This window comes from Hemiscyllium ocellatum, chromosome 12, assembly GCF_020745735.1.
Source record: "Hemiscyllium ocellatum isolate sHemOce1 chromosome 12, sHemOce1.pat.X.cur, whole genome shotgun sequence".
Taxonomy (NCBI): domain Eukaryota; kingdom Metazoa; phylum Chordata; class Chondrichthyes; order Orectolobiformes; family Hemiscylliidae; genus Hemiscyllium; species Hemiscyllium ocellatum.
In genome coordinates this window covers 30,115,305-30,187,393 of record NC_083412.1, presented here as the reverse complement: position 1 = coordinate 30,187,393, position 72,089 = coordinate 30,115,305, and the positions used below count along the sequence as shown (strand labels likewise).

Here is a 72,089-nt window from a genome sequence, read left to right as displayed (position 1 = left end):
GCTAAATTGCCCTTAGTGAGAGGGAAATGGGTCTGGGTGGGTTACTCTTCAAAGGGTCGGTGTGGACTTGTTGGGTCCAAGGGCCTCTTTCCACACTGTAGGTAATCTAATTTAATACTGTCCTTGACTAACAATGCCACACCTCCCCCTCTTTTACCATCTCTGTTCTTACTGAGACATCTAAATCCCGGAACTGGCAGCGACTATTCCTGTCCCTGCTCTATCCATGTCTCCAAAATGGCCACAACATCGAAGTCCCAGGTACCAACTCATGCTGCAAATTCACTCACCTTATTCCAGATGCTCCTGGCATTGAAGAAGACACACTTCAAATTACCTTCCTGCTTGCCAGTGAATTCTTGTGACCTTAAAACCATATTTCTGACCTCACTCCTGTCAACCTCCTGGACAGTGGAACTACAATTTCGGTTCCTATCCCCCTACTGAATTAGTTTAAACCCTCCCAAAAAGCATTAGCATATATCCCCCCCCAGGATATTGGTACCCCTTTGGTTCAAGTGTAGACCTTCCTGTTTGTATAGATCACACCTACCCCAGAATGAACTCCAATTATCCATGTATCTAAAACACTCCCTCCTGTACCATCCATCTAGCTACATGTTCAACTCCTCTCTCTCCCTATTCCTTGCCTCTCTGGATTGTTGCCCGTGCCACGTGCTAGAGATAACAACCCTGTTTGTTCTAGCACTAAGCCTCCACCCTAGCTGGCTGAATTTCTAGCTTAAATCCCCATCTCTCTTCCTACCTGTGCCTATGTGAACAACTTGGGGCTCCCCTCCCCCTCAAGGATCCCGAAAACATGATTCGAGACTTAGGCAACTGGGAGGCTACACATTAACCATGAGTCTCTCTCCCTCCCACAGAACCTCCTATCTGTCTCCCTAACTATGGAATCCCCAATGACTAATGCTCTGCTCATCTTCCCTCTTCCCTTCTGAGCAACAGGGACAGACTCTATGCCAGAGACCTGTATCCCATGGCTTACCTCTGGTAAGTCCGTCCACTCAACAGTATCCAAAATGATATAATTATTATTGAGGAGAACAGCCACAGAGGATCCCTGCACTGCCTGCCGGTTCCCTTTCAGTCCCCTGACAGTAACCAATCCGCCTTTTTCTTGTGCTTGAGATATGATTACCTCCCTGTAACTCCTCTCAACAACCCCCTCCACCTCCCAAATGATCCGATGTTGCTCCAGCTCCAGTTCTCCAACACAGTTTTCGAGGAACTGGAATTGGGTGCACTTCCCTCAGATGAAGTCAGCAGGGACTCTAGTGGTGACTGCAGCAGGAACATTCGACTGCCCTCACCTCATCCCTACTTTTCTAAATTCCTGTAGAGACTGTAGAAAAACAAGGGACTAGGACAATAGTGGAATAGGACAATAGGACAATCTTACTGGACTAGTAATCTAGACTAATGTTCGAAAGACATGAATTAAAATCCTACCATGATGGCTGGGGAATTTAAAACTAATTAAATAAATCTGGAATTGAAATGTTTGTGACTCTGAAACTATTGGATTGTGGTGAAGGCTCATCTGGTTCACATGTGTCCATAAAGAAAGGGATGCAGCTGCTATCTGCTTTGGTCTAGATGTGACTCCACACCACAACAATATTGATTCTTAACTGCATTTTGGAATGACTTGAAAACCCACACAGTTGCATCAAATTGCAAACAGAGAAGAAAGAACAAACAAATTGTGCTTGAAGAGCATTTTGGAGGTTTTTGATGGTACTAAATTAATAAAGGGGTAGTTAATGGATGATATATGCTTGAATTTTCAAAAGACTTTTGATAAAGCCCCTCACAGGAGCTTGGTTAGCAAAGTGAAAACACATGGGATAGGAGGTAGCGCACTGGTATGGATTACTGATTGGCTAATAGGAAACAGAAAGTGGGAATAAATGTGTCGTTCTTGTATTGACAGATTGTGGACTAGTGGAACACTGCAAGGATCAATACTTGCGTCCTGCTGCCAATGAATTGGACATGGGGGTCAAGTGCAATCAAAATTTGCAGATGATGCAAATGTAAGTAGGAATGTGTTTTCTGAGGAAGATGTAAAATGTATTCAGGAGGATTGGCAGAGGTTCAGTGATGGACAAGAACGTGGCAGACGGAATGTAATGTGGAAAAATATGAGGTTATTCACTTCAGGAGAAGGAATGGCAGTGCTGAATATTTTTTAAATGGTTGGAAAATGCAGATGTGCAAAAGCACTTGAGTGCTTTTACTAATAAGTCACTGAGGGCTAATATGAAGGTGCGGCAAGTTATTTGGAAAGCTAATGGAATGTTAGCTTTTATTGCACGCCTTGTTTCCTTTGTCTAGAAGCTCAGTTAGATTGCACCTGGAGTATCGTGTGCAGCTTTGGTCTCTTACCTCAGGAAAGACATTATACCCCCTGACTGGGGTTTTCAGAAGCAGTGTGACACAACGGAAACAGAAGAGGAGAAGTGTTTTTTTTTCACTCAGAGGGTTGTGAATCTTAAGAATTCTCTACCATGAAGGGCACGTGGAAGCTCAGTCTTTGAGGATATGTTGGGTAGAGATTGATAGATTTCCTACTACCGATAGCATAAAGTGTTATGGGGAGTATGTGTGTAAAAGAGATTGAAGTGTTTGATCAGCCATGATTGTATTGAATAGCAGAGCAGGATGAATGGCCCACTCTTGTATTTCTGTGTGTCTAAACCCCAATCAGTATAGGGCACTCTTTACCCCATCGAAACTGGCAGAGCCAAACTGCAGAAGAGTCAAGCAACAACTGGCAATCATACTCACTCAATCATGACTGACAGCCAATCTTCCAAACCCTTCCATCCCATCACTGTCCCACTTTCAGGTCAGACCAGAGGGGGTGGCACAGTCAGAATGGAGTGGACGTGGGTGCCTGTGATTTACTCTGGGCCTCAAATTTTCATGGCATCAAATTAAGCCTGCAAACAAGAACATCTCCTGCTGATTATCAGTGACTGCTCTCCTTCCCATCAACTGATGACTCAGTCCTCCTCCATACAAGCAACACTTCAAAGAAACACTGAGAATGGCAAAGGTATACACAATGTACTTTAGGTGGAAGCTGTCAACGTCCTGTATATTTCAAACGTATTTCAAAGTGCTGTAACCTATGCTGTCTGATAGGTGGTCAGACAGGAGGCTCCACCAATGCCTACAAACCAGCTTCAATGGGAATGACGTAACTTGGATATTTCTTACTTTCCCATTGCAAAATCTGTATTTAGAAACCATCTATTCACAGAAACAAATTTCCAAATCTCTCTGTGACCAATATACGATACCAATGCCTTTTCTTATGGTTTTCAGTGTTATTGTCACGTCTCTATTCCCTGTTTTTGTTTTAACCAAATCTCACTTGATTACTCATGAATACGTTTGCATGCAGAAACCAAACTATGTCAAATCAGTACTGGTATGTACTAGCTCTTTCTCTTGCTGTCCAATGTTTTATGTGTTTGCATGGAAATGGCAACCTTTCATTTTGGCCATTTCCATAACTTATCATATTGATGACCCTGGGTTCGCATATGCCTTTGCTGCTCATGTCTATGTGCTCTAGGTGCTCTAGTAAACAATGCTGTCAATTCATTAGTTTCTGGTATTGTGTTACATTCCCATATATTCTCACTTTCAACTGGAAATTTATAGTTAAAATCAAAAACTGTGTTAGAGATGAAAGAGTTGGTATTCATGTCTCAGCTGCTGCATAAGGACAGTGATACATGGACTAGTTTCAGCATCTAAAATATGCATTGGTCCTCATTAGTACTGCTGGAACTACTTCAGTCCACACAATGTACAAATAAATAACACTCTGAAGTGTCTGGGAAACTGCACTCTGCATTGTTCCTGTTCTGTTTAAAAAAAACTGATCATTGATTGACCTACCACAGATAGTACAGATAAAAACAGCTGAAGTGAAGTATATCAATGATTATTTACTTCTCAGTTTATTTTAATAAGTTTAGTTAAATTATTTCAATAAAATAATTTTTCCTGTCTGACTTCTATGAATTCAAATTTTCTTGCGGACTGTGATTAGAAAATACTCTCAGCAGACATTATAAAACATCAGCATGACCCCCAACTATTTATCTCCGTCTGCGACTGTTAGAATACAAACTGGACAAATTACCATCTCACATATGGACCATAAACATGTAACTTACTTGGGAATTGAGGCTAGTGAACATTTGCAATGGGAGCAGTTTTAATTAGTAACCTTTGAGATCAAAGATTATTTATGCAAAACTCTTCCAAGTGGGAATAAAGGTGTGGATCTAAGTGTAAAATACAACATATCGTACAGTGTATTGTGGAAAGCATGGAACTGAAGGAACATGTAGCCTTATTTTCTGCCATGGTTTCTTATATTCAACAATTATTATTTAAAGAAGAAAGACAAGTTGTATTTGTTTAGCCTAGTTCATGACATCTGGATGTTCCAAAGCTCTTTATAGCCAATTAAGTATTGGTTGAAATGTATTGATTATTTCAACAAAGGAAATGTGGCAGTCATTCTATGAACAATAAGATCCCTTGAACAACAATGCGATGATCTGTTGAGATCTGTGGAGAGAATCTCTATTCTATTTTAAGTAGTTCCATAAGTTTTTTACATCCACTTGAGGGGACAGGTTGGGCCTTTATTTCACGTTTGATCCAAAAGATAGCACTTCTGAAAGTGTGGAACATTCAACATTGCACAATGCTCTGGAGTGGTGCAAGAACCCATAACCTTTTGCTCAAAGGGTTCACACTAAACCACAGTTTTTAATTTAATGTTAATATAAAACTGATACACAAATGCTCCATACTGGTACATATTCTAATATAGGTCCAACATAATGTGATTGAAAATTGCACTAATTGACTGGTGTTGGGAGAGAAAGTTTGAAGTACATTTTCATGGCTAGGGTGTTACTGATTCCTGTTGAAGGGCTTATGCCTGAAATGTCAATTCTCCTGCTCCTCGGATGCTGCCTGATGTGTTGTGCTTTTCCAGCACCACACTCTCGACTCTGCTCTCCAGCATTTGCAATCCTCTCTTTCTCCTAGGGTGTTACTGTACCAGTTTGTATAGTAGAAGTCGAAATAAAGCAATTTATTGTTACTGTCTAATTTCAATTAATTGTCAGTTATTATAAGCTAACATCAGTTAAATGATAAATCAAAACACAATCTACTGTTACATGTGAAGGAACAAAGTCCACATTTTGCACAATAGTTTTAGTCGTGATTGGTTCAAACTTCTGCAGCTTTGAGAATCATGTCAAGCAATGTTCTGACTGGTAACATGGTTGTCTGGTAAGTATAAACTGAATAGGAATGCTTCATTATTACTCAAAATGTGTCCTTAGCCAGCTGGCCCAGGGAATTGAAATATATAAAGAACTGCAAAGAACATACAGCACAGAAACAGGCTATTTGGCCAGAATAATCTCTGCTGGTGTTTTTAGGTTACTCAAGTCTCCTCCGATTCCACACTTCATCTCAACCTTTCATTAAATCTTTCAATTCCCTTTACCCTCCAACACTCAGGCGGTCTATATTTGACAGCATCTAAGTTTTGCCTCAATCAATTCCTAGGGTATCAAGTTCTACCTTCTATATACATTCTGAGTAAAAGGCAACTTTCCTTATTTCCTGATGGATTTATTAATGACCATCTTTTATTTGTGGCTGCACAGATTTGGATCCTCTCACAGGAGGGAATGTTCTGTTGTGATCTCAGCTGATGTTATTAAAGAGCAGACAAATTCCACACTTTGCTTTTAACAATAAAACAAAAGTTTACCACACAAAGGAAAATAATGCAATAAACCAAGCTATTTATGTATAACATATTAAATTAATTTGAATGATTTCTAAACAGTTAAAATCCAATCCCGCCTTTCTCAACACCATCTCTTCACAAAAATCAGCGTTTGCTCCTTCATCACATCAATAGGTTTAGCTCAAATGTTTCTTTCATTTTCTGGTCTTGAGAGTTTGGTAGCCTCTTCCTTCATTATTCACACAACTAAGCTTAGACTTTCTCAGCTTCAAATAATCCCTGAGGGCTCTAAACCAAACACTGCTGGTCAGGAACTTTCAAACTAAAATCCTTACACCAAGGTTACTTATTTCCTAAAAGTTCCAAACTTTCTTCAAGAGAAACCATTTCGGAAACTAAATTTCCACCAGCACCTCCGCAAACTGAAAAACAAAACTTTCCAAGTTATAGATTTTTCCTCGAAGCCAAAAAAAAGCTCCTTCTAAGTAGGAAGAAAGCTAATGCTCCTCAATGTCTGTCTGCTGGTAAATCTCTCCCAATATAAGCAAATTCCAATTATCACTCCAGTGACCCATCTCACATATTGTTTTAAAATATATGACAGCTCCAGAAGTACTAACAAGTTAATTATTAAACCTTCTCATACACAAAGACCAAATCCACATGCCACCTGTTCAAATTCCCAGCTATAAAATATTTGATATTAAAATATATATAAATCATACACCTTACATCACACTGTCCACATCTAACTTGTCCAGCCCATTCATAATTTAAAGTACTTCTGTGAAAGTCATCCCAAAGTGCCCTTTTTACCAAAGACAAAACGCCTTAATCTGTTTAATCATTCTCAATAGCTACTCAGTGTTAGTACCATCCTTGTAAATCCTTTCTTGCACTTTCTGCAGTGCTTCAATATTATTTTCATAATATAGAGATTATATTATACTGTGCACAGTACTGAAGTGAGGCCTGTGGCAAGGAGACATGGAGACAGAGAATTCAGATAAGGGGTGTTTTTCCAGAATAGTAACTTGGAACTTGTGGTGTACCCCACAAGTTCAGTGCTGGTGCCACAATTATTTACAGAATATATTAATGACTTGGATGAAGTAAGTGAATGTACTATAGCCAAGTATGTGGATGACACAAAAATAGGTGGGAAGATAAATAGTGAGGATGACAAGAAGAATCGGCAAAAGGATATAGGCAGGTTAAGTGAGTAGGTAAAAAAAATACTTGCAGATGAAATGTAATGTAGGAATTTGTGAGCTTCTGCACTTTTGACATGAAGAATAGAGGAACTGAATTTTATTTGAATGGAGAAAGTCTGCAGAAAGCTAGGGAACAGACTGAATTGGGAGTTCTCATGTGGGCGGTACGGTGGCATTGTGGTTAGCACTGCTGCCTCACAGCGCCTGAGACCCGGGTTCAATTCCCGACTCAGGCGACTGACTGTGTGGAGTTTGCATGTTCTCCCCATGTCTGCGTAGGTTTCCTCCGGGTGCTCCGGTTTCCTCCCACAGTCCAAAGATGTGCGGGTCAGGTGAATTGGCCATGCTAAATTGCCCGTAGTGTTAGGTAAGGGGTAAATGTAAGGGTATGGGTGGGTTGCACTTCGGCGGGTCGGTATGGACTTGTTGGGCCGAAGGGCCTGTTTCCATACTGTAAGTAATCTAATCTAATCTAATGTGTAAGTCACAAAAAGCTAGCATTCAGAATGCAAATGGAAAGCTAGCATTCATAAGGAATGGAGCATAAAAGTAGGGATATTTTGCTTAAACTATCCAAAGTATTAACCAAACTACAGCTGAAATACTGTGGACAGTTCTGGACCCCCTATTTAAGGAAAGACACACTGGCTTGTGAGGTAGTCCGGGGGAGGTTGTCCAGACTAATGCCAGATATAGAGGGACTGTCTTATAAAGATGTTAAGTAATTTGGGTGTGCACCTGTTGGAAGGTGGAAGAAGGAGAAGCAACCTTTTGAAACTTACAGAAGTTTCAGGGGCCTTGTCAGGGTGGATGCAGAAGAGGTGTTGTCCCTTGTAGGAGAATCTAGGATCAGAGTTCATTATCTCATAATAAGGGATCGTATATTGAAGACAGAAATGAGAAAGAATTTATTCTCTCAAAGGGTAGTGAATCTGTGGCGTTCTTAATCGAAGTGGGATGTTGAGGCCGTGTCATGAATACACTTAAGGATGAGGCAGGCAAATTTTCAATCAGTAAGGAAATCTAGGGTTATGGGGAAAAGGCAGGAAAGTGGAGTTGAGCATCATTGATCATCATTATTGATCCCATTGAATGGCGGAGCAGATTCGATAGGTTGAATGGCCTTGTCTTCTTCTATGTCTTATGGCCTTATGGTTATATTACTTATTAATTTTTCACTACTTTTGAACAGTAGAATTGTGTCCGAATATACAATTTATCCGGTATTATTTTGTAATGACTTTGATTGATTTTTCCTCTACAGTATGTGTAGTTCGTCTGGAGGAAAAACACCTTATCTTACACCTCAGAACCCTTCAGACCTCCTGGCATCAATGTGGACATCACCAGTTACCTCATTTCCCAACCTCCCACCTTACCCCAGTTCCAACCTTCCGGCTCAGCACCGTTCTCATGACCTGTCCCACCTGTCAATCTTCCTTCCCACGTTTCTGCACCACCCTCCTCACCGACCCATCAACTTTACATCCACCTCCATCCACCTATTGCACTTTCAACTACCTTACCCCCTGCCCTACCCCCCTCCCATTTATAAGTCCACCCCGAGGCTCCCACCCTTATTCTGATGAAGGGCTTTTGTCTGAAATGTCAATTTTCCTGCTCCTTGGATGCAGCCTGACCTGCTGTGCTTTTTCAGCACCACTCCAATTTTGACTCTAATCTCCAGCATCTGCAGTACCCACCTTTGCCCTCTTCAACAGGGAGGAGGCTGTTGCACTGCAGCGACTACATGTTTTTGGCTGACCAGTAAACTCACCTGCCATTTTATAAGTATTTAGGGATTGGATGACAGACTTATTTCAGCCTGTCAACGAAACAACCTCCATGGCCATGTTTTGAAATCCATTACAAAAGTTGGTATCCAAGATGTGGAGGTGCCAGTGCTAGCCTGGGTCAGACAAGGTCAAAACTCACATGACACCAGGTTATAGTCCAGCAGGTTTATCTGAAAACACTTGCTTTCAGAGCACTGCTTCTTCTTCAAACGCTAGTGAGAGAGGATGACCTTAAACACAGAATTTATAAGGAAAAGATCCAAGGGTCATACAACTTATGCAAACGAATTGAACACACCTAAAATGGTTCTTCAATCTTTAATTAGTTAGAATGGAGGGACAGGTTTCGATCGATTAAAAGCTGATATATTCAGTAACTTTGTGAACATTTTCAAATCCTTGGCTAACAAAGGCACATAGGAATAGGAGTAAGCCACTCAATACAACGATGGCTGGGCAAACACTCTGCTGTCTTTTACCCCATTACCCTATCCCCATTAGCCTTATGACTAAGCTTACTGCTTTTAATAATTTGTTCAGCTGCACCCCTAGAATCCTTTGCTCTTCTAGCCTATTCAGTTTCAGAATGTTGGACATCCCTCATGCCTATACATGTTAATGTTCATTTTCTACTTAGCTGCAAGTTTTCAAAAGTCCTCTTTTATTTCGTCGTTTTCTTTCTTAGTTTGATATCTTGTGCAAATTCATTTTGCGGGTCCAAACTGTTCTGTAATGTCTTTGGAGCGATTGGACAATGATTTCACAGAGCTGCACACCATTGAGCATAAAAAGCACAGTGTAGGCAAATTTAGAACACTCTAGAAGACTCACATGTGCATGCAGATATTAAGATAAGAAAAAGATAGATTAATTCTTGCCTAATGTAACTACAAAAATAGAGCTTGTGATTACCATGTACAGCAGTATTTAATATTAAGGTATAACAAATAGTGTTAGTTTGAAGTGTAAAACTAAAGAATGTTTTGATGTTGCCTTATCCTGGACCAGCCTGGCTTGAATCCAAACTCAGTGATAAAGAATGGTATCAGTGGTATAATTCACTACCGAGAAACTCATGAACACACTGTAGATTAAGAAACAGATCAGGGATCATCTGTAGATTAAGAAAAAACCCAAAAATAAATAATTGGTGCACTTTAAGTACAGCTAGCAGCAAACAAAAGCTCAACAGCTGCTGTGAAGTAAACAACGCTGAACCGAAAAGTTGTCCGAGAAACCACAAGAACACTATTAGTCTCAAAAAGCCTTTTGTATGTCAAACAAGCCTTAAACACAGTAGTAAAGCTCACTAGCAGCGAACGGGTGAAATGCAAATAACCTACCCTCAACAAAAAGGCCAATTACCAGATAATGAAAATAAATGTGATCCCTTACGAGAAGAAATAAAAACATTTCCTGCTGAGTAACTTTAAGACTTCAAATAGTGAGCTAAGAAATTTCTGAATTATTTCCTTGATCAAAAAATTATTAGCAAGTTAAAATAACTTTTCAGATACAAGTTTGAAAAACACCAATAGACAAATTTAAACAACAAATTAAATAAGAATCATTATTTCAATGATTCAAACTACAAATTCACAGTTGTTTTGGCAACTATGGAGTTTTATTGATTTAATCATTAAAGTACAAAAAGCCAGATAAAGATTAAGAGTGTGAATCTGATTAACTGATGTCAAATTTAGCTTGAAAACATCTCTGATAAAGAAAAATTTGGCACAAGTGATGTCACAGCATATTTGATACAAACAGGAAATTGTTAAAGTTTATTGGTTGAAGTCATGTTGAGAAATTTTTAGTCACAGATCATTTAGAAACTTTACATTTAAAACAGCAGTTACAACAGCAGAACCTTAAATAGCTTTCAGTTTTATGATTATAGCAACATTCTAATTAATAATAAAAATTCACCAATGATTTTAATCAGCAAAGAATACAACAACATGGCAAAATTAGTGCAGTACAAAATCCTAGCAATACCCCTCTAAATAAAGAAAATAATCAACAACTTCAAGTGTATGTCAAAAATCAAATAGTGCAACAAAATTCTCTGGTACCAAGCTTTTTACCAAACATTATGAGGCTTTCAGACACATTTGATACATCAGCAAATTGGCAGACATGAAAAACACAATTCCTAAGTTTTCAACCACCTTCTGCATTGATCAATAAATTTAATGCAGAACAGGTTAGCACCCTTCTCTAATCTGATGCCAGATCATGTACTGCACAGACAACAGACCACTGAGAAACAAGTTATGTTCAACAACCTGCTTACAGCTTTTGATCAATAATTTACTTAATGAACAGATTAGGCACTACTGTGGTCATGCTTGAGTAGCTGATAACAACTTTCAAAGGAGTGTGTAGATAGTTTAATTAATGACCTGCATCTACTATCTGAAGCATGTAGCTATGGAAATTTACAAAAGGAGCTTATTTGAAATGGAACTGGTCACTTAGATTAATCAACCATGAACTACTTCACTTAAAGGGGATCTGAAAATTAAATAAGAGGTATTTTACGGCAAATATCCTAAGAAATGCAGAACATTTGAGAGTGTGTGTTGACTACCTAAAACTCAAAAAATCATCCGAGCAGAGGAGACGCATCTCTGAAAAATATGCTGCATGTGACAACATCAATGTGAAATCCAAAGTAATCCAATATGACAGCATCTTTGACAGGTATGGTTCAAAACTTCACATCACTGAAGACAAAATTGGCCAGCCTACACAGCAATGTACATAAATTAGGTCAGTTCTTGACAATGTATTACATACCCAAGCAATGAAATCAAATAGTTTCTAACCCAACATACATTGATGTCTTTGAACAGAACCTTGAAGAACATTTCAGCAGTGCAATGGAACATGCTTCTTCACATGAAAAACATCAGTTTTTTTTTCTTTCCGGGGTAACTAACAATTGTACTGATACTAATAATAAAGCAGAAGAATTATAGTTTAATTCTTACCATAATTCATAGTTCTCTTCATATTTCTCCTGCACTCCTGCAGTTACATTGTTGCAAGTTCCTTCAGCCAGATCAATTGAATTTCTGATCTAACAGAAGCTAGCAGAGAAAACTGAAGATCACCGACTTTACCTCAAGTTTTCTGTATTGGTCATAGATGTTCCCCACCTACCTATTGAAACAGATGAATCAAATCAAAGGCTTGGGAAATGATAGCAGTGTACAGTCAATGTTGAATATGTAAGTAATTTAAATAAACCATTCGAGTATCAAAATAACTCTTAATGAATGCTTATGACAGGGAAAAATGCTTGGGGAGGGCTGTTTACAAGTGTTTCAGAACCATGGAGCAAACTTGTGATGATGTTGTAGAGCTGTACCTCATCAGGCATCAATAGCAGAGTGTGGGCAGAAAGACTCGCATGAACACATAGGCATGAACAAATGAATAAGATAGATTAGTTCTTATCGAGTGTAACTGTAAGATCAGAGCCCTGTATATCTATAATTAATATGCTTATCAGGATTTAGTATTATATGTCTGCTGACACCAACAATCCTATGTTGTATCCTGACTGCACACGTACATATGCATAGTCAACTTTTAAAATTAAAAAAAAATCTACTTCATTTTTCATTTATACTCTTTTCATTTCTCATTCTCTTTCATTTATGTATTTTTCATGTTTGTTCAGTTTTATACTCACTCTTTATTTAAATATTTTGTTGCTACAGTGCATGTTTGTGAGTGTCAACAAGCGCAGTATAAATACTAATTCTAAGCCTGAAGGCATTTCCTTTGCCCTCTCTTCAACCAGTCAGTCTTCTATGCAAACCACATGATAAAAGTATAACCTTTGTCACGAGCCTACCCTGTGGTACCTTCTTCCACAGCATTTTGAAAGTCCAAGTAGATGACATTCATGACCATTTCTACTCTAACCCTTGTAATCCCTATCAGATTAGCTCAGCATGATTTCGGTTTGTTGATTCCAAAATGCCTATTTTCTGTTGCTGTATAGTTTTCAATTACTTTAGTATAGATTCCAATAATTGTTCAACCACAGGTGTTAAACTGACTGGTCTATAGTTCCCAAGTTTGATCTTTCTGTTGTAACTAAGAATAATTTGTATGAAAAATAAGGGAACAGTATATTTGATTGATATATTATTAAGACCTGTGTAGAACTTTATAGCTTAAAATTAGTATCATAGTTTCAGTAGAAAAAAAAATGTAATTTGTGGTTTAAAACTATCTGAACTCTGCCCTTTGACATGGAAACTAAAATCTATGCTGGAAATCTCCTCTTCATTCACCAGCATATGGTTATTGATTTCAGTACATTGGAGACACTTGCCTTACATTCCCATTCAGTTTTTCCCCCAAACCTTTTTCTATGGCATAGTGTAAGACAGAAATAATAGGTATTAGCAATAATTGTGACCCTGCAGTACCTCTAAGTTGACTGGATAAACCACCAGGAACACTCATCAAATTTAAATTGTAGTCAAAACAGAAAGCATCACAAAATGCAGTTCAGATGGCCAAAGGAAAATATGGCTTTTATATCAAAAGAGATTCAGATTACACAAATGATTCTGATAACTCATTGATAACTGCGTTGCTCAGTGTAGAAAAGTAAGATTCCGTACTTGATTCCCAGTGTTTGCAGAGTTAGCAAATGTTGTTTCATAATATACCACAAGTTATTTCTGATGATAATGATCCTTCAACCCATTTAGTTCATTCAGCCAAAGTTGCTTTATTCAATCAGTTCTTAAACAGTTCATGTCTTTTTTATTCACTGTTTTGTCTATGACAATTCTTCTCACTCATTCCTTGTGTTGGTTTTACATTTACCCTTTTTGATTATCAACCTGTATCACTGTTGTGATTTAGCAAAATAATTTTCTAGATTTACCTTTCCTATCGTACTTATTATACCTTAAAATCAGGACTCAGATGTCTTCTTTCAAAACTGCTCGTGTTTATCATCACAACTGAGCCCCATAACATTGAGGTTCAGCCTCCAGTTCCCTCCAACATGGGACACTTATGTTTCTAGCATGACTACCTCTGCTATGCACTGTACTGTATACTGCATTCTGTACGCTTAATTAAGTTATAGACAACAAAAGTTAGCAAAATCTTACATTTCTTTCAAATTTATCCGTAATTGTATTAATAATATTCATACATTCCCTTGTACAGTTCTTCTCATTTATTTGTATTTGTTTAGCTACCTCAATCTGGCCATTTATATCTTGTCGAATTGATTCCATAATTTCTGAGCTACTTCTTTCAAATGCACTGCTTCCCAGAATTCACAATTATCTGTAAATTTGACCATCTTGCATTTGGTTTTGAGGTAAATAGTGTAAATTAGAAACAGGTTTTCTAATATTAATCTCTGTGCTACCACACTTCATAGAATTCCTAGAGTGGAGAAAGAGGCCATTCAGCCCATCAAGTCAACAACAATCCTTCAAAGAGCATCCCATACAGACCCCCACCCTATCCATGTGACCCCACATTTACCATGGGCAATCCACCTAGCCTGCACATCCCTGGACATTACAGCACAGCCAATCCACCTGATTTGCACACCTTTGGACTTTGGGAAGAAACTGGAGCTCCCAAAGGAAATCCACACAGACACAGAGAAAATATACAAACTCCACACAGACAGTCGCCCAAGGCTAGAATTGAACCCAGGTCACTGGGACTGTGAGGCAGCAGTGCCAACCATTGAACCAACCTACTTCATCTCTACTTTGCCCATCCTGAATATCTGCTCAGACAAGGATCCATTAATTAGTGTACAGCAAAGTTTCTGTCATCCAATTTTCATCTTTCCACACACAACTTAGCAAAAAGATGTTTTTTGAACATTAAAAGTGAGTAATAAATCATCAAATTTATTAAACTCAATTATGATTATGTTCACTATAGGGCATGGGAATTGGTAATACGTGATTGTCTTCTTCTGTATCTATGATAGATAGCTTTATTATACAAAAACTCTCAAACATACTGCTGATAATTAATTCTATTTCTTTCATATTTGATGAAGCAAGACTGATGAACCTATAGTTATTTTGTTGCTCCCATTGAATATGGGCAGTTGATGTCCTATTCCCAATTATCCAAAACATTCCCAGTATTCAGTGAGCTCCTCACAAAGATAATTAGTTTCTTACAAATCTTCTCCATAACTTCAATTGGATCTCGTTAACAAATCTCGCTTATCAGGAATCCACTAGTTTTGTGCTTTCAGCAGATCTAGGACTTCTCTCTCATTTACATCAGTCATTAATTTTATATAGATGATATCTGTTTGAAGTGGACGTGTTGCTTGAGACTTGCCTTGTTTGGCGGGAGGGAACATAGCCACCAGCAATGACCATAACTAAGGACATTAGTTAGCCCCAGTTATTCCATTGTTGTTACTCAGTGGGAAAGGAGACAAAACTATTGGCCATGCTGTTCACTCTCCAATTTGATATAAGTGTGGCTAGAATATCAGCTAAACATCAGATGATCCATATGCTATCAGAAAAGGAAATAGAGGCAACAAAAAGACGGAGGAGATAATGTTGACTACCATTATCTGGATTAACATCAATAGCCCACATAATAATGACATAATAATGATTACGTTGTGAGATTGGGAAGGCAGTAGACTTTATGTGCAGGTAATGTGTGTATAGACCAAGCTGTAAATAGAGGTCTTGCAGAAAGCACTATGGACTCAAGTAGCATATTTGTCAGGATCCAAAAATTGCCAGACTCCAAGGATACATTAAAGCATTGACACTGTCCTTCCACTTTTGGAAATCGTCTCCAAATATCCTAACGGTAGACTTTACAATTTGGCAACTGGCTTCCTGCTGACACAGAATCTGTGGATTTAATTCCCCAAGGGCATTGGTAGAAGGGGTGACAGTGCCTGCAAATGTGTATGGCAGCATAACTGTGGGACATGGAGTCCAATCGGCATTTAGTGGATAATACAGCAACACATTGTCTGTGACATCAATAGCTTGTGTAGTAATGCAGTTTGTATGAGTGGAATGGATAGTGTTATTAGTGTGAACATATGTGCGTGATATAAGTTGCCAATGTATTAAAATAATCAGAAAAGATGGGCAGTGTGGCCATCCAATTTGTATGATGGACTAATATAATGAGCATGAATTGAGTGGATAGTACAGTAATCAAAATGCCTGTGAAATATTATAATATGGTATGCTTCACTTGAATGGGTGTTTTGATGTGCTGATTTGCTTGACACTCTTTCTTTCAACTTTTGATCATTTATGCTGTTTATGTTGTGATGCTGAAATATATTTATGCTGTTTGGAAACTAGATTCCTTCATTAATTTAACCTAACTTGCGAACTGCCATCAAACTCTGACAAATGCACTTGGATGCGATGCACCTCTTAAGTTCCTGTGAAAGTTTCTATTGTGAGAATTCTCTTTTCATGTTTCCTCTTCTTTTCATCTCCATTCAAGTGAAATCCTTTTGAGGCTTTGACTACATAGGCTCTCTTGTGAATTAGCAGACACCATTTGTCTGGTCTAGATTTCACAGAAACTAATTGTCAGAAGAAAATGAATTCTTCAGAATATTTTTTAACAAGATAGACAAAAATATATTTCAAACCTAAAAACTGCCGAAGCCAGTACAAAAAAACAGTAAAATTGGATGTTAATAAAAGAGTATAAAGGGATTTTTTTTACCATTTAAGATCCCTTAGGCTACCTCAGCTGAATGAAGGGGGTACCCCGTCTGATCCTCTCAGACAGAACAATCCTGTTTTCAATAACAACGATTATAACATTTCAGTGAAGCTATTGTTTCTTTTTGGCAAGGCCACTTTGGTCTCAAAGTTCTGCATGAAAATTGCATTTGGCACGAAACTGGCAAATGTCAAACCGACAGGTAATGCAGGAGTCCCTGAATGCAGCTCACTTTCCAACTGTATTCATTCTGAATACTGATGAAAGTCATGGTTCATCCACAGCCAACTCCATGATACCGTGATTGGCTTGGCTATACAGGAAAGGCATGAAGAACACTGGGAGAGCAAGAATGATGAGGAACAGTTTACATGGTCGCAGATGTAAATCCACAATGTTGCACTGCCTCCTAGCTCAGGGTCAAACATATCACTGAATTGCCATAGAGAAGATGGTTAGCTGTCAGTCGTGGTCAATGTCAATACCAATGGCACAGGTAGAAAGAAAGATGTGTACTGCAGTTAGAATTTAGGGATCTGCATAGGCAATTAGCAATGGGACCTTAAAAATAGCAATTTCTTTAATCAAGTACAAATTAAGATAAAAATAGGGGGATAGATTAGAAGAATGCCTGGTTGGACAGGTGGTGATTCACAAAATCCTTACAATGTGGAAGCAGGCCATGTAGCCCATTGGGTCCATTCCGACCCTCTGAACCCACAGCTTACCCAGATCCACTGCCTTACCCTCTCCCTGTAACCCTGCATTCCATGACTAATCCACCTAGACTGCACATCCCCGGACACTATGGGTAATTTAACACGTCCAATCCACCTAAGCTGTGTACCTTTGGATTGTGGGACAAAACCGGTGCACCCAATGGAGACCCATGGGGAGAATGTGCAAATTTCACACAGGGAGCTGTCCCAGGGTGGACTCAAACCCAGGTCCCTGGCACCAAGAGGCAGCAGTGGTAACCACTGAGACACCATGCCACCTGTGAAGGAGGGAGGAATTTATCTTCTTGGGACAAAGGGCTCTGTTCTGGAAAAAGATGGGACTTCTAAACACTGGGTGCATTAGCAAACAAATTTCTTTGTGGAGTGATTTGCTAATGTTATTTGGAAGTGGCAGGGTCTGGAAATATGAAGGTAAGATTAAAAGCATGCAAATGATTTTGGGGGAAGATAGCACTAGAGTCAGAAATGCAAAATTATCAGGTAGCTTTAGCAGAAAAGTGAAACTTATAAAATCAACATGGAGTTGAAAGTGGGAATGTAACAAATAAGATTGCTGACTTGCAGGCAGAGTCACTTGGAAATATAATGAGATGACAAAAACAGAGACTTAGATCTCAGAAGGGTAGAGGGAGGTGCTAACTGAGTTAAATGGATGGTAAGTTGTATAGGCAGAAAACTGGACAAGCTGATTATTACATCAAAACCTCATCAAAATGAAATTATGTGGAAATGCTGCATCATCTCAGTTACCTTGTCATGCTGGAGAACATTACGTGACAGGTTTTAAGCTATCATGCTTTTCTTCAAGACAAGCATTCTGTACTGGCTTTGAGTGATTCCAAACTCTCAAGCTAACTTTATCAAATTTATAGTTTGCTATTATCAGAGTTTATCTTAACGTTAGGAATTAAACCTGGTTCTTACTGTGAAAAGAACAGTAAGAATATGTTGTCAAATCTTTCATTATTCAGGACTTAGCTTTATTCCCCATCATTACAAAATAAAAAGAAAAACTACAAATGTTGGAAATATAAGGTGAGGGGGGGAAAGTTTAGGGGAGAAGTGCGGGGAAAATTTCTTTACATAGAGGATTCTGGGTGCCTAGAACTCTCTGCCAATGGAAGTGGTGGAAGCAGATACATTAGCAATGTTTCAGGCGTTATGTTGATAACACACAGAAACAAGAGGTAAACAGAGGGATAGATACCACTCATGGGCAATAAGAAACAGGTCTAAACCAGGATTAAAATTTATCGTAGGCCTGGTGGGCTGAAGGGCCTGTTCCCATGCTGTATTATGTTGTATAAACAGAAAATACTAGAAATACACAAAATGTCAGTCAGAATGTGGAAAGAAAATAAAAGTATCCTCCAGAAGAATCAGAACCTGCCTTACCTTTCCAGATGCAGACTGACCTACTGTACAATTCAAGTTGTTTTGGTTTCTTGTGTATGTTCAGCACTCTACTCATTTGCTCTCAATTTCTGGGTCACAGGCTCCTCCTTCATACTCTGCACTAAGGCCTATGGGTCGTCCAGTCTTGCCCATGCCTTGCAATGTCTTTCAGTCTCACTCTTTATGAGGTGGTGAGGCCAGCCTAGCTGTGGCTGACAGAACACTATGAACAACAATTTCTACATGGTCAGGGACTCTAATGGTGCAGTAGTAGCATCCCGACCTCTCGGCCATGAGGCTTGGGTTCAAATCCCACCTACTCCAATGTTATCGAGAAACATCACTGAACAGGTTGATTAGAAAATAGGCATGAAAAAAGTTTGTGTGTGCTCCCCTCTTACAAGTTATCCTGTTTCCCTTGAAACGTTCCATTAGAAATAACCTTGACACGGTTAGCCTGGTCACCAGCAATGCTAAATTTCTTTGTAAGAACATTTAAAATGCTTTTTATGGGGAAAATCACTATGGTGGGATGTTCTGTTCCTTGGCTCCTTCTGGAAAACAAGTGCTCCAACTGACAGAAAGGTAGATTAACAAACAGATTGATCAAAAAAACAATTAGAGGTAGTTCCGGGATAACGTGCATTTCGGCAGTGCGATTTGGGGTCATTGAAGAATTAGGAAATGGTATTTTGGAGAACATTTACCTCAATTGGCAAAGCACAATTACAGTAGGAATCAGTTCGCACACTTTGTTCTGCGCATGCGCAATGTCAGCTGCTAACAGAGCAGTTTTCTGTGAAAGATACTGTGCAGAGAGCAGCTTTCTTACATTTTTAAAATATACTCCGTTAAGTTTACTTTAGTTTCATTATTATGATTTCAACTTTCATTCACGCTATACTATACTTTGTGTTAGAAGTTTGGATGATTTTTGAGTGATCGTGAGTGATATTTTCTGCGCCAACACCACATTTCCCACAGGCCCCATTATTTCTATTAAGCGAGGTTTCGCTGGAACTCAACTACGGCGTTATAGGAGAACTACCTTGGAACTGGAACCTGGGGAGGAGTCTCTTATATAACGATTAGTGACAGAGGGTGTCTGGTGGTTTTGCTAGGAGGATTACCCTTCCTAATGATTATTTTTACCTGTATTAAAGGGGACAGCACCAAATATAGCTTTTGTCCCCAATTATGTTAGTTTACTCCACTAGACTGTGGGAGTGCAAACTTGACAAAAAACAGAAAGTTGTAATTGACAATATTTTAAGCAAAATATAAATTCTTAATAGTTAATAGCTGGAAGGCACAACAAGAGTCTTCTATTACCTGGGAATAAGGAAATCCTGGCTGAAAACTACCTGAGATGATAAAGTGACAGTTAAATGCTTGGCCTGTCAGAACTTAAACATCATTAAATGGAGACTGGAAGTTGAAGCTTTTTGAATTGCACTCGTAAGAGCTAGGAAGCTAGAAGCTATCTTGAAAAGAGACATCATTTTATACAGAATGAGAAAAGTGTGCTGGTTGGTTCAGTCATTATTGGCCTGGTTATGCAGCAAGAAGAGTTGACTGCTAATCTTAATTTTCAGACCAGGCAAGTAGATTCTGATTGGTCAAGGACATTGCCAGGGGATGCAATAGAGTTTGGCTGTCTCCATGGCCCCTTTTTATATGAAAATAGTGTAACGTTTGTACAAATTTCCTACATAAAACAGGGGCCTGAAGATTTCCATAGGATCCCTACAATGTGGAAACAGGCCCTTTGGCCCAAGTCCACACTTACCCTTTGAAGAGTTACTCACCCAGACCCATTTCTCTACCCTATTACCCTATATTTACCCCTGACTAATGCACCTAACTTACATATCCTGAACATTGTGGGCGATTTAGCTAACCTGCACATCATAGGATTTTGGGAGGAAATCAGAGCACCTGGAGGAAACCTATGCAGACACAGGGAGAATGTGCAAACCCCACTCGGACAGTCGCCTGAGGCTGGAATCGAACACGGGTCTCTGGTGCTGTGAGGTAGCTGTGTGAATGCAGCTTCTAGCTTGTACATATGCATCACACTGCAGGCCTGGCTGCTGATCTTATGTTGGCATCTGGTGTAACTTTTATAGCATAGTCTATATTATTTAATAAATGATTTCCAATAGTAGAATCACATCTAATGGTTGATGTACTTTATAGAGGCTTGTATGCACCGACTGGCAGAGCACATATGGCCAGCTACTGGCTGTGAATTGGCAAGGGGGCTCATAGTTTGATTTGGTTCACCAGGCATCGGGACACACAGCCTTCATCCTGGCATCACATTGTAATGAGTTTCATTGCCACTCATTTGTGTGGTAGGCAAAAAGTCTCTTTGGCTTGACAGTAGCATCCTATTAGTGGAGAAAACTACTGGCGGATTTACTGCCAGGTAACAATGTGAAAAGGATGCCTTCCTTGAAGAAGCTCTCTTCCTCTCTCTACAAGGATTTCAGTGAGTCTCTCTATTCCTGATGAAGGGCTCTGGCCTGAAACGTCGAATTTCCTGTTCCTTGGATGCTGCCTGACCTGCTGTGCTTTAACCAGCAACACATTTTCAACAATGTGAAAATGCCTGCTTCACTTGTTCACATTTTTCTGACAACTTTTCTTTTAGGGTAATGAGGAGGACTGGGTACGGCTCATAGTCAAAGGTGGTGGATATAGGCAATATTCCCTCTAATCTTCTTTTTGGCACATGGAACCCGGAGGTCCCCGGGCAGCATCAACTTCTGAAAGTGGACATCAATGCATCGACATGCAGAATGACATACATGAAACCTTGGAGCAACCTTCCATGTCTTACACGATCATTCAACTTGGCAGCGAGATGCTGGATGGGAGTACATATCAAAATTCTCCTCATAATAATAAGCAATCTGAAATGTATATTATGAAAACTCAGGAAATGACCTGCATTTGCTACTTTTAGTCCCATGTGGTGCCCAGTCTATCTCAGATTACCCTGGAAGTGGAGGTTGTCTTAAACCTTTGAACAAATGAAGCTAGTTGTCTCACACTGCTCCTAGGCAGTAAATCCATGAATGGTTTTCTCCACTGCCAGAATGTGCCATCGCTAAAAAGATGTTTTGCCTAACACACGTATTAGTAATCTGATATAGGAGTTTAGTACCAATGTGATGCCTTATATGCAACCTGATGCCCCAATGGCTAGCAGAAATGTACCAAACAAGACATCCTCATTGAATATTCATAGCTGGCAACGTTTCTGGTGCCCAACCAGCCTGTGGCTGCAAGCCTCAGAAAGGTACATCAACATAAGTTGTGATTCTGCCAATGGAAATTATTTATTAAATAATCCAAACTGTACGAAGATTTATACCAGAAACTAACTTAAGATCAACAGCTGGGCTCGCAGTGTACTTACTATAGCTACGTAAGGCCAAATCTTGAAGACTTACCTATTAGGAGAAAGGAATTAAACGAAGATTGCATCTTTTTTTAAAGAGAAAATAGGGTTGTACAAACACTCAAACATTGTCGCATTCCCGAGGAAGAGTCTAAGCAATCAGAACCTGACTGGCTCGAGAAGTAAAACTGTCAGTTAACTGTTCTTGCTGCATCTCCATGCCATAGAATCATAGAGCATGGAAACAGACCCTTCAGGTCAACTAGTCCATGCCAGAAGCAGTCTTCAGCTAGAAGTGCCAAGTGGATGATCCATCTTGGCTTCCTTCAGTGGTTTCCAGCATTGCAGATATCAGTCTTCAGTCAGTTCAATTCACACCATATAATATCAAGGAACGGTTGGAGACACTGGATACTGCAAAGGCTACAATCCTGACAACATTCCAGCAATGGTAGTAAAGAATTGTGCTCCAAGACTGGCTGCTCCCCTAGCCAAGCCGTTCCAGTAGTTACAACACTGGCATCTACCCGACAATATAGAAAATTGCTCAAGTATGTCCTGCACATAAAAAGCAGGACAAATCCAACCATGCCAATTATCGCCCCATCAGTCTACTCTCAATCATCAGTAAAGTGATGGAAGGTGTCATCAACAATGCTATCAAGCAACACCTGCTCAGCAATAACCTACTCAGTGATGCCAGGACCACTCAGCTCCTGACCACATTAAAGTCTTGGCTCAAACATGGAAACAAGAGCTGAATTCCAGAAGTGAGTTAAGAGTGACAGCCCTGAACATCAAGGCTGCATTTGACTGAGTGTAGCATCAGAGAGCCCTTGCAAAACTGGAATCATTGGGTATTGGGGTTAAGCTCTCCACTGGTTAGAGTCAAACCTGACACATAGGAATATGGTTGTGGTTGTTGAAGGTCAATCATCTCAGCTCCAGGACATCTCTGCAGGAGTTCCTCAGGACAGTATCGTAGGCCCAATCAGCTTCAGCTGCTTCATCAATGACCTTTCCTCCATTATAAGGTCAGAAGTGGGAATGTTTGCTTATGTTTGCACAATGTTCAGCACCACTTGTGACTCCTCAGACACTGAAGGAGCCAGTGTCCAAATGCAACTATATACCCAGGCTTGGGTGACAAGTAGCAACTAGCATTCACATCAGACAAATGCCAGGCTATGACCATCACCAATAACAGACAATCTAACCACTGCCCCTTGACATTCAATGTTGTGACCATCACTGAATCTCTCAATATCAACATCCTGGGGGTTATCATTGACCAGAAACTCAACTGGACTCTACATAAACACAGTGGGTCCAAGAGCACTTTAGAGACGAGGAATATTGTAGCTGGTAATTCTGCAAAACAAATCCACCATCTACAAGGCACAAATCAAGACTATGAGGGAATATTCCCCACTTGCCTGTATGGATGCAACCCCACAAAACACTCAAGAAGCTTTACACTATCCAGGACAAAGCAGCCTGTTTGATTGACACTACAATCCAGAAACTTCCACTCCCTCCACCATTGACACTCCGTGGCAGCAGTATGCACTATCTGCCCGATGCACTTCAGAAATTCACCAAAGATCTTCAGACAGCACCTTCCAAACTAATGATTATTTCCATTCAGAAGGACAAGGGCAGCAGATATATAGGAATACCACCTTCAAGCTCCCCTCCAAGCCACTCACCATCCTTACTAGTAAATATAACACCATGCCTTCAGTATCGCTGAGTTAAAATCCTGGAATTCCCTCCCTGAGGGCATTGCAGGTCAACCCTCAGCAGTTTAAGGCAGCAGCTCACCACCACCTCCTCAAAGGCAAGTAGGGACAGGCAACAAGTGCTGGCCAGCCAGTGATGCCCACATCCCGAAACCACCAACCATGTTTCCAAACTCTAGTCCCAGCTGCCTGCATTTGGCCCATATCCCTCCAAACAGAATCCATAATGTGGAAGCAGGCTATTTGGCCCATAAAGTCCATATTGACCATCCAGAGAGCATCCCACCACCACCACCCACTCCCCTACCCCCCACCTTACCCCTGTAACCCTGCATTTCCCAACCCACCCAACATACTCATCCCTGGACTCCAAGGGCAATTTAGCATGGCTAATCCACCTAACCTGCACATCTTTGGACTGTGGGAGAAAACCACACCAGCTGGATTAAACCCACTCGGACACAGGGAGGACATGCAGACTCCACAGAGTTGCCGGAGGCTGGAATTGAACCCCTTTCCCATGTGTACTTATCCAAATCTTTTAAATGTTGTAACTGCACCTGCATCCATCACTTTTTCTGGCGGTTCATTCCACACACTAACCACTGTGTAAAGAAAAAGTTGCCCCTCGTGGTCGTTTGTGACCCAACCAATCAATACTCTGCTCATTCTCCTTATTTGTCTGTTTCTTACATCCTTGTCCTGATGTAAGAGTTTCTTCTATTCTCCTTTTAATGTCTAAAATAATAGATTTTTCTTCAACAAAGTATTTCAAAATTATCGTTGTCATCTTAAATTCTTCTCTCTCCTGAGAGAGACACCATACAATCCTGATTGATCAACCAAATGAATTAATCTTAGGTTGCTTCATTTCACAGATCGCATACTGAAGTTACAGCCCCTCAATGTGAAGTTAAACAACAGCAAGTAAAACACTAGTTAATTCTGACAAGTAACCCACCTGAGTTCGAATGATGGAATGTACACCTAGTTAAGTCAAATCTTGTTTGCCAAGGATTAACATTGTTCAGTTATTTACATATATAGATTCTTGTGATCTCCCACTGTAGAAAAGCGATTCAATTTATGTCAGTTGTAATTAGGAATAATACTATTCCTTAAAATCTTATTTCATGCCAGTTTGGACATCAATGACAAATATTTAATTGTTCCATGTTCCTTATTTGCCACATTGCTAGTTGCAAAGTAAAGAGAAACAGAATTTCTGGCAGATATTTATGGGAATTGTACAATAGTTTTTTTTAAGAACATTACAGTAGATTAAACTTTGAGAACATGGATTAGAAAAGCAAGGTTGATAGTTCATTTGCTGACTGACAGCTATAGAAATTGCATGAGGTGACTCACTTCTTGGGTATTCCTACTCTTTGCTTGAAAAGTAAGTGATGACTCTCTCGCATCTGCAGTCCTCACTTTCCCTCTCTCCAATGGTGGGCATGGTTAGGAACTTACTCTTCAGATAACTAAGGGCAGATTATCCCTTGGTTAACATTCTACCATGTAATAGTGCAGCTTGAGACTTTCATGTGACAAAAATATTTTAAGTAAAATGTACAATAAATAGTATCTATTCAATTATTTTGAATCCCATGTACCCCTTGTAATGTTTTTAAACAGAAGTTAAATTGCTGCAGAAAGGGAGTTTTGCACTGTGGAAGTTGATGAGTTAAGTGTATCTCTGGTGAAAGTATTACTAAATAAATTTGAAAGGCATCTTCCCACAGACAACAAACTGTGTATTGCTTGTTTCTTTGAAATGTAAATGTAACCAGTCTCCTTTAGTGAACGGTCAAAACTTTCTGAAGTTACTGAATTTATATAAAGTTGCTAGTATGTAAAAATTAAATATACATTACTTTCTCTACGTGCAGGCTGAAATTTGACAGCAAAGATTTTAGCCTCATTTTTGAAAAGATTAATAAACTTCTGGCTATTGCGCCTTCCTCAGAATTGCTCCTATACACCAAAACAGAGTGCTATCAGGTGAATAATTCTTTAGCACAGCGAGAGTTGAGATTAAGCATTGTCGACAGAGTTTAATAACTTGACATACCAATATAAAATGTTGCAGCCAATCTTAGTCTTTAAGTACTCAGTGTCAAAGATTTCTTTGTATTGCAATCCAATGCAGAACACGTTGTGCCCAAACATCTCCATGGCAATGAAGCTATCTGCTTAGGAGTGCATGTTCATTCATCTCTCAGGCTCTTTCGTCCAACTTTGCAGAATAGTGCTGGTCAATAACCACTTCAACATTTAAAATCTGAGATCACTTGCATCATGATAAGGATTTGCAGGTCAACATTCTTTCCCAGTAATTTTCTTTCTAAAGGAAACGTTCCTTTAGCTTTGCTTACCTCCAGCTGCATTTCCTGCTTGTGTATTACAAAGCAATCTGATTTCAGATCATTACCACCCTCAGTCATCTGAAGAGGTGCAACAAGCACAGTCAAATGCCCTTCACTTCACTTATAAATAAGGACTACATTGCTCTCAGCCTCAATGTTGTTGGCTAACGCAAAAATTTGTGACATTATTTTACTGATATTGTTCACTCACAAGTGAGTCAAATTACACTTCTGTGAGGATTCAAATTTAACTTCTTGTCCTCACGTCCATTATCACTAAAATACTGCCTCCGTGACACTACATGTTTTTGTCCCTTATCTCTTATGTTGTTTTCCTTGAAATTCTTCATATTATCTCAAGCTTTGATTTTTCAACCGTTTTTCTGAGTTTATTTCCCCATTCTCCACAAAGTGTATATCATTCAAAATGTTCTTAATGATGCCATTGTGCCATCACTACCAACCTGATTATACCCTTCCTGTGTAACTGCTTCTTTCTCCAGTCTCTCTTCAGATTGTATGTTTGCCGTACGATCCTTCACCAGTTTTATTTTCTGTTCCTCTCATTTTCAAATCCATCTTTGGAGGAAGCTTTTGCACTTTGTCACTACCTCCCAATATCCCTTTCCTTTTTCAGTTTACAAGGATACCAGCTTTCACGCCTGACTTAGTACTGCACCTTCTTCACATAGAGAATCCACTTTCGATTAAGTGATCTGCAAAGCACTTGAAACAGTGGAAAGGGTGCAGTTGGGAAAAAAAACGTCTAACCGTGGGAATGTGCCAAGATCAGAGAAGCTTAAGCTTTGCAACCCTGTTAAGGTGAGCAAGTGGATCGCACTGTTTCTCTGCTGGTTATGCTGTAGATCTTATCCAAAATACTATTATAATGTCCAAAGTTAGAGGCTTTCATGCTAAAGCATCACTTCATGTTTAACTTGTAATGGTGAAAAATCTTACGTTTATTAAGCCATAATAAACACTGTTACAAAGTAAAAATGGCTACAATTAAAAAAATGAATACTAATTAGCAAAATCAGTTTTATAGGACAGATAGTCAAAATCAAAGTTTCAGTGGAATTACAGGCCAGTACTTTGGCTGTTTCTTATCACACTTTCTATCAAACAGAAGTTGCATTGCAGTTTCCATTCCTTGGATTTTAGTAGCATCATCTCCATACAGTCTCCTCATTTCAACCAGTCTCCTTTCTCCAGGTCTTTCTGCAGGTGGTTGAATTGTTCTCCCCAATGTACTGTGAAAATCACGGTCAGCCAATACATACATTGCCTGTCGTTCGTCATCATACTGTTGCTGTCGCTCTGTGAACACACAAATAAAAACAATGAACGAACATGCACGATAAATGGAAATGCTGACATCCAAAATTCACGAGAGAGCAACATTATGCTTATTACTCCACTTGGTTGTGAGTCAAATATTCACACTTGAAGCTTGCAGGCTGAATCGTGAAAATTGCATTCCCAGAAGTGGAAGTATTGGGCAAAGTATCTCTACTAGAACTAGAGTTCCTCTATGGACCAGATGGGCTGTATAGTCATTTTTAGCTGCATGTTCTAAATAATTTTACACAATTCTAGACAGGAAACACAAATTGCAAAGTTATATTAATGGTATTTCTTCTGTTAAGTCAACACTGCTCACATCTTTCTCTGAAAATAGACCCCAATACAAAAAACAATTACATCTTTGACTATATATCTATACATACACATATCTCTTCATTTGATCACACATCAGCAGAAACAGAGGCACAGCAATAATATCACTGGCCTCGTAATCCAGGGGCCCAGGCTAATGTTCTTGGGACAAGAGTTCAGCTGGAATTTAAAGGTGGATTTAAATCTAGATGTTAAAACCAGTCAGTAATTTTAGCTATGCAGCTATTATTCATGGTTGCAAAAACCTACCTTTTTCATTAAATTAGTTCAGGGAAGATCATGTGGCTTACACAACCCAGTCTATCCAGACCTCGGATCATGTAGCTGATCTTTAAGTGCCCACCACATTGGTCTAGTATGCATTAAGTTTACAGGCAATAGGGTGACAAATGCTGCCCTTGCCAACAGCACCCACATCCCATGGAGGAGTAAAGATAAGATATGTGAATAGCCACAGTTCAGAATATTTCAATGAATCTTATAGACAAAATTAAAATTTGGTTCACATTTCTGATAAAATAGGTTAAAGTAATTAGCAGTAATGAATCACACAGTGAAAAAGATGATACTGGCACATTATGGTTTAGAGCCTTGAACAAGTCTCCAAATTAGGGGGAAAAAATGTGGTTCAATGTATTTTGCTGAGCTTTTGCACCATGGCCTAGGACTGGATGTTAAATAATCACAACTTCAATGAAGAGAGCAGGAGGGCATGCAAAAAGCAACACCAGGTATATCTAAAAATGAAATCAAAACAGAAAAATGCTGAAGACACCCAACATATCAGGCAACACCTACTGAAGAAAAAACAGAGTTAATTTTAAGATCAAAGGTTCTTCTTAACAGCTGCTGTCAGACCCACATAGTTTCTCCAGCATTGTGTGTTTGGGTTTCACATTTCCAGCATTCATAGTATTTTGCTTTGATTCCAAAAAATGAGATACAAACCTGGAGAAGCTACAACAAAGGACCACATTGTGCCACGCACAAAAAAAAAGCAGAAGCAGCATGCAATAAACAAGGCTAACCAAGACATCAAATCTAAGCTCTGCAGATCAGCCACATCCAGTCATGAATAGTGATGGACAATTAAACAATGGAAAAGGAGGCTTCACAAAATATCCCTATCTTCAATGAGAAGGGAACCCGCGTATGGGTGCGAAAGCCAAGGCTGAAGTATTTGCATCCATATTCAGTCCACTGATGCATCTTGGTCTGCTCCTGAGGTTCCAATTTGATTCACTCCACATGATACCAGGAAATGGCTGAAGACCGGATACTGCAAAGACTGTAGGCCCTGGCAATATTCTGACATTAGTACTGAAAACATATGCTCCAAAACTAGCTGTATCGCTACCCAAGCCTGTTGCAGCAGCACAACATTAGCACTGGTCTGACAATGTGGAAAATTGCCCAGGATTTAAAAAACAATTATTATTTGACACACGTACTTTGTTTATAAAATACAGTGAAAAGTGTTGTAGTGTTGCCACTCTCCAGCGTCATCTTAGAACACAGAATAAACCAAAACAATGAACAGAAGGGTAGAAAGTGTGTTCAACTTTACAGTCCTTCTCAAGCCCTTCGCCATGGGCCTGTTGGCCAGCCGCCAGGCCCCTTCACTGCTCTGCCGCCGTTGCACCAGAACAAGAGTCACCTCCACCAATTCCCTCGTCACTATGAATCCTCAACGGACCCCCTCGCCAATGCAGCCACCACCAATGCCATAAGGTACTGCACCAGCCTAAAGTCAACTGCCACGAGTATGCATTGGGCCCATCCCACCGATGCAGCTGCCGTCACTGCCACCGGGTCTTTCACTGGGTTCAAACTCACCTCTGTAAACGCTTCCATGAAACTGAATGCAGACACCACCAGGAACTGAAACTCACTTCTGCCGCAGTGGGCATGAGTTGGTGCTAGGACCATCTTGTTGATGCAGAAGCGCCGGGCTCACTGCGAGTCCGTACTGGTCTCACTCACTGCTGTTGACAGTATCACTGTGGCTGAGCTCTGCTGCACTGAGGAACGGTCCTATAGCTTACAGCAGCACAGCCCAAACACTGAGCCTGCCTCTGAGACTCCATGGCATAGCCATCATCACGGCTGCTGCATGGCAAGGAGGGCGAGGCTGCGCATGATATGAGTCATTACCACCTGCACTGATGGACAACTCAACAGTGCTTGCCATCTCATCACTCCACATCCAGGACATGCACCTGATGTCCGCATGCCTATGTGTGCCTTGGGAGGAAAAAGGAGTACAAATCTAACTTGTCAATTACCGCCCTCTTGGTCAAACTCTCAATCATCAGTAAAATGACTGGCGGGGGTGGTCAACAGTTCTATCAGGCAGCTCTTGTTAAGGAATAATGGATTCACGAATACTCAGATTGATACCATTAGAACCACTTGGTGCCTTGACCTTCCTACAGCTAAACGTGGACAGAAGAGCTGAACCTCAGAGGGAAGAGCAAAGTGGCTGCTTTTAACATCAAGGCCACATTCGGCAGAGTGAGATGTGAAGAAAGCACAGAAAACTATAATTAATGTGAACCAGAGGGGAAACTCTCTGCTGGCTGGAGTCATACCTAGTACAGAAGGAAAATAGTTGTGGATGTTGGATATCAATCATCTTAGTCCCAGAACATCTTTGCAGGAGTTCCACAGGGTAATGCCTTAGATCCAAACATCTTTAACTTTGTCAATGACATTTCCACCATCAGCAGGTCAGAAATGGGTGTGTTGCTAACTATTAAACAATGTTCAGTACAATTCATGATTCTTCAGATACTGAAGTGGTTCTTGTTTATGAGCAGTAGGATCTGCAACACAAGCAGGTAGGCATGGGTTGATAAGTGGTAACTAACCATCTCCAACAAATAGATAATATAATTATTACCTCTTGATATTTAATGACATTAAGACTGCTGAATCTCCTATTATTAACAATTTGGGGCTTAGCATTAACCAGAAGCTGAACTGGACCAGTCCTATTGGTTACAAGAGTAGGTTAGAGGCTAGGAATTCATTGGCGAGTAATCCACACTCGGTCTCTCCAAAACCTGTCCACTATCTACAAGGCACAAATCAAGATTGTGCTGGAATACACCATCCTGACATGAAAATATATTGATGACCCTTTGCTGTGATCATCTTAAAATTCTGGAACTCCCTTGCTAACAGCACTGTGGATATCTCCGCACCAGATGGGCTGCAATAGTCAAGGGGGCAGCACATTACATCTTTTTCAGGACATTTAGGGTCAGACAATAAATGCATAACCCATGAGCAAATTTGAAAAATAAAATAAGCGTTGGTCCAGGAATATTAATCTAAATTTGCATTTCAGTAAATAAAAAAAAATAATATTTTAATAGATGATAAATTGTGTAAAGAAAATCTGGGCAACAAGCCAGTCCACCAGTATGTTATAACCTACTGGGATCCTGCCCCCATGAAAATAGGATTGCTACATTAAAATAAAAATGCAATCCAATCTGATTTGTCTTTCACAATCCTAACAGTTTAATGTACAACCCTTGCTTCCCCTTCACGTGATATATAAATTAATGTCTGGCAGCAACAGAAAATCCTTAATCAGTATGGAAAGTCAGCAAATTAATGATTAAAAAAAAAACTTTTTACAACAAAATGAGACTCAGTGCTACAACATTAAGAGTCATTCTGACCAGCCACTTGAACGATTGCAGATTTTCACTATACTTGTGATTTTGAAGCCACCAGTGTCATCCATAGACCATAGTCAAATGGACAAGATCTCAATTTATAGTTTAGCATTCCTCTTCTTAAGGATGACACAGCCATCCATCAATACTGGAAAGAACATTTTGAACAATGCTTTAAGTGAGAGTCCACAGTAGGAGATGATATTTGGGTTACACTCAGTACCCTTTGGTAGAAACCATGGGTTGACAACCATTGGTTGGAGACCTGCAATAGTGATCAAAGGGAACAAAAGCATCAAAGCCTAGATCCCAATGGTATTCCAGCTGAGACCTTGTGTATATTTGTTCACATCAACACTTCGTGTACTCATCCTTCCAGATTTTGGAGGAAAAGTAACTCCTGGTCAGATATACCCTAGAACTCTGTGGGAAGCGATTGCTAGGCCCCTTGCTGAGATATTTGTATCATCGATAGTAATAGGTGAGGTGCCGGAAGACCAGAAGTTGGCTAGTGGGGTGTCACTGTTTAAGAAAGGTGGTAAGGAAGCACAGACCGGTGAACCTGACATTAGTGGAGGACAAGTTGTTGAAGGAATCCTGAGGGACAGGATTTACATGTATTTACAAAGGTAAGGACTGATTAGGGATAGTCAACATGCCTTTGTATGTGGGAAATCGTATTTCACGAACTTGATTAAGTTTTTTGAAGAAGTATCGCTCGTAAGTTTGCAGATGACAGCAAAATTGGAGGTGTAGTGGACAGCGAAAAAGGTTACCTCAGATTACAAGATCTGGAGCAGATGGGCCAACGGGTTGAGAAGTGGCAGATGGAGTTTAATTCAGATAAATGCAAGGTGCTGCATTTTGAGAAAGCAAATCTTAGCAGGACTTATACACTTAATAGTAAGGTCCAAGGGAGTGTTGCTGATCAAAGAGACATTGGAGTGTAGGTTCATAGCTCATTGAAAGTGGAGTGCAGGTAGATAGGACAGTGAAGAAGGCATTTGGTATGCTTTCCTTTATTGGTCAGAGTATTGAGTACAGGAGTTGGGAGGTCATGTTGCAGCTGTACAGGACATTGGTTAGGCCACTGTTGGAATATTGCGTGCAATTCTGGTCTCCTTCCTATTTGAAAGATGTTGTGAAACTTGAAAAGGTTCAGAAAAGAGATTTACAAGCATGTTGCCAGGGTTGGAGGATTTGAGCTACAGGAAGTGGCTGAACAGGCTGGGGCTGTTTTCCCTGGAGTGTCAGAGGCTGAGGGGTGACCTGATAGGGACATGGATAGGGTAAATAGGCAAAATATTTTCCCTGGGGTGGGGGAGCCCAGAACTAGAGGGCATAGGTTTAGGGTGAGAGAGGAAAGATATAAAAGAGACTGACAGGGCAATATTTTCACACAGAGGATGGTACGTGTATGGAATGAGCTGCCAGAGGAAGTGGAGGAGGCTAGTACAACTGCAACATTTAAAAGGCATTTGGATGGGTATATGAATAGGAGGGATTTAGAGGGATATGGTCTGAGTGCTGGCAGGTGGGACTAGATTGGGTTGGGATATCTGATCGGCATGGTCAGGTTGGACTGAAAGGTCTATTTCCTTGCTGTACATCTCTATGACTTTATGACTGTAAGTAATGAAGAGGATTAGGTTAAAAACAATTACTGCAGATGCTGGAAACCATATGCTGGTGCTGGAAGAGCACAGTAGTTCAGGCAGCATCCGAGGAGCAGTAAAATTGACGTTTCGGGCAAAAGCCCTTCATCAGGAATATTCCTGATGAAGGGCTTTTGCCCGAAATGTCGGTTTTATTGCTCCTCGGATGCTGCCTGAACTGCTGTGCTCTTCCAGCACCACTAATGAAGAGGATTGATGAGGGCAGAGTGGATGTGATTTATTTGGACTTCAGTAAGGTGTTCGACAAGTTTCCCCCGGTAGACTCGTTAGCAAGATTAGATCACATGGAATACAGGAAGAACTAGCCCATTTGGATACAAAACTTGCTCGAAGGTAGAAGGCAGAGGATGGTGGGGGAGGGTTGCTTTTAAGACTGGAGACTTGTGACCACTGGTTTTGCCACAAGGATCAGTGCTGGGTCCACTGTTTTTCATCATTTATACAAACATAGGAGGTTTATATAAACATAGTAAGTTTGCAGACGACATCAAAATTGGAGGTGTAGTGGACAGCGAAGAAGGTTACCTCAAAGCAAATGGGACCTTGATCAGCTGGACCAATGAGCCGAAGAGTGCAGATGGAGTTTACTTTAGATAAATGTGAAGTGCTGCTTTTTGGAAAGGCAAATCAGGGCAGGACTTATACAATGGGCTTGTTGCTGAACAAAGAGACCTTAAGTGCAGGTAGATAGGATAATGAAGGCAGCGTTTGGTATGCTTGCCTTTTTATTGGTCAGTACATTGAGTATAGGAGTTGAGAGGTCATGTTGCACTGTACAGGACATCGGTTAGGCCACTTTTAGAATACGGGGTGCAATTCTGGTCTCCCTGCTATAGGAAAGATGAAACTTGAAAGAGTTCAGGAAGGAATTACAAGGATGTTGCCAGGGTTGGAGGGTTTGAGCTATACGGAGAGTCTGAATAGACTGAGGCTATTTTCCCTGGAGCATCAGAAACAAAGGGGTGTCCTTATACAGGTTTATAAAATCATGAGGGGCATGGATAGGATAGGTAGACAAGGTCTTTCCCTGGGGTGGGGGAATCCAAAACTAGAGGGCATAGGTATAAAGTGAGAGAGGAAAGATTTAAAAGGGACTTGAGGGACAACATTTCCACACAGAGGGTGATGAGTGTATGGAATGAGCTGCCAGAGGAAGTGGTGAAGGCTGGTACAATTACAACATTTAATAGGCATCTGGATGGGTATATGAATAGGAAGGTTTAAAGGGATATGGGCCAAATGCTGGCAAACAGGACGAGATTTATTTGGGATATCTGGTCAGCCATGGACCAGTTGGATCAAAGGGTCTGTTTCCCTGCTGTATATTTGTATGACTCAATAATAACTTCAGGGATATAACAAGTGTAAGAAATCAGGCTCTGTAATTAAATCTCCGAGGGGGGAAAATTCTGGCATGCATTCATTGAAACCACCTCCTTCCTGTGACAGTGGAAATCCTTCCAGAGACATGGTGCACTTTTAGACCTTCCAGAGCGCACCTCTAACATCTACCTTCTTGTCACACAAATCAAAGTAAAAAGTGAAGACAAATATTAAGTACTCTTCATTGTATTTATCGAACGACTGAAACATTGGGCTCAATAAATTGCAAGACTCTGTAGGGTATACTCAAATAATTTGGATGTCCAAGAATCTTCTTCATAATCCTGCAACTGCTGCATGATTTAGCTCCAACTGTCGAATGGGGAAATCTGAAACAGATGCTTCAAATAAAATTTGGAGTGGTGTCAAGCAAGCTCGTGATAGTTTCTATACTGTTTAATATCTGACATTACCCATTCATTTCAAAAATAAATTGCCCTCTACTGTTTGTATGATGCATTGTCCAGATGGAAAGCTCTTCAATCTCAGTGGTCTCTGTGCCTAAGTTGTAGGTACATATGATTTATTAGTTGTAGTGTGGCAATTATTTTGTACCAAATTTGCAAGCCACGTTTGATCTCTTCAAAACTGCATATTAAAGAGCACAGCCTATCCTTGAACACCGCCTAAACAAAACACACATCAATCCAAACTATTCAGCCAAATTTCCCTCCTCTCAGGTTCATCGAAGGAGAGACACTGGAATATATTGAGCACTTCTCATCAGGTGTATTTGACAACAAAGACTTCTGCAGATCAACAAAAATTCAAGTGTATACAGCAGTTGCAGTCATCATTCTCCTATGCTGCAGAGTGATCTGGACTGTACATCAGAAATAAATAAGAACACTATAAATTCCATCAACAATACCTCTGCGGCATCTTCTGAATTCAGTGAATCTCTTGAGGTACAGTGGTAGCGTGTCTGTTCATGAGCTGGGAGGCCTCGGCTCAGATCCCAAATACCCCAGACATGTCTCATAACATGTCTGAACAAGTTAACTGGGAAATATCTACAATACTCCAATGACAAGATTCAAATCCTTTATCCATGTTAGAGGAGGGATGGAATTGCACTGGACAGAATGCAAAGGAGATTTATTAGGGTGCTGCCTGAGTTGGAGACTTTTATTGATGTAGATTGGATAGACTTGGGTTGCTTTCCTTGGAGCATAAGAGACTGAGGTGGGTCATGATTGAGATGTATAAAATTATGAGGGGCATCGACAGGGTAGCCTGGAAGAAACTTTTCCTCTTGGTGGAGGGATCAATGACCAGGGCCCACAGATTTAAGATTAGGTGGTTGTTTTTCACCAGCACAGACTCAATTGGTCAATGGGCTTTGTTGTGTGTTGGAACGCTGTATAATTATGACACTATGACTATCGACCAAACACTAGTGTCCTTCTTGCAGTCAGCTCCATAAGCAGGACCAGTCAGGTCCTGTTTTCCCAACTCTCAAAATGGCCAGTGTTCTGAGGAAGCAATAACATTCATAACTTGGAGGAGCTTGTTATCAATTGTTCGGAATGGCAGCAGACAAAGAAAAGGAAACTACGTTCACTACATTTTGGGATTCTCTACCTCATTTGTCCAAAGGCCTATGGGTCAAGAATTAGCCTCTTCAGCCATAACACTACTCAATGCAGAAACGCACAACCAAATATACATCATTTTTGATGTAGGTTTGCTCACTGAGCTGGAAGGTTCATTTCCAAATGTTTCGTCACCTACTAAGTAACATCTTCAGTGAGCCTCAGGCAAAGCACTGCTGATAATTCCTGCTTTCTATTTTTATGTTTGGGTTTCTTTAGATTGGTGATGTAATCTCCTGTGGGGAAGTCTTTTCCTGTGGTAGATGAAGTCTAACTCAAATGTGTTTGTTGATAAAGTTCTGGTTGGATGCCATGCTTTTAGGAATTCTCTTCTGTTTCTTTGTTTGGCTTGTCCTAGGATAGATGTGTTGTCCCAGTCGAAGTGGTATCCTTCCTCATCCGTATGTAAGGATACTAAAGAGAGAGGGTCATGTCTTTTTGTGGCTAGTTGATATTCACGCATCCTATGGCGAGTTTTCTGCCTGTTTGTCCAATGTAGTATTTGTTATAGTCTTTGCACGGTATTTTGTAAATTACATTAGTTTTGCTTGTTGTCGGTATAGGGTCTTTTAAGTTCATTAGCTGCTGTTTTAGTATGTTGGTGGGTTTGTGGGTTACCATGATTCCAACACATCACATCTACGATTACCCAAACTTCACAAACCAGGAGACCCCCCCTCAGGCCCATAGTCTCACTATCAGGAAACACCAACTTACAGATTGGCCAAGGAGCTACACCAAAGACTAAATCACTTCGTAGAAGCTACGTCATTCACTCCACCCAAGAATTCCTGAAGACCAAAGACATTACGATAGAAGAGGATGAAATAATGGTCTCCTTTGATGTAACAGCCCTGTTTACATCAATCAACATTAACCTGGCCAAGGAAACACTATTAGAAGACCCAAAGGCACTTACACCAAACACCACTAACTCCGTCAACAAAGACAGTATTGTCAAGCTAGTGGACCTATGCCTCACCACACACTTCACCTTCAACAACAAAACCTACAGACAAACCAATGAACACCCATGGGATCTCCAATATCAGGGTTCTTAGCAGAGGCAGTAATTCCAGAGATGTGAACAAACAGCACGGCCAACCATCCAACCCAAACTTTGGGTCCACTATGTGGATGACACCTTTGTCATTACTAAACGAAACAAATTAGAGGAAACCTTCAAGGCGATCAATAAAACCCATACTGGCATAAAATTTACTAAAGAGGCGGAAAACAACAACTAACTGCTATTCCCAGATATCACAGTACAGCAAACAGCCAATGGGGAACTTCAAACCAGTGCCTACAGGAAAACACCACATACGGACCAAATATTGAACTACAGAAGCAATCATCCCAACACCCACAAACGAAGTGGCATCAGAACATTATTTTAACTAGCCAACACAGACTGTGTAGTTCCTCTGTGCTGCAGAGCAGAGGAAAATGACCTAAAATGTGTATTCAAAAAGAATGGGTACCCAATGAACACAGTCCACGAATTCTCAGCAACAAACCCAAACAAGCAGTCAAAACACGCCCAGAAACCCTAGCCACTCTCTCCTAAGTCAAATACATCTCTGCAATGACTGTCAGACTACTCAGATCCCTTGGAATCATGGTAGCCCACAAACACACCAACACACTAAAAAGCAGCTAATGAACTTGAAAGACCCTATACAGACAAGCAAAATTAATGTCATTTACAAAATACCGTGCAAGGACTGTAACAAACACTACATTGGGCAAACAGGCAGAAAACTAGCCACCAGGATACATGAACACCAACTAGCCACAAAAAGAAATGACCCCCTGTCATGAGTATCCTTACATACAGATGAGGAGAAACACCTCTTCTACTGGGACAACACATCCATCCTAGGACAAGCCAAACAAAGACACACAAGAATTCCTAGAAGCATGACATTTCAACCTGATCTCTATCAATGAACACATCGACTTAGATTCCATCTACCACCCACTGAGAGAAAAAAATACAGGAAGTGACTTCACCACAGAAAAGATATCACCACAGGAAATTATGTCACCAACCCAAAGAAACCCAAACATATAAATAAAAAACAGGAATTATCTGCAGTGCTTTACCTGATGCCCACAGAAGATGTTACCTAGTATGGTGACAAAACGTCTTGAAATGAACCTTCCAGCTCAGCGAGCAAACCTACATCCAGAACCTCATTATGAGCTACAAAGTTTAAAACTTGCTAATACATCAATCACGACTTTTACCAGAAGATATAGAGTTAAGTTGTTTTCACTACATCAAATGTTTTATCATGAAACAGGCCCTCACTAATTACTAATCAAATTTGAAAGGATAAAAACTCCAATTTTGTTCCTAAATTTATCATTTTCTCTCCTTCCATTAAGCTTTACTATGTTCCCAGTGACAGCATGGAATAATAAAGTGGCAGTGTTCCACACATTAATAGATAATTGATCACTTGATTAGATTTCTTTATGTCAGCTTCATTAAAAAGAAACTGTAATCCCAATACTTCCTAGACAGTTGGTTTTCTTTCACTCTGTTGAGATTGAAGCAGATTTAGGCTAGATTTGCCACCAGCAACATAAATATTTCATGAGCATCACCAACACAAGAGCAGCTACATCCTACCCAAAGAACAAACACATCAATATTAGCTCTCTTTTCATAGGGAGGGAACCCTAGAGAAATTTGATTAAATACAGTGTTTCCAAGTAGAGGTATTGACCTTTCCCTCCAAATCAGTGTTATTTTACACTGATACAGCTGTCTGCGTTATAGTTCAGAATCCAAACAATAAGATTAGGTTTAAACCAGCTGACATTGCAATGCCAGTTGTTAATACCAATCTGTCATCATTTCCAGTCAGTGTACTAACAAAAGTCTTAGAAAACTAATTGATAATTAATTCATCAATCCAACCAATTTTCCATCTATTAATCACAACGTACTAAACATTTACCAACAATACATTAATTTAGAAAAATGAGGGAGATATTATTCAATTGGTAAAAATTGAAATTAGGGAGCCTTGCTAATTACTGGTCACTAACAAATAAATAACCAAAAAAAAAGATTTTACAAGAGCTGCAATTTACTTCAGCTAAACACAGGGAAGATTGAAGTTATTATCTTCAACCCAACACTGCTGCCACCTCCCCACAACTCCAGGTTGAAAAGGATTTTTAAAATATATTGCCTTTCTTAAGCTACCCTTGAGAAGGTGGTGGTGAGCTCACAAAAGCTGTAATCTATGTGGCACAGGTAAACCTAAAGAACTGCTGGTGAGTTCTAAGTTTTTGACTATATGACAGTGAAAGACCAGCTATTTCCAAGTCAGGATGGCGTGTGGTTTAGGGTGGAACCTACAGGCTGGTGGTACTCTCATACATTCACTATTCTTGTGTTTCTAAGTAATTAGTTTGGAGATTTGTGAAACGCTGGTCTCAAGATACATGGCTCTCAAGTAGCTGCAGTGTATCTTGTAGACGGTACACACTGCTGCCAGTCTGTGTCTGAGATGGAGGGAGTAATAGTTACATGATTGATGCATGCTAATCAAGTGGCTGCTTTGTCCTGGATAGTGCTGAACTGCATTAGTACTTTTGCAACTGCACTCATTCAGTAAAGTGGAGAGCAATCTATTACTTCCGAGTTGAGACTTGTTGTTGGTGGACATGTTTTGGTAGAGGTTCTGCAGAATTCCCAACCTCTGACGTATGTGCTTTTATAGCCATACTATGAGGTTAGTCCAGTAAAATTTCTGGACAATGATAACCTACCAGGACATTGATGCTGGATAATGCCAGTGAATGATGAGGGGAGATGGTTAGATACCGGAGATGGCTGTTGCCTAGCACATGTGTGATGCAAATGTTACTCGTCATTCATTAACCCAAGACTGAATTGGTCCAGTCTTGCTGATATACAGGCAAGAACTATTACATGATCTGCGAAGGTGTAAATGGACTGAACATGTACATTCACTCCTTGTTAAGTGAATTTGCAACCCATGGGTTTGCATATTTGTGAGGTCGGCCCAGATAGACTATTTTTTCCCCTATTTGATAAGTCCCAATGGATCGTGCATACCTTCATAGTAAATACAGGATTTCTATTTTTGGGCTGTGGTTTTGTGTTATCTGTGGACAATAAAGATTTGGTATAAATTAGCAGCAAACACTCTGCTTCTAACTTTATGTAGTGAGGTTCAGTGAAGCAGCTGATGCCATTCCAACAACCACAACCAGCTTGCTTTCTGCTAGGTATGATTCTAAGCATTGGAAAATTCTCCTGATTCCCAGGGATTTCAATTTTCTGAAAGTTGTTTAAAGCCATACAAAGTAAAATCTGCATTGATACCATGGGCAGTCATTCTCTTCTCACCTTCCAAATTGAAAATCATACAACACCAGGTTATAGTCCAACAGGTTTATTTGGAAACACTAGCTTTTGAAGTGCTGCTTCTTCATCAGGAGGTTCCTCACCTGATGAAGAAGCAGCACTCCAAAAGCTAGTGCTTCCAAATAAACCTGTTGGACTATAACCTGGTGTTACGTGATCTTTAACTTGTCCACTCCAGTCCTACACCAGCGCCTCCAAATCATGGTTCCCAAATTCAGTTCTACCAAGGTTATAATGAGGTCGGGAACTGAGTGGTCCTGACAAAATCTAAACTGAACATGCAATTGAGCATGCGATAGGGACAGTTTATCAGTACTGTTTGAAAGCACTGTTGACCACACCTCCTATCACTCTGCTGATGGAATGTAGACTGATGGGGTTGTGCTGGAGTACAGTTTTACCTACGTTCTGTGGACAAGACATATCTGGATAATTTTCCATTTGTCTGGCGATACCAATGTTGTAATTGGATTGGAAAGGCTTGGCTAAGGGCGAATGGTTCTGAAACACGTATCTTCAGTTCTACAACTGGGATGCTGTTGGGGCCAAGAGGCTTTGCTATATTCTGTGCACTTAACAATTTCTTGATTATGAGTTGGAGTAAATTAGACTGGCAAGAAACTCAGGAGGAGGCTGAGATTGACTATCCACGTGGACAATTGCATCTGAAAATGATTGCAACTGCTTCAGCATTGTCTTTTGCACTGACATACTGGCCTCCCAATGATTGAGCATGAGGCTGTCTGTATAGCCACCTTCTCCCACTAGCTACTTAACTGCCTTGCATCGTTCACAAATGATGATTAGATCATCAGTGATTCAAAAGATGGGGACGGCAGAGCTCTTTCTGAATCCATTACTCATGAGATCTCTTAACTCTGGTTAGCATTGCTTCTGCTATTTAGCACGTTCAAACACTTGAGTTGTGGTGTCAACAGGCTACCTAATTTTCAAGTATTTCTTAGTGCTGATCCTATAATCATTCTGATGCTGGACTCTGAAGTCTTGAGTTTCATTTATAATGTACTCAAGGATAGCTCAGTTCAGCTTAGTACATAAAGGATGGAACAATTTACTTATCTTCGAAGAGGGTAAAGGGACAGGATGCGCTTCGGGGTACCTACCTTAGCTAGTGAACTTTGCATACTTACTGTGATGCCCCACAGTTGGGCAACTGTTATGATCACAGCTGATGTTATTACAAGTCAAGTCAGATCCCAGACTGAAATAGGGTTTGATAAGATTTTTTTTCTAGTTTTAACAAAGGTGGTCTCTCACTAAAACATAAGCATGCAATGATGCAGATTTGTTTACAAACAAAAACAACCTAAAAAGTTTATTACGTAAAAGACCGGAAGATAAAATAAACGAAACTATTCACATGTAACACAAATATAAAGATTTCAAAACAATAAAATACAAAGAATAAATCTTTACAGTTCTGACACCTTGTCTCTCACAAATAAGGGTTGACTTAGCTATAGGGGGTTTCCCCTAATTACCCATAAAAATTCCGGAATCTATGATGTGAAATCTTAAAGCAGTACTGTTTACTTCGTTACCTTATAAACTCACCCAACTTAAAACAAATTCCCACAAGTCCTCAAACCACTCACTTTCAGACATTTAAAAAAAATCACCATGGCTACAAATTAATCATTAGTCACACAGATAATCCACATGCTGTAAGTTCAAATTCAAAGTTTGAACTCAAAATATGATACTAAAATATATACAAATCACACACCTTACATGATAGCCACGTCCACTCTAATAAAGATAAAGGTGTTGGTCTCGGTTTGATGCTAGTACACTCAGCCTGGAGTCAGCTTATGATTTCAAGTCTCACTCCAATGGCTTAAGCAGGCAATTTAGGACAACCTCCGTGCAGTTATATAACTTCTATTCTAAATGAGGTTCAAATACTTTGTAATGTTATGAACAGAATGCCATATTCTAAATTTCAGATAAGTAACTGCTAAACATCTGAAAGCTAGAGGAACTGACTGGCAGGGAACAGATGGCGCAAAGACAATACACAAGGATGATGGTAATTAAGGATGCCTGTTGTTATAAAGAGCATTTTAATCTTTCGAAGGATTTAACAACATTTCAACACACACGTATGGATTCAGAAGTTAAACTTTATATTCAAAAGTACTTGCGCACAAGTGCTTATATCAATTTCAACATGTTATTAGTTGATCCCCTTATGCCTGGTGAATGATTGTAAATTCAACTCACGCAGGATGATAGAGCTAAGGTCATCAGCAGACCCCCCACAATTAATCCTAGTGACAGCTCTTCATACTTTTGCTCACACAGTACGTGCCAATCAACTGCAAGAAAGAGGAAGGATCATTGCCAAGTCTTTATCAGCTATAAGTATATGTTCACTCTTCAGAAAGGAATGTGAAGTCACCTGTAATGTCCCACCATCATTCTAGCTGATGATAGTTAATTCAGCAAGGGTTAAGGATCATTTGCCTATTGATTGTAAGGGTTTTAAGTAAATAACTAAGCAGCCTCAACTCAGTTCCTTGGAAGCTCAGTCAAGCAGCACAAATTCTCCCAATTCAACATCTATTGCTGACTTTACCCAGAGGCCACAAGACAGCTGATGTGAATAACAGGAAAAATAAATGACATTTCTGCAAGCATTGGCCAATCTTCTAAGGCTGCAGCTGCTATACATTAATGAAATACAGAGACTGAGCTGATTCTGCATTAAGGTTGCTAGATCTGACTTGGCATTCTTAATGGTCAGTACCTGATATTCCCACAGATTAGACCCTTACTTTGATGAGAAAAAGTGGCAATTACATCCTCAGAGGAAGGTAGCTCTAATGAGCCCAGGAGTGTTAAATTAACAATAATGATAGTCATTAACCTAACAATACTTCAGCAATTGTCATTTTAACTATATATGTTAACTTAACTACTTCACAATATCAATTGGCTTCATCTGTACCATCAGTACTCAAATGTGCATTTCAACATTTTTGTCTAAACAAAGAGAGAATCACTGCTGGAAAACAAATGCCTTTCCCTTTGTCTTTGGCACTTATAGTAGGCATCACCTCCCATTAACAGCATGTCCTTTCTTCTGAGACCTTGGTTTGAAACCAGCCCAAAAATGAAGAAGTGCAAGCCCCAACAGTCCTCAGTGCAATGACTGAATAACCAGTCTGAGTTGTCATTTGTACAAACCACAGGGGTGCTTCTGGTTCAACATTATTAGTTTCTGTTATCTGGTTATGAACAAGCCAAAACAAAAGGCTGGGGTTGGGAAAATAGTAAAATAACTCGTTGTTTTTGAGATCACAGTCAAGAAAGATTACCAGTGTTAAAACAAAAGTGAGTTTGTCACTTTATGTAATTAAAAATCACAACACCAGGTTATAGTCCAACAGGTTTATTTGGAAGCACTAGCTTTCAGAGCGCTGCTCCTTCATCAGATGGTTAAGGATCATCTGATGAAGGAGCAATGCTCTGAAAGCTTGTACTTCTACATAAACCTGTTGGACTATAACCTGGTGTTGTGAGATTTTTAACTTTGTCCACCAGGTCCAACACTGGCTCCTAAACATCATCACTTTAGGTAGATGAACATAAAAGCTACTAATGCTGGATACCGGATGCCAAATGTGCAAATTTAAAAAAATTCACATGTGGGTCATAGGTATTGCTGGCTGGTCAGTGTTTACTGCCTGTCTCTTGTTGACCCCAAGAAGGTGCTGGTGAGCTGCCTTCCTGAACTGCTGCAGTTGACATGCTGTGAGTAGATCCACAATGCCCTTAGGCAGGGAATTCCAGGATTCTGACACAGCAACACTGAAGAAACAGCAATATATTTCCATGTTGGGATGGTGAGTGTTTTTGAGGGGAACTTACGTGTGGTGGTGTTCCCATGTATGGAGAGAAAGTGAGGACTGCAGATACCGGAGATCAGAGTCAAAAAGTGTGATGAGAACTCGTGCTTGAGACGTCGACTCTCCTGCTCCTCGGATGCTGCCTGACTGGCGGAGGTTTTCCAGCACCACAGCTTTTGACTTGCGTTCCCATGTATCCCAATGTCCTTCTAGATGGAAGTGATCATGGGTTTGGAAAGGTGCGAAGGATCTTTGGTGAATTTCTTGTAAACAGTGCACATTCCTGCTAGTGAGCGACGGTGGGGTAGGGAGTAGATTCTTGTGAATGCTGTGCAGATTAAGTGCACGGCTTTGTCCTGAATAGTATCAAGCTTCTTGGGTGTTATTAGAGCTAGACTCATCCACTTCCATCACACCTCTGACTTGTGTCTTGACAAAGGTGGATAGACTTTGTGGAGTCAGGAGATGAGTTACTTGCCACAGTATTCAGTGTCTCTGACCTGGTGAGTCCAGTTAAGTTTCTGGTCAATGATAGGCCCCAGGATGTTGAAAGTTAGAGATTCAGTGATGGTAACACCATTGCATGTCGAGGGACAGTGGTTAAATTGCCTCTTAATAAAGATGGTCATTGCATGACATTTATATTACTTACCACTTGTTAGCCCAAGCCTTGATACTTTCTAAATCTTGTTGCATTTAACCATGGACTGCTTCAGTATCTGAGGAGTTGCGAATTGTGCTGAACCTTATGATGGAGAAAAGATCATTTATGAAGCAGCTGAAGATGGTTGGGCCTAGGTCACTACCCTGATGAAGTACTGCAGAGATATCCGAGATGATTGACCTCTGCATCTTCCTACACGCCAGGTATGACTTCAACCAATGAGAGTCTGCTTCCGATCCCTATCGATTATAAACGAAAAACAGAAGTTGCTGGATGCAGGTCTGGCAGCATCTGTGAAAAGAAATTGGAGTTAACATTGCTCAGAATTCTGAAGGAGGGTCACTGGACCTGAAATGTTAACTTTGATTTCTCTTTACAGGTATTGCCAGACTTGCTGAGCTTTTCCAGCAACTTCTGTTTTTGTGTCTGATTTACAGCATCTGCAGTTCTTTCAGTTCCTATTGATTATAGTTTTGCTAGGACTCCTTGTTACCACACTTGGTCAAATACAACCTTAATGTCAAGCGCTATCACTCTAGCCTCACCTCGGAATGCAGTGCTTTTGTCCATGTTTGAACCAAGGCTATAACGAGGTCAGGTGCTGGTGATACCCAAACTGGGTGTCACTGAGCAGGTTATTGCTGAGCAGATACTGCTTGCACTGTTCATGACTGCTTCCATCCCTTTATTGATGATCAAGAGTGGTCTGATGCGACAGTAATTGGCTGGGTTGTATTTGTCCTGCTGTTCGTGTACTGGACACAGAGTTGTAGAGTCATACAGCACGGAAACAAACCTTAGGTCCAACCAATCCATTCCGAACATAATCCCTAAATAAACTAGTCCCATCGGCCTGCTCCGGATCCTTATTCCTCCAAACCTTTCCTATTCATGTACTTATTTAAATGTCTTTTAAATGTTGTAATTATACCCATATCTACTACTTCCTCAGAAAATTCACTCCACACGCAAACCACCCACTATATGAAAGATTTTGTCCCGCATGTCTTTTTTAAGTCTCTCTCCCATCACTTTAAAAATGTACCACCTAGTCTTGAAAGCTCCCATCCGAGAGAAAAGACGACGACTATTAACACTATCTACACCCCTCATGATTTTATAAACTTCTACTAAAGTTGCCTCTCAACTTCCTCCGCTCACGAAAAATATCCCAGCCTTTCTCTATAACTGAAACCTTCCATACCCAGTAACATCCTAGTACATCTCTTCTGAACAATCCTTCCTGTAACTGGACGACCAGAACTGGACACAGCATTTCAGAAAATGACCTCACCAATGTCCTGTACAACATCAACATGACTTCCCAACTCCTATACTCAATGGACTGAGCAATGATTGCAAGTGTGCTAAATGCCTTTTTAACCAACTATCTTTGTGATGCAAACTTCAAAGAATTATGTATCTGAACCCATCTGATCCTTTATTCTACAACACTACCCCACGCCCTACCATTAACTGGATAAGTCTTTCCCTTATTGGTGGTACCAAAATACAATATCCCCACATTTATCCACACTGAGTTCTATTTGCCATTTTTCAGTCCATTTACCAGTTTGATCAAGATCCCTTTGTAATCTTAGAAAACCTTCACTGTCTAGTATGCCACCCATTATGGTGCTGTGCGCAAACATGCCCTCTATATTCTCATCCAGATCATTTATACAAATGACAAACAAAACAGGACCCAGAACTGATCACTGTGGAACAGGCCTCCAGTCCGAAAAACAACTATCTATCACCACCCTGTAACCTGTCGTTAAGCAATTATTTATCCAATTGGCAAGCTCTTGCTGAATCCTATGTGACCTAACTTTACTAATAAGCCTACCACGCAGAACCATGTCAAAGGCTTTACTGAAGTCTAAGTAAATAACATCTACTTCCCTGCTCTCATCAATCTTCTTGGTAACTTGTTTAATAAACTCAAGCAAGTTTGTGAGATACGACTTTCCTTGTACAACCATGCTGACTATCCCTAATCAATTTTTGCCTCTCCAAATACCTGAGCAATTTTCCACATTGTCAAGTAGATGCCAGTGTTATAAGCTTGGTGAGGGGAGTGGCAAGTCCTGAAGCACAAGTCTTCAATATTATTGCTGGAATGTCAGGACCCATAACCTCTGCAGTATCCAATGCCTTCAACCTTTTCTTGTGGAGTGAATCAAATTGGCTGAAAACTAGTATGCGTAATGCTGGGGACCATTAGAGGAGGCAGAGATGGATCATTAATTCAGCAGTTCTGTCTGTAGTTTGTTGCAAATGCTTTCTCTGCCTTCACTGAATTTGTTCACCATCATTTGTGATTGGATGTGGCAGGACTGCAGAACTTAGATCTGATCTGTTGGTTGTGGGTACACTTAGCTCTCTCTATCACTTGCTGCTTATGCCCTCTGGCATGCAAATAGTTCTGTTTGATAGATTCACCAGGTTGACACCTGAGTTTTAGGTCTGCCTGGTGCTGTTCATGGTGTGCCCTCCTGCACTCTTCATTGAACCAAGATTGATCTTCTGGCTTCATGCTAATGGTTGAGAGAGAGATATATTGAGCCATGAGGTTACAGAAGTACAATTCTGCCGCTGATGCCCAGTCTTGAGTCGCTAGATGAATTCCAAATCTGTCCCAGTTAGTACAGTCACAATGCCATGCAACCTAATGGATGGCATTCTCAATGTGGTGGTGTCATTCTTACGATACTGTCACGGGCAGTTGCACCTGAAGCCATCATATTGTTTAGGATGAAGTCAAGTATGTTTCGTCTCCTTTAGTTGGTTCCTCACCATGTACTGCAGACCCAGTCTAGAAGCTATGTCTTTTAGGACCTGACCAGTTTGATCATTTAATGCTGCTATTGAGCCAGTCTTGGTGGTGGGGTTGAAAGCCCCCACCCAGAATACATTATGTGCAAATATTGTTCAACAATAATAAGTACTGATTTATTAGCTGAGGGTGAACAGTACATGGTAATCAGCATGTGGTTTCCTTGCCCTTGTCTAACCCAGACCCATGATAATTCATGCAGTTTGGAGGCAATGTCGAGGACCCCGGGGCAACTCCCATCCAACTATTTAGCACAGTCTCGCCAACTCTGCTGAGTCTGTCCGGTCTTTGGACAGGATATATTTGTGGATGATGATGGTGACACTGGGACATGGTCTGTAAGGTATGGATTCTGCAAGTATGACAACATCAGGCTGTTGCTTGACTCTCTCCCAACTCTCCCAATTTTGGCACTACCCCCCAGATGTTAGTAAGAAGGACTTTGCAGGGTCAACAGGACATCTCATTCCCAACACTGATGATTACTTTACCATGGGGGTTAGAAGTAAATTGTACAGAAATTCATAAAGTAAGCCTGTTTTACTTCTACATGAAGCAAATAAGGTTGTGAGAGAGTAGTTAACAATTATCCTCTTTTACATAATCTTTGTTTTTAAAAAATGAGTATCTCCAATTTCTTGTTGAATTAAGATGCATTTTATCCAGGTTTAACTCATTCCACTTTGAGATTGTATGGTGGTACTGCATATTATTGGTCTGCATGCAGATCAGACAAGGGGTACTTTTTCCCCCCAATGTTATCCTTTTTCCAGTTTGCAAATTATAAAATTGTCGATTTATTTCCACAATGATTCAGAATTAATGAAGAAACTGACCTCTGCAGAAAAGCAGGATTCTGGTTTTCATTCCTGTTTTGTGCTGAACTAAACAGATTTCAACGGAGGCAGAAGTAGGGTGCTACAAATGGCCTTAGACCATCTGGTTAGAGAATGGTAGATCAGTCAGAGTTCTTAATCTAATAATTCCAGCTGGAAATGAGAGAGAGAAAATTTGATTCCATATTCTAAAACTCAAAATCAAGGCACATAAATAAATAGTAGCCACTGGATGGGGAAACCTGAAGAAATCTGGCAGAAACAGAATCACTGATCAGCAAGGAATCCACATGTTCAAAGACTAGAGGTGGTAAGAGAAAAATATACAAGTTGAATTTTTATTTATTAAGAAACATTGCCAAACAGATATGGAACCAGACTCAGGTTTAATGGCCAATAGAACCCAGAAGTTTTCAAGAGGTTATGAAGCTAAGATATACCAACTTTTAACTGCCTTACTTCTGAGAGTAACAATAGTGAGCAAGACGACACAAAATCAGGCACTCAATTGGTTTGTCTATAGGTCTATAAAAAAGGTGAAAATTTACAACTCAAACCCACTTTGTCCAAGGAGGCAATTGGTAAACTGAGAACAACAATCCATATTTATCCAAGCAGGCAAATAATAACATTTTACTAATATGAAGTAACAACATATTGCATGTTACAGAACAGTAAATACTAACCATGTTTAGTAACAACTCCCGCTCTGGAGAGATGTCAATAGGACAATTTGTCATGTGGTCAGATAGCAAGAGGTAATCCCATGGGTTGGGAGTTTAGAAATACCCTGAAGACAGCAGAAGGAAGCAATTTATTCTGGAGGTACTGTAAATTAAATTTTAAGAAATTGGCAAGCTTGAACACTTGAATTAAACTTGAAGAATTCACACATCTGTGTCGCTTGCAATCACTGCCAATTACAAGTACATCAATAATTTCCAGGCTACAAAATGCAATAATGTGTAGTGTCATAATGTTACGAAGTTAAATCACATAATTAAATAGGTTTAGATATTTACTTTCTATAAATCTTTAATTTCATTTCACTCCCCCCCACCCCCTCTGCATTTGAATACTTCATATGTTGGGAATGGAATTGTCCACAGCTTCACTTTTAGCCTTAGATAATTTAAGGGCAAACACCCACAACTCCAACACATTTCATACCTTCCAATGGAAAAAAGGAAAGCCTGTAATTTAGCACCATATAATGTAGAATCTTATAAGTATAGTTAAATCAGTGAATCTGGCCTTGATTAAGTTTTTCCACCAATACTGTTGCCTGTTGCCATGTACACGTATATTTTTAGATTACAAGACTATAAAAAGTCACTTTCCTCAGTATAACGTAAACCAGATGGTCATCTACTTTAAAAAGATGTTAACAGACGTTAGAAAAGAACTTTTTTTTAAATGAGGAAGCAGCAAGATAATTTTGAGATTTTATCCTTGTCGTCCCCAACTTTGTTGTTTTTAGTGAAATTGTGTTAAACTACTATGAATATAATAGGTGCAGAGTCCTCTATTTTCCCATTTCGCTTTTACTTATTGATCACATTTTTAAAATCATCTGGAAACTGGCAATCCAAACTGTAACAATCTTAGGAATCTGCAGATTTTTCCAATGTTTCCTTCTTTCACAGAAAACTTTCTCTCTTCTCCAGATGGCTTGGAGAAATTAAGGATCGACAGCCAAGGGATTGAACTAACCCCCATTTCCCAGACTGAACAAGAAATGCAACCTTTCCACACATTCCCAAGTGACACTCATCAACAGGCAACTATACTAATGACAGAACCAGTTCTCTACTTATAGGAAAATGCTGCCCTCTCCTGTGGACAATTGGATAAGACAGGATTTCATAGTTACAAGCTTTTCCTGGGCCAACATTTAAAAGCTTAAATTCCAGAAATTTTGATTTATATCCATTACTTTACATATGGCATTGATTCCAACTGGTCTCGTCATGAAATCCAGATCTCCTTTCTTTATCAGTTCTTTCCATCCCATAGCTTTCTCATCCAAGTCTCATGCTTCCTTTTCCCCCAAATTTTCCCCTCCTCAACCCACCATGCCCTACCTTTCTTCATTCTCGACTCTTCCTTCAGATGTATCAACAGCAGCAACATTGCATAATTCCCGAGAATTTCAAAGAATGTACATCTCAGAAAGAGGCTATTTGGTTCAATTGATCTTTCCTCATGTTTGTATTCCATACGAGCCTCCTCTAACCTATCAGCATATAGGGTCATAGAGATGTACAGCATGGAAACAGACCCTTCGGCCTAACCCGTCCACGCTGACCAGATATCCCAACCCAATCTAGTCCAACCTGCCAGCACCCGGTCCATATCCCTCCAAACCCTTTCTATTCATATACCCATCCAAATGCCTCTAAAATGTTGCAATTGTACCAGCATCCACCACATCCTCTGGCAGCTCAATCCATACACTTACCACCCTCTGCATGAAAAAGTTGCCCCTTAGGTCTCTTTTATATCTTTCCCCTCTCACCTTAAACTATGCCCTCTAGTTCTGGACCCCAGGGAAAAGACTTTTTCTATTTATCCTATCCATGCCCCTCATAATTTTGTAAACCTCTATAAGGTCACCCCTCAGCCTCCGACACTCCAGGGAAAACAGTGCCAGCCTCTCCCTATAGCTCAAATCCTCCAACCCTGACAACATCCTTATAAATCTTTTCTGAACCCTTTCAAGTTTCACAACATCTTTCTGCTAGGAAGGAGACCAGAATTGCACACAATATTCCATCAGTGGCCTAACCAATGTCCTGTACAGCCGCAACATGACCTCCCAACTCCTGTATTCAATACTCTGACCAATAAAGGAAAGCATATCAAATGCCTTCTTCACTATCCTATCTACCTGCGACTCCATTTTCAAGGAGCTATGAACCTGCACTCCAAGGTCTCTTTGATCAGCAACATTCCCTAGGACCTTACCATTAAGTGTATAAGTCCTGCTAAGATTTGCTTTCCCAAAATGCAGCACCTCGCATTTATCTGAATTAAACTCCATCTGCCATTTCTCAGCCCATTGGCCCACCTGGTCAAAATCCTGTTGTTGGCACTCTTTTCCCTTTTGCACTTACCTATCTTTGCTTTAAATACATTGATTCTACTCCTTCAAGTACTTATTCCATGTAAGCTCCATGTTCTAACCTCTCTGCACACAGAAATATTTGGAACAAAGGTTGGCTGCTTTTCTGGTGCAGAGGTCACATGTGTGGTGCAGATTTATGTAGTTGCATGTGTCACTTCCAGTTTGTCCTGCCTATCATCAATTTATGAGTTTTAATGCAAATTGTGTTTAGATATAGTGGAATAATCTATTTAACTACACCTTCCTTCTACATCTTACTCTGAGATAAGATCAAGGAAGGAAAAGTAGACAATTCACGAGCTACAAAGCTCAGAAGTGCCTCGGAGGTCATCTCCCTCCAAACTAATCGTGTGAAACTGCATTATCGTCCATTTACTCCTGCCAATTTTGTCTTCATCAATTTGATTCTTCCACTGTCGGTAGCTGCATTAACCCTATTTTACAGCGAGGAGACAGGAGGCAAAGCACAGGTATGGTTTGCCGTAACATTTAAATGCACTGTGCACTGAAAAAAAAACTGGCCACGCACATTAAAATCAGTAACTGGCAGCTGCATTTCCATCGTTTGAATAGTATTTGATATTGTCCGACAGTTGTATGATTAAGCCTGCGATCTGTTATGTAGCTCTGTTGTTGGGACAAGCATGGACTTTGATAGTATAAATATGCAATTCCAAAACTGTATTTTAGAGTCATTTTAATTGGACATGGTTGCTATTAGGATCATTAAGTGCATTAGATTTTATGTCAGCATTGCACATGGTCTCTGTACTATTCTTGAGTTAATCCTCTTATTTTCCTTTAATAAGGAAAAATCTCCAGAAAACACTTTAAATGGAAGTACTTACTGCCAGACACATCCTCCATAGAGACATTCTTTTTAAATTTGTCAGCTTTGATTGAACACAGTTTAAAGGGCTTTTACATTGGGCTCAGAATGCTCTCACTGTATTCATAAGTCAACTGACTGGTTCCAAATCACTCCAATGCAGTGGTTCTAAATCAATGAGTGTTGCAAATCTGATGCTTAGTGCTGTCATGCATGCAGCTAATCTTCTTCCAATCTGGTTAGAAACATTGACCAACTGCTAAACACTAAAGCCCTCCTGAGAGAAACAATTTTTTTTTAAGTCATGCAATTGTGCAGCAAACCTGAAGCTCCTAGTCACTTTAACTTACTGCACGTACAAAGCTTTGTTAAAAAAGGTTAATAGGCCCACACATGTAAACATGCGCACTACAAGAAAAAAAAGTGTATATTGCTGGTAATAGAATGAAAATAGTCAATCAAATCTCGAAATTAAATAGAAGGACTATTTAATACTCAATTGAAGGAATCAATTTAGAAATGATTCTGGATGAAAGTTTGCTCGCTGAACTGGAAGGTTCATTTACAGAAGTTTCGCCAGCCTACTAGGTAACATCTTCAGTGGGCCTCCAGATGAAGCACTGCTGCTGATTCCTGCTTTCTATCTATATGTTTGGGTTGGTGGTGTCATTTCCTGTGGTGATGTCATTTCCCATTCTTTTTCTCAGGGGGTAGTAGATGGGGTCTAACTTAATGTGTTTGTTGATAGAGTTCGGATTGAAATGTCATGCTTCTAGGAATTCTCGTGCATGTCTCTGTTGGCTTGTCCTAGGATGAATGTGTTGTCCCAGTCGAAGTGGTGTTCTTCCTTATCTGTATGTAAGGATACTTGTGAGAGAGGGTCGTGTCATTTTGTGGCTAGTTAATGTTCATGTAGCCTGTCTGTTTGTGCAATGTAGTGTTTGTTACAGTCCTTGCATGGTATTTTGTAAATGACACTAGTTTTGCTTGTTGTCTGTATAGGGTGTTTCAAGTTCATTAGCTGCTGTTTTAGTGTATTGGTGGGTTTGTGGGCTACCATGATGCCAAGGGGTCTGAGTAGTCTGACAGTCATTTCTGAGATGTCTTTAATATAGGGGAGAGTAGCTAGGATTTCTGGTCATGTTTTGTCTACTTGTTTGGGTTTGTTGCTGAGAAATTGGCGGACTGTGTTCATTGGGTACTCATTCTTTTTTGAATACATGGTGTAAGTGATTTTCCTTTGCTCTGCATAGTTCCCCTGCGCTAGCTCGTTGAAATAATATTCTGATGCAGTTTCTTTAGTGGATGTTGGGATGATTGCTTCTGTAGTTCAATATTGAGTCCGTATGTGTTGTTTTCCTGTAGATGTTGGTTTGATGTTCCCCATTGGCTGTTCACTCTACTGCGACATCTCGGAATGGCAGTTTGTTGTTATTATCCTCCTCTTTAGTGAATTGTATGCCAGTAAAATTGATCAATTATTGATCAATAATACCAGAACAGCCAATGGGGAACTTCAAACTAGCGTCTACAGGAAAACAACACATATAGACCAAATATTCAACTACAGAAGCAATTTTAATGTATCATAATTTTACTGTTCTTTGTAGTGTAATGGAATTTAGTTGAGAAAAAAAAAGTGTTAAAAAAACTAATAAATAAATAGGTAGAATGGTGGCTCAGTGGTTAGCACTGATGCCTCACACCGCCAGGGACCCGGGTTCGATTCCAGCCTCGGGCGACTTCTGTGTGGACCTTGCACATTCTCCCCATGTCTGTGTCAGTTTCCTCACACAGTCCAAAGGTGTACAGGTCAGCTGAAATGGTTGTGCTTAAATTGTGCGAAAGTGAGGACTAGAGTGGTGCTGGAAAAGCACAGCAAGTCAGGCAGCATCCAAGGAGCAGGAAAATTGCCATTTCGGGCAAAAGCCCTTCATCAGGATTGCTAGACTTGCTGTGCTTTTCCAGCACCACTCTAATCTTGACTTTGTGCTTAAATTGCCCAAAGTGTTCAGAGATGTGTAAGTTAGGTGCATTAATCAGGGGTAAATATAGGATATGGGGAATGGATCTGGGTGGGTTACTCTTTGGAGGGTTGGTGTGGACTGGTTGGGCCAAAAGGACTGTTTCCACACTGCAGAGATTCTAGGATTCTGAAAATACTTTTAAAAATTCAGCCATTTCTTGCTTTCACAACAACTTTAAATTGATACACTCAGATCTCATTGAAGTGTGAATCCTGTCTCCATGCTAAAGCTCCTTGATCAACTGTATGGCAGTACTCAGTTCCCTGTTCAAAAACGTTCTGTGCATTCACTTGATGTTATTTTTGTAAGGTAGTATCACCTCCTGACACTCTTAAACAAATTAACTCAGTTTTCATTTGGATATTTCAGTCTTCTGCCTCCGTGACTTTTCCTTTCAGGATTTTGAAGTCAGCCAAGACTTATTTTTCAGCCCAGATTGGTTGGAGACCATTAATGAACTCTACTGTTAAGAGACCTTGTCTCTGAACTGACCTGCATTATGCCAAAAACTTCTTACAGATTGTTCTGACTTTGTGTTACTGAACTCTTGTTCACCAGGTAACAGAACATTTCCTCCCATTCACCCTAAACCTCTCTTTTTATCAGTACTGTTCATCTCAAGAATTTAAAGACCTCATTAAAATGCATGTCAGCAAAAACAAAACCAAATACCTGATGCCACACATAGAACAAATCATTATGAAACTAAAAACCACATCTTCCCTTAACAAACAAAAATGTAATTTCAATTTAAAGCTATGGATTATTCTTCCACCTTAGAACTCAAGCTGTCAACAACAATTGTATTATGAAACTAACAGTTGAGGGGGTCTTTTGATCTGACTGCATGCCCCTCTTTCATGGTTAGGTCTGTTACTGGGTGATCCTCATTCCTGATGAAGGGCTTTTGCCTGAATCGTCGAATCTCCTGCTCCTCGGATGCTGCTTGAGCTGCTGTGCTTTTCCAGCACCACACTTTCGACTGTTGCTGGGTGACCTTGGACAGGGAAGATGTGATGGAGTTCATTTTTAGTTTGCAAAATGGCATTTTTATTTGAATTTTGTTAAATTAAATGTGAAAATTTAATTAGGTTGTTGAGTCCCTTCAATTTCGCTTCATCTAATTCAACTAATGTTTCTTTAAAACTGTACGCTATGAACTTTCAGCACATCTCACACTGTATTTCAACTTATCCTGCCATTTGTGGGATAAGCATGTGATGAGTTACAACAGCATTCAGTTCAACAGGAGCTACAAAACAGTGCCGCAGACCTAGTGAAAGAAACGATCATCCATCCATGGCTCAAGGCTGTGTAGTATGTTAATTGGTCACTGTTTAATAGAATGATTCAGGAGCATATGTAACCAAGGTGGTTTCCAAGCCAGTCCTCAACACTGACGTCAGAGCCCATGATGTCTCATGGTATGAAGACATGGCATGGAATACTCCTGATTACCACCTCCTGCCAACCGCTGCCCCTATCCATCAGCTGATGAATCAGTACTCTTGCATGTGGAACATAACTACAAGTAGGATGGAGGGCATCAAGGAAAACAATGCTGTACGGGTAGGGGAACCTCAACACCCATCAGCACTGACCAAGCTGGTTGGCTTCTGTACAACAGAGTCTGTTTCCACACTCTAGGGATTCTACGATAGAACTGCTACAGATTGGAACAAAGGAACAGGAATAGGCCAATTTATTGCACCTGCTCCACTATCTAACGTGAACATGGCTGATTAAATGGCATAACGTTCACCCACATTATTCTCATAACTCTTCATATCATGGATAATTTTTTGATTTTCAATCTCTAAATATACTCAAAAACCAGGCTTCTAAAGCCTCGAGGTAGAAAATTAAAGAGATTCACCGCGTAAATAAAATTATTTCAGATATAAATGGCATCCACTTAACTTTTAAACTGTTCCCCTGCTCTAGACTCCCCAACAGTGGAAAGCATCTTGCCTGTGTCTACCCTTTTCACTCTAAGTATTTTGCAGGCTTTCAATTAGACTACGTTCATTCTTCAGGATTTGGAGATGCCGGTGTTGGACTGGGGTGTTCACAGTTAAAAATCACACGACACCAAGTCATAGTCCAACAGGTTTAATTGGAAGCACACTAGCTTTCGGAGCGATGCTCCTTCATCAGGTGATTGTGGAGGGCTCGATCATACCACAGAATTTATAGCAAAAATTTGCAGTGTAATGTAACTGAAATTATGCATTGAAAAACTGATTGTCTGTTAAGCCTTTCATCTGTTAGAATACAGTGATAGTTTCACTTCTTTCATGTGTCAATCACAAAACCCTTCTTTTTAAAGTTGCATTCTCGGGTTAGCTGCTAACAATGGTGATAGCTAGATAATATGTTGAAGGTGTTAGCCCCCTGTGTTCTCTGTCTATGACCTGATGTTTAGATTGATTCTAATCTAAAAAGTGAGATAACAGTGTTTTACATAAATTCATGCAGTTTTTGAGCTCAGAGTTCTACATGAATGTATGCAGTTTTTGAGCAAAGTGCAATGTAACTCTGCAAGTACAAATTCACCCCACAAAATATATTCTGAGTATATTCTGAGATGGCAGAAAAGGGTAACTAGTTTTATCACATAAATGGACTTGTATTAAAATATTTTTACACATCAATAAGGTTCAAATGAAGCTAGCAACTCGCGACTTCGTAGAATGATTTTCAGGTACAGATGTTGAAGTGGAGCCCTGCATAGCTGGAAGAGCTATTGAAAAACATTTTTAAGATCTTTCAGCCACATATTGGCATTGCCCCAGAATGAACAATGATAATCATTGGGTATACTGTCTTCAATATGTCCCTTGTAAAGAATTTCACGTAAAATATTTGACAAACAGAATCCCATATCTATTGTTTCAACATAAGCCAGTGTTTCAGCAGTTAACTGATTTCCCAGCTCTGAAAATGGTTCACATTTTGACAGCTGTGACAAATGCCAGAACAGCACCCATGAAAATCCACAATATTCTAAAATAATCAGCAACATTCCAAATATTTCACAGGAGAATAGATCAGTGCCTGTCACAAAACTGTGCTTCTGCAAGGCTACACTTTTCAGAGAGAAATGCTTCCAAGGCAGTCAAAGTATGCAGAATAGAAGACAGAAACTAAACAAATATGCTCATTGCCTAAATTACACCCTCAGTGTGGCATTTTTCATGAAGATCTGTATTCAAATGAAAAAAACACTTTGCACTGTTTTATTGATAACAAAGTAAAACCTTCAAGCATCCCCATGATGTTGGAAGTTTCTTTTGGTTTGGTACAATGAAACTGGAGAAATGTGTTAAAGTGATTACAGCAGAACTTAAAGATTTAAAATTTAGCATCAGGCACACAGTGCTTTTAAATATATACTGGTTTAGATATTAAGCACAGTAGTAGAGCTAGAATAACTATAAATCAACAATTCTGAGAAAAAGTGTTGCTTCCATTTCAGTTAATTATGCAAAGTCATCACAGAACGATGATGTCCTTTTAACAGTAAACAAAGAGCAATTGAAAAGCTTGACTGATAGGCTGAATCAATTGTGTACACAGACTAGAATATGTGTTAGTTTTAATGTGTTGGAGTTAGGTATTGCAACAAAACATTCTAAAGTAAAGAATGATTTAAGAGAAAACAACTCATCAAGACTATTATATCTGGATAAATGCATATTTAAGATCCAATTCCCATGTCTCTTAGTGACACAAAATTAGACATTGTTAGCAATCTTCCTGTTGGGGCATTGGAGTGCAATTAATTTGATAATAAGCCTTATAGGTTAAAAATGGAAAGTAATAACTTGTTGTTTGGGAAGCTAAGCAAACCATTGTGTGGAAAGCATTCAGTAGAGAACAAATCTTAGCCATGCTGTGTTAACTTAACATTATTAGAACGACACTGTTTTTGTGTGCCTTTTCCCCAGTGCTTGATGCTTTGTAACCATAAAGTTAAAAAATATTTTTCTCAAGAGTGTTCACTCACAACAGTACCTTCAGGTCAATCCACATCCAACAACCTGCTCTGAAAACAGTTCACATTTTGACAGCTGTGACAAATGCCATGACAGCACCCACGAATATCCACAATATTCTAAAATAATCAGCAACAGTCCAAATGTAACAATCCATAACCTTCTACAAAAAAAGTCAACTCACTGCAACTCCCAATGTTAATGGATTCTCTAAAAGTGTATAAGTTCCGGGAATGCACCAAGTTTTGTCCAAATCTTTCTATTAATATTTGGGATTTGTTGCTTGCAAAGACACAGACTAGCAGGGGTGGAATACATGTTAATGATATAGTAATTGTGCTTAACTATGGATGAACAATCTGCTGTAAATAGGCAGAACTAGGATTGTGATAATAGTGTTAGGAAATGAATGCTATAGTCTAGCACTGTTAATAAATTATAAATAATTAGAGATTGGCTCCTGTTCTATGCATTACTTGCTGACCTTTTGAAGAAAAATAAGTTATTCAACCAGAAAATAAAGAGGGGAAGGCAAGTATAGTAAGACTCTGTTTCTCTGCTGAAGAACGCCCATGAACAGACAGCTATGAACAATTAGTTGATCATCTTGACTGATTAAAAAAAAATTAAATGAGGTGAAAATGAATTTTCTACAAAAGAGATCCATGATGCTACATACTTAGTATTGACACTCTGTGCACAGTTGATTCCCACTCTATTTTGATCTGAGCCACAAAGAGTTGTGACTCTCTGGAAGGGGGAAACATGTGGTCACAGGAGTAGGGAAAAACAGGGAAAGGATGGTGCAGCAATCCATTACAAGATCATGGATATATTCAACAAGAAAACTTAGATGTAATTTCTAACACTTACTTAATTCTTCTTGATGTTTTTCTGTCTGTTTGAAGTACTGGCGCAATTCTTCCGTTATTTCCACATTGCTGATATCACATTCTATTTCGCTATCTGAATCTGTTTCCCCTTCTGTGTCAGCATTTAAATAGGCTTCATGGCTCAAATCTCCCATTTCAATCTCTGAGCTGCAGTGCTCTTGACTTCTTTGGCTGTGTACATTTTGTTGAGTAAGTCTTGAAGAGTAGTACGAATATCCATTATGCAAGTCAGCAAAGTGGGTTGCTCCTGGTTCTGTGTAATACCAAGGAGAATACTCAAGTGATTCAACTGCCTTGCGATAAGCATGTCTATGTTTCTGCAGCCAGCCCATAGCTAGCTGATAATGCTGCCAAAATCTGTAGTACATTTTATGATTGTACCAAGGGACCGAATCTTCTCTCATTCCATTATCCTGTTTAAAGTAAAACAAAAAGTAATGATTTGTTTTCCTTTTCTTCTCAAAGTTTTGACTTTCTTTCTTGAACATTATACCTTTGGTTTACATAGAGGGTCTGGAATTGTGCATGTGCACATTTCTGGATGAACGTAATTGCACGGTTGCCCATCATTTCAAGTGTCAACAGACACATCCAATAACCTTACGCTGTGTTAGCAATTCCACAGACACAAATGCAAAATGCTGTGAGTGCTGGAAATCTGAAACAAACACAGAATGCTGAAAAAATTCAGCAACTCTGACAGCGTCTGCCGAGACACAAGAGAGTCAATGTTTCAAGTTTGTACGAGAAGGTGACTCTTACTAAACTCGAAATGGTACCTCTGTTTCTCTTTCAATAGATGCTACCAGACCTGCTCAGTTTCTCCAGCATTCTGTGTCTAATTCCAGATATAATGCCAAACTGACCTGCATTCAGTTACAAACTGACACTAATCACCTTTAGATTGGGAAGCTAAAAACATACAGAAGTACTAAGCCACTAATGTGATTCTATTTGTCAGATATAATAAGCAAATTTCTATACAAGATATTATGTAGATGATCATATATTGTAAAATAATATCACCTCTAGCTAAAGTGAGTATAGAGAAGGTTAGTTTGCATAGCTGGTTTGGAAGGAAGAAAATATCTAAAATTAAACGGGCGGATGCAAGTCATCAATGGTCTGATTGTTTTACAAATGAAACTTCAATAAATTGTTGTGTATTAAAGGAAGGGTATCTTGCTGTGTCACATTCTGTTAAGAACATGGAAGGTTTTGATTTAAATTGTTTTGAAATTCTGGTTGAACACATCAACTCTAATTCATCATGCAATCAAATGAGAAAATGTTGGAAACATGCAGATTAAGCAATATCTGCAGAGCATTACAACATCTGCTACATTGCTTGTTTTTGTTTTAGTAAATGCATGCAACCTATTTCAAGACAATTTAAGACAAGCTAACTTAACCGGTGATCAAATCTGGCCCGGCTTGGCTAGCTTGGAGTGCATGTAAAGCCCTTCTCAATTATTTTACCAGGCAGCATGTGCCACTGCAACTTTTTGGATGTTAATAGTAAAATTGGCATGAATTCTTTAATCATGTGGATAAAGTTATTTGGGTGAGTGAAGACATATAAAGTATGGATGACTACATAGCACAACTTAAAACAGATTCTGTACTTCACTTTGGTGTTTAAACAGCTATTTACTGTTATTTCTATGAAGAATGGAATACAGTTTACAAGTTAATTCAGCAATTGCCATGTCAGTGAAATATGATACATTTTAGATTTACTAACACAGGACTCCCATGTTATGAGCATTACGCAGTTTTGTAAATCCAGGTGGATAGATTGTTGTGTTCCGAGGAAGGGTCACTGGACCCTGAATGTTAACTCTGATTTCTCTGCACAGATGCTGCCAGGCCTGCTGAGCTTGTCCAGCAATTTCTATTTATCGTTACTAATCAATTTGAAAATTGTCTTTTAACCCAAAATGGAAAATGTTCTTGAGCTGGGGCTGGCATGAAAATGTTAACTGAGGTTACAAGAAGCCTTATTCTACATCTTGCCCATATTATAGGTAACTTTAGTGTTTGATGCAAATAGTGGGTGTCAAATGTATATCATTGATTGTCATCTGTCCTGGATATGTAAAAACAAATGAAGTATCACTTCCTCATACGTCATGTACATTAATATACACATGTACAGAAAACCAATAACAAACACATTGATGAGAATATTTAACCTGTTGCCTATGTTCTGATTTAAAAGAAAGAAAATATCTTAAATGGCAAACAGTTAATTACGTCCATTAGCTAGGTGCAGATATCGGGACTGATTTTCAAGAAAGAGTTAGGACTACAGGAACAATACTATTGATACATTGTTAGGACTCTAAAAAGTTGTTGAAGCTCAGATCATGTCACAGTCATTCTTGGACAATTCATTTTGTAAATAACCTGTGTGAACTAAATCAAAATTGGCTCTGGTGATTATAATTACATGGTATAAAATGCTTTCACTACTGAGTCTGCCTTCCTCAGGTTTATATCAACTTTCAGTTCACCAGTTTTGTCTTCTGCCACAAACAAATACATATCTTGCTGTCAAACCTTTGTGCCAGGACCATTCTTACATGGCAGATCATCCATTTCTTGTAGATCAGATGGGTTTGAAGATATCTAGTTTAGGGTTGTTGTAAAAGCATGAAAAGAATAATAGGGGCAGGACATTCTGCTCATGCACCTTGCTGGTCATTCAATAGAATCACAGCTGATCAACACTGACCTCCTGACCTCCACTTTCCTGCATCTTCATTATTCTTGACTCCCCTACAGATTCAGAAACTATCCAACTCAAACTTAAATATACACAAGGACTCTGACCTGACAGCTGTCTGTGGCAAACTGTTCCAAAGACTCTCCACCCTCAGAAGAAATTGCTCATCTCAGTCTTAAACTAGGGGTTGAAAATGTGTTGCTGGTTAAAGCGCAGCAGGTCAAGCAGCATCCAAGGAACAGGAAATTCGACGTTTCAGGCATAAGCCCTTCATCAGGTCGAATTTCCTGTTCCTTGGATGCTGCCTGACCCTGCTGCGCTTTAACCAGCAACACATTTTCAGCTCTGATCTCCAGCATCTGCAGACCTCACTTTTTACTCAAACTAGGAGTTCCCTAATTCTGAGACTATGCCCTCAGGTCCAAGACTGTCATGACAGAAAACACACTTGGTATTTACCCTGTCAAACTCCTTAAGAAGCCCAGGTATTTCAATGAAATCACCTCTCAATTTGCTAAATTTCAATGAGTACAGTCACAACTGTTTAGCCTTTGCCAGTAAGACAACTTTGCCAATAAGGGATCATCCCAGTGAATCTTCTCTTAACTGCCTTCAATTAAATATCTTTCCTTAAATAAGGGGACCAAAACTGCTCTCAATACTGCCGACACGGTCTCACCAACACCTTGACAATTGCCAAAAGCCTTCCATATTTTCATACTCCAAAACCATTGAAATAATGGCTAACATTTCATTAGCTTTCCTCATTATTGTTATACCTGTATGCTAGCTCAAAGTTTGGGAGAAGATTTGTAGCTCGGGTGCTCGTTGTTGTGGTTCTGTTCGCCGAGCTGGGAATTTGTGTTGCAAACGTTTTGTCCCCTGTCTAGGTGACATCCTCAGTGCTTGGGAGCCTCCTGTGAAGCACTTCTGTGATGTTTCCTCCAGCATTTATAGTGGTTTGTCTCTGCCGCTTCCGGTTGTCAGTTCCAGCTGTCCGCTGCAGTGGCCAGTATATTGGGTCCAGGTCGATGTGTTTGTTGATAGAAACACATCGACCTAGACCCAATATACCGGCCACTGCAGCGGACAGCTGGAACTGACAACCGGAAGCGGGCAGAGACAAACCACTATAAATGCCGGAGGAAAGATCACAGAAGCGCTTCACAGGAGGTTCCCAAGCACTAAGGATGTCACCTAGACAGGGGACGAAACATTTGCAACACAAATTGTATGCTAGCTTTCTGTGTTTCACGTACAAGTACCCCAAGTCCCTGTGTTGCGGTTTTCTGTAGTTTCTCTCCATTGAAATACTCTATCCTCACTTACAAAATGAACAACTTCACATTTTCCGACACTGGACTCCATTTGCAAAACTTTTGGCCACTCATTTAACTTACCAACCTCTGAAGTTTGCCAAGCCAATTGATTTTTCTGCAAATATTTCATTTGCTGATTAGATGACATCTTCAGTGCTGTGTAGCCTCCAGACGAAGTGCCGTATAATAATACAGCACTTGAACACAGTGCTTCATCCGGAGGCTGAAGATGTCATCTAGTCGGAAGACAAAACGTCTGCAGAAAAAAATCAACTGGCTGGACGAAATGAGCAACAACTTCAACCACAACCCAAGCTACAGATCTTCAGAAACCTTGTCAATATCTCTCTGTAAACTGTTTGTGTCCTCCTTCAACTTGGCTTTCCAACTATTTTTGTCTCATCTGCAAATTTGGCTACAATGCATTTGCTTCCTTCCTCAAAGTCATGATTATCAGCTACAGTTTTAAAATAGTTGTGGTTAGAAAGAGTTAATGTTTCCAATCAAGATCACTCACTTGATCTAAAACATTGACTGTTTCTCTCCATAGATGCTGCCGGACCTGCTAAATAATTCTAATATTTTTGTTCCTTTCTTAGGTTTCCAACATTTTCACTGTTTGCATTTGTACAATTTGAGCTAAGCCCATTCTGGCAGTCAATTAGATCATGACGGATGTGAAACGTAATTCTAATTTCCTCATAACATGCTATTCTTTTGAAAACAGAAAAAAAGAGACAGAATTCAATTACTATTTGTGAAAGTGTGTTCAAATTTTCTATAATCTTTGATTCCTCATCTCACCAAAAATCTGGCTCTAATTTTTAGACGGTGCCCCTTGACCTCCCAGCCATAAAAACAAGTTTCCATCTCTCCTTTCTGCTCCCCTTAATATCTGAAAACTCTGATCAAATTAAACCTTCTCGATTTCTGTGAATGCAACGTTAGTTTGTATATCATTCCTTGTAATTTAACCAGTCATTTAAAGGTTCATTGGCACAACTGTGAGGGTAGGCTGTGCCTATTCTGTTAACTAAAAAATGTTCAAGGAACTCAACCACCTATCATTATGTACAGACTTAAGCAATTTTCTGATAAGAAACACAAAGTTCTATACTACCTTCTTTTGTTCTCTCACTTTTTATATCTTTTAATAACCTTTCCCAATAATTTCACCGTCTTGAAAATTTCAAAAATCACACAACACCAGGTTCTAGTCCAACAGGTTGTCCTTTAACCAGGTGTACTTCCAAAAGCTTGTACTTCCAAATAAACCTGTTGGACTATAACCTGGTGTTGTGTGATATTTGTCCAACCCAGACCAACACTGGCATCTCCACATCTTGGAAATTTCAGTTGACCAAGCAAAACCCCATAAAAGGTTAAAATTCACACAACACCAGGTTATAGTCCAACACGTTTATTTGGAAGCTTCCAAATAAACCTGTTGGACTATAATCTGGTGTTGTGAGATTTTTAACTTTGTATACCCTAGTTCTACACCAGCATCTCCAGAGTTCGCCATAGCCACTATTTCCATCACTGAGCTCTCCACAACACCCTGTGCCAACTCGGAGGTCCCCACCCCTCCGAGGGTGACTGGCAGATCTACTGTGCCCTGGGCATTGCGGTTTATATCCAGACTCTGGGGAACTGGCTGGCACTACATGGATAATGGTTGGTGCTGCAGTGTATGGAATGAGCTGCCAGAGGAAGTGGCAAAGGCTGGTACAATTGCAACATTTAAAAGGCATTTGGAGGGATATGGGCCAGGTGCGAGCAAGTGGAACTGGACTGTGCTGGGATATCTGGTCAGCATGGTCGAGTAGGACCAAAGGGTCTGTTGCCTCACAGCGCCAGAGACCCAGGTTCAATTCCCACCTCAGGCAACTGTCTGTGTGGAGTTTGCACATTCTCCCAGTGTCTGTGCGGGTTTCCTCCGGATGCTCAGGTTTCCTCCCACAGTCCAAGAATGTGCAGGTTAGGTGAACTGGCCATGATAAATTGCCCGCAGTGTTAGGTGAAGGGGTAAATGTAGGGGAGTGGGTCTGGGCGGGTTGCTCTTCAGAGGGTCGGTGTGGACTTGTTGGACCAAAGGGCCTGTTTCCAGTTTCACATTGATTAGATTATTAACAATCTCTATAACTCGATCTGCAAATCACATTAAGGGTGAAGGTGACACACAAAACAGCAGATTTCACCCTTCTATGTGACAATGTATTTGCTGATTTCAATGCTGAATGGCCTGGCTTTAATTTGAAGACGGCCTCTCTCCTATTCTCTCCCCCTGTTCAATGTTTGATAAACACCCCCGAAGGGCACAAAGATCAAATTGAAATCAGAGGTTTAAAGAAGGCCTTCAGCTCTCTCTGTCCTGCACAAGGCTCTTAAACTATAGACTCCGTGCTGACCCCAGCCTCCCTGTCTCAGGGTGAGCGTATCACAGAAGGAAACACTTCCGCGGCTGTCTCGCCGGCTAAGCTCACGGAGGAGGCCGAGGCCCAAGCCGCGAACATTACCTGGTGGTGACCACTTGCCGCCTCCATCATCCCTCCACAGGCGCACTCTTCACGCATGCGTCAGCGGCAGATGCAGTCGCATGCCGGTGGCGTCGCAGACGGTGATTGGAGCAGAGGGGCACTGCAACCATATTTGTACAGGAAGAAACCTTCATGCGTGCGCGTGGAGGGGGCTTGGCGGCCATCTTTGTGCAGGGCAAGGAAACTGCTTGATCTTCTTGGTAAAGGAGACTATGCAACGCAGGTGGGACAATTGACGGCCATTTTGGTAAAGGAGGAGTGGCAGGGTGCCAATCCTGGTAAAGGAGAGGATGGCAATACACCAGACCAAAACCTGGGAGGTTGCATTCAGCAGAGTTTCATATAACTTAAGACTGTACACTTGAAATGAATTATAAAGTAAATGGACACTACATGTTATATTTGAAATCAAGCTTGTGGATGGATATGTCTACTGCTGATTACATCTGGTCCTATATTTCTACGTTTGTTCTTAAAGACTTAACATAGGGTTTTTTTGTGTACTACCAAACATTAATCAATTGCAGCAACAAAAACAGAGATTGCTGGAAATGTTGGCAGGTTTGGCAGCATCTGTGCTGTGAAATCAGAGGTAATGTTTCGGGTTGAGTCACCCTTAATCGGAACAGTTTGTCACGGGATCCATTACTTCTTCATGAAAAGACTCGATTCTTCTGTGGAATTTTACCTGATTATATTATATTGTATAAGATTAAGCTTAACAGCAATGATGCTATTAACTCGTTAAGTGTCATGGGATTCGTCTACTTCTTCATGAAAAGACTCAATTCTTCTGTGGAATTTTACCTGATTATATTATATTGTATAAGATTAAGCTTAACAGCAATGATGCTATTAACTCGTTAAGTGTCATGGGATTCGTCTACTTCTTCATGAAAAGACTCAATTCTTCTGTGGAATTTTACCTGATTATATTAGATTGTAGCAACAATGATACTATTAACTCTTTATTGTATTTTAGCCTAGCAACAATTAAGTATAACTATGACTACGTAGCAGCTGCTCTTTACCAGCTACTTATTGTTTTCTCAGCTAATTAAGTGTTTAACGCGACCTTTAAACAATGCTGACTGAGGCACAGTTTGAGATTCCAGTTCTTTAAACAAATGATGTAATTGCTTAACTTAGACTGTAAGGGATAAAAAGCAGAGCTAAACAGACAGAACTCACTCTTGTCTTGAAACACAGACAATGAGTCACCCAACCATCTCGGCTTAACTGCAGATCCTCTGAACCACCAGGCTTGCAGAAAAGACACATTTGTGCAAAATACAGACCGATCGGATGAAGCATACGGACGGCTAAGAGCTTGCTGAAATACGCCTGCCTAAAAGATTCTCGGTTGAGGCACTGCATTCTAGCCTGAAGAAGATACAATCTGAACCAACTAGCTGAAACACGCTAGTCTAAGAAGATCCCATTTGGGACACTCAGGTATTAAGCTCTGCTTTTATCCTAGGTATCTTTTAAGAACATTCAAAAAGGCTGTAACGATTGTGATTAACTGAAAACATCTGATTGTGAGTATTCAACTTATTATAGTGATAAATTTCTATTATATTTTACACCACACACTTCGTATTCGCCGAACCTTTATTTGATAAGATATGTTTACCTTTGTGTTGGTATGTTAAGTCTAGAACTTAGCTGAGAAGGCATTAGGATTGACTTAAAGTGAATCCCTCTCACTCCTAGGTGAAAGGATAAACTGAAGGGACCTAGAGACCTGCGATAAACCCAGCCGAGTTTGTAGCTATCAGGACCATACAGTCAATAGGGACCACTGGTAAACTTGACAGGTAACGGCCTCAGGTATATGCCCGAGGTACTGTAGTTTAATCCAGTAGTAACCCATACCTATTGAGGATATCCACCTGAATAACATAACAAGTTCAGCAATTTATGTTTTTGTTTCTGATTTGCAGCATCTGCAGTTCTTTTGGTTTTTATTAATCAATTTCATATGTCTGTTGGTAGCCCTAGATAGTACTCACTTGCTGTCTGTGTTTCTGTTGCATGCAGAACAATGAAAATAGGCACATAAAAACTAAGAGCAGGAGCAGGTCATGCGGCCCTTTGAAATTTGCCTGCCATTCAATATGATCATGCCTGATCCTCTCTCTCAATGCCATATTCCTGCTTTCTCTCCATACTCCTTATGCTTTTAATAGCTAAAATACTTACTAATCTCTTTCTTGAATATACCTGTTGACCTGGCCTCCACAGCCTTCTGTGTTAGTGAATCCCACAGGTTGACCACATTCTGAGTGAAAGAAATGTTTCCTCATCTCAGTCCTAAATGGCCTGCCCCACATTCTGAGATTGTGTTCTCATGGTTTTAGCGTCACCAACTGGGTAAAACACCTTCCCTGCATTCCCAGTATCAAACTAGTGAACCTTTGCAATATCAGTTCCATCTCCCTTTTTGTTCTTTTACATTTACGACATTATTTCCAGTTTGTTTCCTTTTTTCACTTTCTTTCAAACACGCTTTAACTGTGACTCAATGTGAACTGAATCTCATTATGTGGAGTACCTGATCTCTCTTGAATTTCCAGTAAGCCCAAATGTTGTGCTAGTCCTTCAATTATTTCTATCTTCTTAGCTCTAGCAGGCAGTGCTGCTTCCAGTTTACTTGCCCTTTCAATCAACCGGTCTTTTGTGATCTCTTCTAAGTTTGTCAGGGATATATCTTCTACCACCAAGATGGCTTTCACAATTTCTAATGCCATCTTATTTTTGTTAGTACAAAATCTGGTGTTTCTTTTTCTTTCTCACTTACAAGCTCCATATCCAATTTTATGTTGTCTTAATTCCAAAATTTAATGACAAGTCACTGGGATCAAAGTCTGTGTTGTCACAAATGTGAAAAGATTTAGTAAAACTATCCAAAGACTGTAATTTATCTTAATGAGAAATTAAGGTTAAAACACTCACCAGCTTTCTGTATTGAACAAAAACAAACTTTTATTATGAGCAAATTGTCTTTAACCAATGAAAATTTGGAAGAGTGACTTGCATAGATCCAGCTTAAGTGTAATTCCTAAATTCCCCTGTTCACAAACAGCAGACACAAAGTAACAGAGAAAACATGGATGTTAAGGGTATAAAAAGAAGAAAAGATCAGGCAAACACAGTTCAATAGCACCAGTCTAGACTACAGATGGATGAGGTCTTTTTTCTCTTCCTTTCAATTCCTTTCTTGTTCTTTGCTATTGTGCACAAAATTGTTTAAGCACTCATGCTTTCTTCCATTCACTGGTTGAAAACTTATCTTTAATTGTCTTCAAAGGCATTTTATTCCTCTTTCAATAGGGGATTTACAGAGAAATATGAATGGAAGGTAGCTAGTTGTTCCTGGAAACTTTCTGGTGCCTCCACGTGAGTGAAATGTTTCAATGTTTTCGTTTACTGGCTGAGTTGCCTTCTGCTATGCAGCACTGCCCCCTCCCCTTTCCAAGGTTGGTCAGCTGGTTGGAAGCGAATCAGACTATTGTTGAACAAGAAATATTAACGAAATGTCTGAACTCAGTACTCAAGCAATTTTACTTCTATGTGCTGACAGAAAGGGAGGTTGTTCTGGAATTCTCCCACCGCAAGTCACACAAAGACAAGGAGAGCAGAAATGTTGAATAAACATGATAGACATACTCACCGTGAAAGACCACAGGAGCTCCATCAGTGCAAACACCCTGCACCCAAAACCGTGACAAGATTTGACATAAATATGTCTAGAGTCTTAAAACAAAATAGTTTGGATCTAAGTACGGGGACCTAATAAAATATCATTGTACATTAAGAAGGAAAGTGCTGCAGAATGAGCACCAGCACTCACTAAAGTGCACAACCTGTCAATAAAGATCTGCTTATTAGCAGATCGATTAGCAGCTAATGTTTGTCCATTTTAATAAAAGGTAACTAGCCACTCTTTGTTCACAATAATCTGATCTCACTCACTTCTAATTCCCTTAAGATGTTAGAGAATATAATTTCTCAATTTATCATGGCGCTGTAGAGAATAGAAAATCCAAAAAGACATATCAGCATGCATTTTCGAAAACATGCTTCTGTGATACGCAACATGTGCAAACCATGGAAGAGATCAAGCATTGCTAGGGGAAAGGTAGCAAAGAGTACAGTGGGTGAATGGGGGTGGGGATGGAGGTGATAGGTCAGAGAGGAGGGTGGGGAAAGGTAGCAAAGAGTACAGTGGGTGGATGGGGGTGGGGATGAAGGTAATAGGTCAGAGGGGAGGGTGGAGTGGATAGGTGGGAAGGGAGATTGGCAGGTAGGACAGGTCATGAGGACAGTGCTGAACTGGAAAGTTGGAACTGGTGTAAGGTGGGGGGAGGGGAAGTGAGGAAACTGGTGAAGTCCACGTTGACGCCCTGGGGTTGAAGTGGTCCGAGGCGGAAGATGAGGGAGTGGCAGTGGAGGAGGCCCAGGATCTGCATGTCCTCGGCAGAGTGGAAGGGACACTTGAAATGTTCGGCCACAGGGCGGTGGGGTTGATTGGTGTGGGTGTCCAGGTGATGTTCCTTAAAGTGCTTTACAAGGAGGCATCCAGTCTCCCCAGTGTAGAGGAGACCACATCGGGAGCAACAGATATAATAAATGACATTGGTAGATGTGCAGGTGAAACTTTGATGGATGTGGAAGGCTCCTTTGGGGCCTTGGATAGAGGTGAGGCGGAAGGTTGGTGCAAGTTTTACAGTTCCTGCGGTGGCAGGGGAAGGTGCCAGGATGGGAGGGTGGGTTGTTGGTGGGCGTGGACCTAACCAGGTAGTCACGGAGGGAACGGTCTTTGCGGAAAGCGGAAAGGGGTGGGAAGGGAAATATATCCCTGGTGGTGGGGTCTGTTTGGAGGTAGTGGAAATGTCGGCGGATGATGCGGTATATGCAGAGGTTGGTAGGGTGTAAGGTGAGCACGGGGGATGGGGGGGGGAGTTCTGTCATTGTTACAGTTGGAGGGATGGGGTTTGAGAGTGGAGGTACGGGATGTGGATGAGATGCGTTGGAGGGCATCTTCAACCATGTGGGAAGGGAAATTGCGGTCTCTAAAGAAGGAGGCCATCTGGTGTGTTCTGTGGTGGAACTGGTCCTCCAGGGAGCAGATACGGTGGAGGCAGAGGAATTGGGAATACGATATGGTATTTTTGCAGGAGGTAGGGTGGGGAAGAGGTGTAATCCAGGTAGCTGTGGAAGTTTTTGGGTTTGTAAAAAATGTCAGTGTCAAGTTGGTCATCATTAATGGAAGTGGAGAGGTCCAGGAAGGGGAGGGAGGTGTCAGAGATGGGTCCAGGTGAATTTAAGGTTGGGGTGGAATGTGTTGGTGAAGTTGATGAAATGCTCAATCTCCTCGCGGGAGCATGAGGTGGTGCCGATGCAGTCATCAATGGAGCGGTGGGGAGTGGTGCCAGTGTAACTACGGAAGATGGACTGTTCTACCTAGCTGACAAAGAGACAGGCATAACTGGGGCCCATACGGGTTCCCATGGCTACCCCTTTGGTCTGGACGATGTGGGAGGATTTGAAGGAGAAATTGTTAAGGGTGAGGACCAGTTCAGCCAAACGAATGAGAGTGTTGGTGGAAGGGTACTGTTGGGGATGTTGGGAGAGGAAAATGACTGGCTCATATACAGCCCACTTGTGGGTAAGAAGAGCAAACACAGATGCAGAAGGATTTAGATATGAGAGAACAGTCCAAGAGGGAGCAAATTAATTGAA

The 72,089-nt window shown here is 40.2% G+C and overlaps 1 protein-coding gene across 1 annotated transcript; it reads right to left on the bottom strand.

The window, feature by feature from the left end:
* Positions 1–27,198: 27,198 nt before the first annotated feature.
* On the bottom strand, positions 27,199–66,377 carry gemin8 (gem (nuclear organelle) associated protein 8). Its single transcript, XM_060832962.1, has 3 exons — positions 66,321–66,377; positions 59,735–60,167; positions 27,199–27,552 (listed from the first exon to the last, which is right to left on the bottom strand). The coding sequence occupies exons 1-3, from the start codon at positions 66,375–66,377 to the stop codon at positions 27,296–27,298; spliced, it is 747 nt and encodes a 248-aa protein (XP_060688945.1). The 3' UTR covers positions 27,199–27,295.
* Between the last annotated feature and the right edge of the window lie 5,712 nt (positions 66,378–72,089).

Coding starts and splice junctions, on each gene's coding strand:
- gemin8 (XM_060832962.1), bottom strand. CDS start 66,377: ATGCGTGAAGAGTGCGCCTGTGGAGGGATGATGGAGGCGGCAAGTGGT. Junction 60,168..66,320: donor CGGCAAGTGGTCACCACCAG/GTAATGTTCGCG, acceptor TACTTTAAACAG/GATAATGGAATGAGAGAAGA. Junction 27,553..59,734: donor AAAACATCAAGAAGAATTAA/GTAAGTGTTAGA, acceptor GTGTGTTCACAG/AGCGACAGCAACAGTATGAT.